Source organism: Oryctolagus cuniculus, chromosome 7 (assembly GCF_964237555.1).
Source record: "Oryctolagus cuniculus chromosome 7, mOryCun1.1, whole genome shotgun sequence".
In the NCBI taxonomy this organism is placed as follows: domain Eukaryota; kingdom Metazoa; phylum Chordata; class Mammalia; order Lagomorpha; family Leporidae; genus Oryctolagus; species Oryctolagus cuniculus.
Window position 1 is genome coordinate 156,876,110 of NC_091438.1, and position 68,901 is coordinate 156,945,010.

The window sequence follows — 68,901 nt, forward strand, 5'->3', positions numbered from 1 at the left end:
AGACCCGGCTGCTCTACTTCCGATCCAGCTCTCTGCTATGGCCTGGAAGAGCAGGAGAAGATGGTCCAAGTCCTTGGGCCCCTGCACCCACATGGGAGACCCAGAAGAAGCTCCTGGCTCCTGGCTTTGGATCAGCACAGCTCCGGCCGTTGCGGCCATTTGGGGAGTGAACCAGCAGATGAAAGACCTCTCTCTCTCTCTCTTCCTCTCCTTCTCTCTCTGTGTAACTTTGACTTTCAAATAAATAAATAAATCTTTAAAAGGAAAATCAGAATCCACGTTTACAGGCAGGTGTTTGGGCTGGTGGTTAAGAGGCCCACTTCCTGTATTGGAGGGCCTGGGTTCGAGTCCCTGCTCCCACTTCTGACTCCAGCTTCCTGCGAATGCGGCCCCCGGGAGGCAGCAGCAACAGCTCAGGTGACAGGGCCTGCCACCCACACCGGAGACCCGGATGGAGTTTCCAGCTCCTGGCTTTGGCTTGTCCCAGCCCCAACCGTTTCAGGTGTTTGGGGCACATACTGGTGGATAGGAGCTCTCTTTCCCTGGCTCTCAAATAAATCTTTTTAAAAAGGCAAGTTTATTTCGATGCAAAAATTGGAAATTAATGTTTTTTTCATAATAGGCCTTTTCCAGAAGCCCTTTGAAGATGCCTCATCTGCGTGAATTTCAAATTATCTTCCACCAAAATACTCATTTTTAAATGGAGTTTTTCACGAGCCGGTCAGCATCCCGTTTATTGTGTTTTGTAACTCCAGGCACACAGACGCCATCTCGAGTGGGAGCCACGTGTTTGGTAACAACGGTGACGGCAGTGAAGGCACAGCAGGCACTGCTGATTAACCCAGCCGCTGTGCACGATGGGTATCATCCGATGTAGTGGGTGAGTGGACAGGCTAAGGCTGAGCACGGGCCTTCTCCGATCCGTGGAGTTGACAGAGACAGAGGATGATTTCTGTGGCTGCCTGGCCAACTCCAGCCTCCCTCAGCTGCCATGCCCCGCCCTGACCACGCCAAGGCTCCAGCCCCACGGCCCAGAGCGGACGGGCGTGCATGCCATGCCGTGCCCTTTGGCTGATGCTTGATGCCGCCTGTGGTGGGGGCTGGGGGAGGGTCCCTTCTCTCCTTCTCACTGTTCTCCCTGCCTCCTTCCACCCTCAGCCCTGCAGCCAGTGAGCTTTCTAAGGAGCAAATGACAGCCTCCTCTTTCCTGCTTGCAGAAGTCACGTGGGTGACACATTCCTGCAGCCCAGCCCCCAGAGTGCAAAGGTCTTTAAGGCCAGTCTCCTGCGTCTCTGCCATCCACCTGGCACCCTGCCGGGGAACCACCGTTCCAGTTTCCCCCAGACTCCCTCTGCATACGCACACACAAATGAACACACTTCTCACTTGTCTGTGTTTTGCACCCATAAGCTTGCATATTTCTGTTTCCCACACTGTTTTGCAACCTGTTCTTCCCCGTCTCATGTGCATTGGAGATTTTTCCACATGGGCACATGCCACGTGGCTCCAGCTTCCTCGACAGCTGCAGGACAGCCTGCTGTGTGCAAAGACGGGGCCGGGCAACCCTCACCCATCCCTGTGCTGACGGATGTTGGCGGCGCCTGACCTCGTGCTGGGCTGGGCTCAGTGCTCAGAGGCACAGCTGCTGAATTGGAAGGCCAGGGTGACGGTAACGTAAGAGCTGCCTCTGGGTTCTCCTGCACGCTCCTGCAGGCTCCCACCGGCAGTGCGGAGCGCCTGCTTCCCCAGAGCCTCGGACGAGCGGCGGGCAGATGCACGGGTGTTTCCCAATCAGACAGGCATAAATGGTCTTGGGCTTTTTAAATCCTCTGGTTGTATCCCCATCCTCCAACCTCCCCACCCCGCTGCCCGGGGCAAAACCTGGCTTCTTTGGGCAGAAGGGGGTGGGCACAGCCCTGTCCTTTCTCAGGTTCACTGTCAGCTCGGGAGGGAGACACGCACAGAGCTCATGTCGCAGTGCTCCCGTTCCCCCAGGAGTGAAAAGGGTTCAAGTCCTTGCTGCTGAGAGAGTTGGGAAGGCGTGCAGAGCACGTGGGCCGCAGGCGCCCCGGGAAAGCTGGCTGTCCATGAGGGCTCCTGGCCTCCACGGGAAGGGGGAGGAGCTTGGGCTCTGGAAGGGGGCAGGTGACAGTCCTCTGCCTGTGCATCCTCACAGAACTCAGGCCGACTGCTGTGCCCGAGCCGACCAAGGGCATCCCACCAACGTGTGACGGCTCTAAGACCAGGAGCTGCGCATCAGTAGCACAGGTCGGTCAAGGTCCTATCCATGGCGGTCAGGGCTTCTGGGACCCTCTGGCCCCGACGGTCACAAGCACAATGAAGGGGGGTGCATTTGCAGGCAAGGAAGCAGCCAGCAGTGTGGCCCCCATTCCCGGAGTTCCTATGTTGTGACCCACACCCTCCCCCAGCCTTGTCCTGGCCCTCGCCCCTGGGAGGCGGACGGATCAGGCGTCCTGCAGGGCCCCAGGGGACAAGGACAGATGAATTCTGAGGCCAAACAGCTGTGCAGCTGAGAAGGCCGCCCCCAGGGTGAGCTGGCCTGAAGCCAACGTGCTGTGTGCTCTTCCTATTTCCTAGGATGCTCAACCCTGGACTGGGAACCCAACCCGCAGGAGCGTCACGCAGGTCCCAGCAGAGCCACATGGGTGCCCGAGCGCCCCAGCCACTGTGGGGGGAGGTGGCAGTGGCACAGCCTGGCCCCCTGGGCCCTGCCCGCCACCCTCCAGGCACCCTGAAGACAGAGGCAGGTGGAGATGGGGAGGCAGAGGAGCTTCGCCTTAAAAGCAAGAGAAGGGGCAAAGGGAATGGCTCCCTTGGTCTGCATGCAAATAGTATGCAGATGAGCCCGCCTCCACATCCAAACCAGGTCATTGGGAAGGTGTCAGGACAAGGACTTTTTCTAGGCACCTTCTGGGGTGTCCCCTCCCCCGCCCCGCCCACCTGGCCTCCTCCAGGGAGCACCACCCCTCTGTAGCTGTGGGCACCTGGCATAGGACACCCCCTGCCGAGGCGGCCTCTCCCATCTAAGGGCTGCCAGAGGGCTGTGTGCCCAGGGCTGGCCCTTCCCCTGGGCCACGACACTCAGGGCTGGGCTCAGGGGGCTCCCGTGTCACAGGACGACGCTCCATTGCGATGTCCCCTGCCGGGACCAGAGTGATGGAGCCACACGCCACATGGAACACGCCACACAGTTCATTCCCCAAATGCCTTCAACAGCCAGCACTGGCTGCACAGGAGCCTGCAACTCAGTCCAGGTCTCCCATGGGAGTGGCAGGGACCAGGCAACGGAGCCGTCACCTGCTGCCTCCCAGGGTGCATTAGCAGGAGGCTGAATCAGAAAGGAACCTGGGACTCACATTCAGGCTCTCCGTGTGGGACGCAGGCGTCCCAAAGTGTGTCTGAAGCGCTGCTCCGACCCCCAGCCGCACGCTTGGTAAAGCCAGATACAGACTGAGCCGGGACTGAGCCCTCATGGTGGGAAAGCAACTCCCAAGGCTGGGGTTGGGGCTGCGAGGCAGAGCTGCACAGCTGGGGCCCCTCCCCGGGTGCACGCCTGGCACAGAGCACTGTGCAGTCCTTGTGCAGGAACCTAATCTCCACGCCCACCCTCCCCAGTGCAGACGGGGCGCGGGCAGCGGGCAGCGGGCAGCAGTGGCTGACACGGGTCTCTGGGTTTGCTCAGTTTCTGTGGCTGTCATAACAAAGTACCACAGATGGGTGCTTTGGCCACAGACCAAAGACTTTAGACGAGTGCTTGTGCCAGGGTTATCGCTGGATGCCTGCACCCATGGGGCAGGGCCTGGATTCTGCTTCCCGACTGCAGCTTCCTGCTAATGCGCCCCCCGACAGGCAGCGGTGGCAGCTCAAGAACTTGGGGCCCTACCACCCACACGGGGGACCTGGATTGCCCCAACCCTGGCTGTTGCATTCGGGGTGTGAACCAGCAGACAGAAAAGCTCTCTGCCTCTCTAATAACAAATAAAATGTCCCCCTGCCCCCCCAGAAAAGGCCAGTGCCTGGTGCATCAGTCATCTGAAGGTGGCCCCAAGTGCCTCAGCTCCCGCTGGGTGCCCCGAGCGCTCCGGCCCTTGTTCCCGGAGGGCGGGCACCCTCCACCCACCCCACCTCCTTCCAGGTCCCGGGCCCTCCCTGTTGCGGGGCTCTGATGGGCTGCAGGCAGTCGTCGCGAGTGTGGTGGCACCGACGCTGGTCAAGTGCCCGTGTAAACGCGGCATCAGCAGTGTCACTGCACTTTATCAGGAACTATCTGCCGTGAGCAGGCGGCAGGCACGGGCCACCCCACACACCCGCAGAACTGGGTCATGGAGACGGGGGCTTGGGTCTGTGAAGCAGGTTGGGCAGGGCTGGGGCCCCACAGCTCCCAGGGGGGTTCTTCGAGGAGCCCCAGAGGCTGGGTCCTGGGTAGGACATGCAGAACCCAAAATTGGGTCCCTGTCGTCTGCGGCCAGGCACTGAAGGGCCTGGGTGAGGCCCGCCCACCGCGCCTTCCTGCGCAGGCGCGAAGGGAGACCCAGGCCAGCGGGCAGTCTCCGCGTCTTGTGTTTCAGTTTCCACGGGCTGGTGGGGACACCCAGGCCAGGTGTGGGCGTGAGCCCGCAGTGACGACGGGAAGAGAGCAGTGCCGAGGCCCAGCCCCACCTGGCGCCAGAGGAAGGCCGCAGCGTGGACAGCGCGCAGCGTGCACTGCTGGCGCCGCTCCCGGCGCACGGAGGCCCCGCGCGGGCTAGAGGGAGGCTCCGCTGGGCAGGGGGATCTTGTAGCCGCTGCGCAGGAGCACGAGGCAGGCGCCCAGGCCCAGGGCCCCCGCCAGCAGCACGGCACCCAGCGCTTTGAGGAAGGAGGTCCTGGTGCGTGTGAAGGAGCCGGGCGCCATGACGCCGAGCAGCGCCGTGCTGACCGTGAGCGTGTAGAGGATGGACACGGCCGTGTTGAGCGCCACGATCTTGCCGAACTTGGCGAAGGGCGCGATGATGCAGAAGAAGAGTGGCACGGTGGCGATGACCGTGGTCAGCGCGCTGGAGACGATGGCCACGCCCACGTGCCGCACGGCCTCCAGTGTCCGCCACTGGCGCTGCGCGCCCGCGTCCTGCGGCCAGAGCGAGATGGAGGGAGCGCTGGGGCTGGCGTCCTGGTCGGCCCTGCGCCAGCGGCCCCGGCTCCCGCGCTGTCAGCGGGTGACCGCAGGGGCGCGGCCGTGCGAGTTAAGGCAGCTCTGGTCACAGGGACCGGGGCGTTTGCACGTGGGTCCGCGAGGTGGGAGCCCTGAGGGCACTGATTTTGTTCTTTTGACCCAAAGCAAGCTACACGTGTTAACTGACACAATTTTTAAAGATTTGGGAGTTATCTTCACACCAGTGCCAACTACGAAAGAAAAAAGGCAAAGCAACCCTGGCGGCCGCAGCGCTGGCCCGGGCACCAGGACAGGAGCAGCAGGCAGAGGGGAGGGGCCGTGGCCTTGGGCACAGCTGCCTCAGCCGCCACAGCGCAGCCGCTGCTCCCAGGGCTGCAGAAGGGCACAGAGGCTGAGGGGGCCTGAGCGGGAAGCCTCCGCGTTCATCCTCTTGCCTGGCCCCACCCCCTCCCTCTTAGCTCACCTGGGGAGACTGAGGCTGGGGAGCGTGCACGGAGCTGCGAGGGCCTGGTTGCCCTTAGAGTCTGAGGCCCTGGGACCTTGGCCGGCTACTGGGGTGTCCCGTTGTTTTGGGGGTCCCCCAAGCTGCGCAGAGGCAGGAGGAGAATCAGGGGGCAGGCAGGGGCTCACCTCGTCCTGGTGGGGGGGCAGGTTCTCTCCAGCCAGCAGGTAGCCCTCGACCAGGTGGACGCAGTAGTCCACCGAGGAGCCGACCAGGATGGACAGGGAGATGGCTTCCACAGCGCCCATCTCCCAGCCGCTCCAGTACATGATGGTCACCACCAGGCACACGATGCCTGCGGGACGAGGGTCTGAGTCCCAGCCCCACCCGCACCGCCCTGGAGGAACCTGGGGAGCAGGAATTCTGGGTCCTGCCCCACTTCAGGTGACAGGAGGGACAGGCAAGACCAGGGCCACAGAGAGGGGACAGGTGCGGCAACAAGACACCAGGCTAACACTGCTGGGGGCGGGGCAGGGACACTGGCCTGTGGGTGCCGTCCCAGGAGCCACTGTCACCGCAGTGCTTTCCTGCCAGCCAGCGTGGCCGGGAAGCCTTCTCTGGGGAGACTTGTGGGCTGGAGGCTCCGGGCGCTGCTGCCTGTCCCTGTCCCTGCCGCCGCCACGCCCACCGCCCACGTACCCAGGATGCTCAGGAGCACGGGCAGCAGGAGCAGGATGTGGGTGGTGAACACGGCCACGGCCGCCACACAGATGAGCAGGGAGAGCACCAGGCCGGACAGCGCGCTCTGCACTCCTGCGGGGGGCGGGGAGGGGCTCAGGTGGCTGCAACCACCCTGCCCACCGTTCAGGGGCTCCTGCGGCTGCGTGGCCGGCCAGGCTGGGCCACCAGCTGTGCCACTCTGGGCAAGCCACCTGACCCCTCTGGCCTTCATTTCTGCATCTGTAAACCAGGGGTACCAGCCAGACCTACCCCAAGGGAGTTTAGGAGCCAGCGTGACCAGGCCCTCAGCACAGGGCCTGGCGCTAGAAGGGCTCACAATGCAGCTTACACACAACGGTCACACTTTAGAGAGGGCGGCCAGGTGCCCCAGACAGGGCAGGACCCACCCCTGGCCACTGAGGGGCGTCCGGCCGCTGCGTCACCCTGGCTTCCCAGGGCCCTTGGCCGTGCCCCAGCCCCGCCCCTGCTTGCCTATGATCTCCATGAAGATTTGCTTCCAGTGCTCGCAGGTCTGGAAGCCGCGGCGCAGGGCCGAGCCCTCGGGGAAGGCCTGCAGCTGCTGCTCCAGGAAGCTCTCCCAGCGCAGGTAGTCCGAGTAGGTCTGGAAGGAGGACTTGCCCTTGTACGTGGTCTGCGGGCGACATGAGCTGGTGAGGCAGGCGGGGGCTGTGGGCTGCTCGCCCCTCCCACCACAGCGAGCTCCCACCGGCCTCTGGGGGCAGCGTGTGGCTCCGCCAGGCTGTGGGCAGCCACCTCCCTGTCCTTTCCCAGGGCCACCACCTCCAGCTCCCGGAACCCCTGTGCCCCCGTGTCCCACCGTCTGCACAGGCCGGGCCCGGGCCTGCACAGCCAGCTCCCCAGCCTGCAAGCCTGCTCGGGCTCCTGTCATGCCCCCGGTGTTTCCCCATCACGGTTTATCACTGCCTGGCCACCCAGCCCCCAGAGGGCGCGCGCAGCCCACCAGGGTCAGCGCCCAGCCCCGCCCTGGAGGAGTCAGGCACTTGTCCCGCTCCGGAACTTTCTTCCGTGTTCCCTCACTGAGCCAGTGCTGCTCTCACTGAGCGTGAGCCAGCGTGCAGCCTGTCCGTGCCCATGCGCGCGTCTGAGAGGTCACGGGGTCAGCGTGAGCAGGGACACCCGGCGGGAGGCTGAGCCTGGCCAGGACCTGGGGCTTGGGCCTGGACTGAGGCCCGCTCCGCCAAGTGCAACAGGACCCTCCCAGCAGGACTGCGACACAGAAGAGCAGACGCTGTGGCCGGGCTGGGCGCAGGCGGGGGCACAGGTGCAGGGTGACGGGTGTGGCTGGGTCAGGCCTCGAGCTGCGGGTGTGAGTGGCGGAGATGCAGTCTTCCTGTGTGTGCTGCGCGGAGTTCATAAACAAAGCTGGCCGAGCGGCCTGAGCTCCGGCCGGCGTCTGTGGAGCCTGGGCCCTCGTGGCTGGGGCTGGCGGTCCTGGTGCTGGTGCAGCAGGGGACAGCGATGCTGGAGCCCAGGCCGGCAGCAGCGCCCCACGCGAGTCAGTCCATTTTTCTCACTTCCCAGTGCTGTCCCAAGCTTGCTCACATAGTCACGGGGTCTCCACTGCTGCTGGGGGCAGGGACCTCTGCCCCTGCTACAGATTTGCTCCAGGACCAGCGCACCCAGCAGAGGCAGCAGGAAGAAAGCTCTGCCAAGCCTGGGAGCCAGGGTCAGGGCCAGGGCCGCCTGGAGGCCCCGGTCAGGGAGGCGTGCGTGTGCATGTCCGTGTGTGCAGTGTAGAGCCCAGAAGCACAACAGGCGACAGTGCAGGGGGGATGGGCGGGATGGGCAGTCCCTGGCCTCCAGCCTGCCCTCCCCTGGCCACCTGGGGGAGCCCCACCAGGCTCCATGGCCCAGACCCCAGCCTTCCACAGTGGCAGAAGGGGGCATCCTAGACTCCCGCAGCCCCTCTATCCCCAGAGACTAAAAAAATGACACGAACCCTGGACCTGGGGATGGGGGCGGTGGCGGCAGCAGAAGTGGTGCTGGCTGGCGCCTGTGGGCTGCAAGGGCACAGCTCCCCTCAGCGGGCAGGCGGCTGTCCGGGTAGGACACTGACACTCACTAACCACGCGACCACGGGCAAGCCTCTCCACCTCTCTGGGCCTCAGTGTCCCCCTGCGGGGTGCGACCCTGGAGGCAAGCAGCATGCGGGGCCAGCGGGCGCCCGGGCTCACCGACTCGAAGGCCATGGAGATCCACTGCACACGGCCCTCCCTGACGCCCACGGCCCCGTGCGACAGCTGCCCCGGCAGCAGGTTGGGCTCGGGCAGCTCCTCGCACTCCGGGTGCAGCATCTGCAGGAAGGAGGGGATGCTGTAGCCTGTGGGGAGAGGCCAGAGCGGAGTGGGCAGGGGCCCGGCGCTAGCCCACCACACCCGTGCACGCGCGCTCACTGCTGGCGCTGGCACTGGGAAGCCCGCCGTGCCCATCTGCCAGTGGGGTGGACACCGACACCTTGGGCCTCCCGGGGACAACCCCGGCCAGGCCTCGGCCAGCCCCCACCCCAGCCTCACCCCCAACTTTACAAAAGCTCCTGCTGCACCCCCCACCCCCACCCCCAGTGACCACCGCACCAAGTCCCACTCACACACAGGCCTGTTCCCTACCCGTGCAGACACACTCAAGTGCAGACTTGTGTCCGCAAACGTGTCCCTCCCACCTGGCCCGGACCCCGCGCACCTGACGGCAGGCACTGGGCCCCGCCCGGCTTCACCAGCTCCGAGTTGCCGGCGATGGCTTTGCACAGGCGACACAGGTGTCCGATCTCTTTGAAGAGGTCAAAGCTGCCATCGTAGACGACACTGCCCTTTCGCAAGGAGACACAAGCAGGCCAGGGCCACTCAGTGAGACGAGGACTTCACCATGGACCACCCACCCTCAGTGGCCCTAGCCCCGGCCCCCTACCCATTGCACGGTCACCCCGGCCCTACCAGCACCTCTGCCTCTGGCAGCGCCCACCCCGCTTCACCTGCACTTGGCTTGCTCCCACACCCACAGCTGCCTCTGTGCCAGCCGCTGCCCCGTGCCCTCCCTGCTACGCTGCTCCCAACACTCAGACTCGCTCTGTCCCCCACCCACCTCCACCCTGCCCCCGACTCAGGCCCCGACTGCTGTGCCTGGCGCCCAGCCAGATGGTGGCTTCTGTGGTGCACCTGCCCACCAAGCCCTCCCACCACACACTCTCGGCACCTGTTCTGTGCCAGGCAGTCCCAGCCCAGCCGGCACCTTCCAAGCTGTGCCCCCGGGGCAGGGAGGGAGGCCTCACAAGCACCGTGGCTGTAGCTGGCAGCCAGGGCTGCGGGAGAGGCAGAGGTTCGCCTGCCTGTGTCTCCCCCATCTCCAACGCGCACCTGAGACTGCCAGCCTGGGCCCCCAAATGTTCCTGGGTTCAGGGCAACTCTAAAGGGTCAACCCCGTGGGGTCCCGCTTGGGCTGGCTGAGCCACCAAGAGCCAGGCGGGCACGTGTGCAGCTGGGCGGGCAAGCCCTCGGGCACCAGCCCTGAGCGGGCCCGGCAGCCTACCGGGTCCCCGATGACATGGTTGTCCACCTGCCGCGTGCGGTTGATGCCGATAATGCCAAAGACTACAAAGACCATGGCCCCTGTGTCCACGAGTGGCCGCACCGCTGGCTTCCCGCAGCCCGTGTTCACGCAGGGGTTGAAGCCGAAGGTGGCCGAGAGCCGGGCCTTGGGCGCTACAGGAGGGGTCAGAGCTGTCAGGGAAGGTGGGGCCCCGGCTCCCAAGGTCCCCCACCACGTGTCCCCCACAGTACCTTTCTCACTAGGGACATAGAAGAAGCCTTTGGTGGGCCCGTCGGGGCTGGAGCTGAGCAGGCAGCCAGGAGGGGCCAGACACACGCGGCCGTGGAATGGGGGCTTGTGGGACTGAGCGAAGTACAGCTTCCTGTGGAGGCAAGGGCGGCCAGGAGGCCAGGGGTCGGGGTCAGGGGGGCCAGTGCAGCCGTGTCGAGGCACAGGGGTCTGCAGGCTGCGCTAGGCCTGCCCCTGCCAGCACTGAGCTCCTGGTCTCAGTCTCTCTGCAGGTGGCAGGAGAGGGAGGGGCAGAGGAGCCCAGCGGCTTCCAAAGAGGCCTCTGGGGAAGGGCAGGGCCCCTCGGTCAGCGGTGGTAGTCCCTGCTCGAGCCTGGCCTGCACCGGGACAGCCAAGATGGTGTCTGAAGCAAGGGTTCCACGCTGAAGCCGTTGCTGCCCTCTGCGCCTGATGCGGCTCAGGGGAACCCCCAGACTCCCTGCCTCCAAACCGCACCCCTCCTCCCCACGCAGTGCTCGGTTTAATACCCTGAAGCACCTCTGCCAGGGGCCACCGTCCCCCCCGTGTCACAGGGCAGGACTCGGCAGGGCCCTGAGCGCCGGGCGGCCTCTTTTTGAGCACGTGTCCCCGTCTGCTGTGACATCGCCCTCCGCCTGGTCGATGCCTGTCTCCCGCTGGACAGCCCCGGGGGCGGGAGCCATGTCTGCCTCGCTCCCCACTGTCCCCAGCCCCAGCACAGCACAGCAGTCAGCGCTCAGTGCTTATCCAATCAGTGAGGGGATGGGGTTGCGGGGGCAGACTTGCCAGCATGGCCTCCTTGGACAGGAGCAGAGAGGAAAGCCCAGAACATGGGAATGAAAGTGGGAAGAGACGCTGCGGCCGGCCTGGGGGTCCCAGGAAGCACAGAGTGCAGCCTCCTGTCCACAAGTCCACTTCCGTCCTGGCTGGCACTAGGCAGGGGCTGAGTGTGCAACCGCCCGCACCCCTCACCTTGCATTATGTAAGTATTTTCTGAATGAGTTACATGTTCAGAGTGGATAAGGGCGTTGGCGGAGAAGAGTGTCCTCATTCATTCATTCATTCAGCGAGCATGACTGAGCCCTCACTGTGTGTCTGGGGCTTAGCATGGACACAGTTAAAGGGCCACTGCAGGAGGCAGATGTGTGAGAGGCAAGGAACAGTGCAGATCAGCAAGAACTCAGCAATGCTGGGGCCAGAGGGAGTGGTGGGTGAGTGTGCAGAGACTGGGCGGGGCAGTTCCTGACAGGGCGGGAGCTCAGGGATGGCCCAACCAATTAGAGACCTGAATCTTGAGAAGTCAACCACATGAGGAGCTGGGCAAGAGCCTGATGGGCAGAGGACAGCACGTGCAAAGGCCCTGAGGTGAGCATTCGCTTAAGGAGCAGCAAGAGGGCCCCTGTGACCCCTCCACAGCCATCAGGAGGGACATCAGTAATAGTGAGGGGGGCAAATTCCAGGCCTGGTCCCTTAGCCAACGTTCCCTGCTCCCCAGTCCTGGGCAGAGAAGCATCTGACCTGAACAGGGGTGTCTTGGAGGTGCCTGCTGGCATCTCCCATGAGACAGAGCCTGGGCACAGGACAGCGAGGGGAGGGCACTCCCATGCGGAGGGCACTGGCATCATTACCGCGTGTGCTGCTGCTCCTTGGCGGCCACGTAGAAGCTGAAGTCAAACTTCCAGCCCCGCTTGGCGTCACAGGCCAAGGTCGTCACCATCCACTTGCGGGAGGGGCTCGCCGCCTGGAGCAGCCCTACTGTAGACATACAAGCGGTCAGCTTCCTGGTGAAGTTACCGAAAGGCGCTCTATACACCTAAGCAGTGGGTTGACAGAGAAAGACACGTGACTCGGGGAGGCTGCCTCAGTGGGCCCGGCCTCGGGGGCCGTCCCCTCCCTCCTCGCCTGTCCCGCCTGTCCCAGCCCCGGAGTGGGGGACAGAGCCCTGGGCAGAGGCTCAGGGGGCCTGGTTTGAGTCTGCAAGCTGAACCAATCCTTCCCTGCCTCTCTGGGAGGCAAAGTTCACCGAGTGTCTACTCTGTGCAGGCACTGGGCCGGGTCCTGCGGGTGCGGCAAGCGCCATGGGCACAGTCCCTGGCAGCAAGGCACAGAGGCCGGGCAGGGCTGCGGTTCTCAGGCTGGTGCCACGCCAGGGGCCACATGCGGGGCACAGGGGGGTGAACGAGAAGGGCGGCCGCCAGCCAGCCAGGAGCTACCGCTGCCTCCTTCACCCCCGTCACAGCAGAGGGGTTAAGTCATCTCCCCAAAGACAGAGCTGTCTTCGGACTCAGACTGAGGCCTGCTGAGCCGGGAGCCCACGCCAGCTCACCCTGCAGGACCCCGCCACAGGCCTGGCTGCGGGAGGTGGGGGTGGGGACACTGATCTGCCCGCAGCAGTTTCGTCCTCAAAGCCCCTGCTTCCCGGAGGCCCCTCCGCACAGCAGCCCAGGCTCACCTGGAAGGAGGGCACCTCTCCGTCCCCGGAGGACACGGCCTGCCAGGGGGCGGGCAGGCTGGCGTTGAGGGACAGCCTGTAGACAGCAGGGTGGCCTTTGCTCTTCACTCTGGAGACGTACACGGTGCCTGGGGCGTCTAGGGACAAGCAAGGGGCGGTCACTGCAACCGGCCTCCCTGGACCCCCGATCCCGAGCAGCTGAGCCCCAACCTGGCCCTGGCCCTCTCTCTGCACAGCTCAGGGGAGACGGAGGTGGTCACAGCGGGGCGGGCAGCACAGGTGGCAGGGATGCTGGGAAGATGTGCTGGGGACGGGAGTCCGCGGCGTGAGTGGCGGGGCTGCTGCTGGCGGGGACGCTGGGGAGGACGGGGCTGGCGCCACGAGGCGGTAAGGACAGAGGGTCCTGCCTTGGGGGTTCCAGTCCCTCAGGGCCCTGCCACACGCAGTGCCAGCTTGCAGGGCTCAGGACGGCCCCGCCTCCGCCCCACCCCCGGCACACCACAGGCCAGGCTGTTCTGGCCCGGGGGAGCTGCTGGGCTGGTGGCCGAGGCCCCTGGGTGCCCCACAGGACACTCAAGGATGCGTTCCACCTGTTCCCTGCTCAGGCGTCCGCTCCCAGCCCCAGGGAGGAGCTCCTGACCCAGCACTGACCCTGTGGGGCGGCCTCGGGCCGACCGGCCCAGGGCACTCCCGGGCCTGGGCCTCGCTTCTTCTTCTCCAGGGAGGTCCGGATGTTGTTCTGCAGGCTGCGGGGCTTCTCCTGGAACAGACCTGCCCCCACCCCCGCTCCATCAGCCACAGCAGGGCCTCCCCGGCCGGCCCCGGGGCTCGGGAGTGGAGGGGGCGGGGAGGGTGCTCTCGCTCTTCCGACCCACCCCCCTCCCTGCCACGGGCTGAGGATTCAGCACGAGGTCATCGCGGCTCACACGTGGTGGCGGAGTGGGACTGACCACAGGCAGGCCTGGTGGCTCCCATTCTCGCCCTGCCTCAAGCAGCGTGGCTTAGCTTGTGTGTGTGTTTAACTGAGAGCTCACTGTAATCCCAGGTCATTATCATTCACCTTTTGACAGAAGACAAAGCAGAGGTGACCTGCACAGCACGTGACCGTGACCCGCAGGGCCCCCTGGGAGCCTGCATTTCTGCCCTTCCCAGAGTTCACCAAGAGGTCCCTCTAAGAGCAGTTCAGAGAGAAGAGGCGCAGGGGCTGGGCCTGGCTGGGGACCCTGGGACCACAGTGGGGCTGAGGTCCTGGGGCAGGCAGAGGCCTTGTGCAGCAGAGGTGCTGGGGCCAGAGCCTGTGCCCACGCGTGGGGGAGAGGAGCTGGGCACGTGGCCGGCGCTGGCTCCGATCCATGAGGGACTCTCGGGCACCTCTCTGTGCTACGGTCAATTACCACGCACTTGGCGAATGTCACAACCGAAGGGAGGGCCAGGTTCATCTGAACACCGCCCTAATTAAATGGAAGCAATTACTGCGGTCAGGTCAGCGGATCCTCTCCCGTGAGCTGGAGGCTCTCGCTCAAGTGCCTCCCATTTGCTCTCTCGCTGCCCCAGGCGCGCTGTGGGGCCCCACCCCTGACCGCAGACTCCCTGTGTGCAAACTCAGCGGCTGGACGACACCACACGGCAGGGCGACAGCTCCCGCTCCCTTCCTCGCTCACCCTGGCACCTGCTCCACCACCAAGTCCCGTGGAAATCGCCTAAAAGCCCCAGCTCCTCTGCCACTGTTGGCTCGCTGGCCCCGTTCCCCACGGCACCACTCCACACGGCACCCAGGGACTCAGCTGTGGCCTAGCCCCACCCCCACCCCAGTTTCCAGTGACAGGACAGAACCCAGAGTCCTCACTGCCTGGACTCCTGCCCTTCCCTCCCCTCCCCCAGCCCTCCGCCCCGTGGCCTAACTCCTTCCCACACTGCCAGCCTTCCTCAGACCTCACCTCCTCCAAGATGCCTTCCGAGGCACCATGCTCCTCCTCGGCCTACACTCATGTCTCCCGACAACGGCTCACTCCCAGCGCTGGGATGTGGCCTCCCTGAGCTGGACGAAGTCTGATGTTCTGCCCACAGACACCGCCAGAGCCAGTGCACGGCCGCACCCAGGAGGTGTTTGTTCCACGAGACGTGGGGACACGGAGGCTCAGAAGCAGGAGGGAGGTTCCTGAGGCCACACGGCGATGGGGAGCCCAGGTCTTACAAGTCCAAGGCCGAGAGCCTGAGACCTGGACACCGGGGAGGGCCGGGCCCCTCACCTGAGCAGGTGATGCACGAGATGCCCTCGGCACTCAGGTTGTACTTGAGGTCCAGCAGCACCTGGATGTTGGTGTCGGGCCGGAAGAGCAGCGGCGCCCGGCTGGCGGGGCGGAGCCGGCTGGCGAACACTAGGGAGAGGATGAGGATGGAGACGAAGAGCCCTGCGAGGAAAGGACACCGCGCTAGGCGGGGCCGGGCCCCACGCCTGGGCAAGAGCTCTCTCACTAGGGGTGACGCTGCGGGTGGCGTGAGCTAGGGGCAGCTCCTCCAGGTTGGGGCAGGCTGGGACGCGTGGTGTCGCTTGGATCTGACCGAGCCATCGCCCAGCCGGCACTCCGAGCACCGAGCAGTTTGTAAGGAGCGGCACACGCACTTGACGGCTGACGGCCCTTCAGGTCTGTGGGGCACGCTGCACGCCCTGCACGTGGCCACGACCTGCTGCCTTCCTCGGCTGCCTCATTCGGATGCTGTTCTTGGGGGGCAGGCTTGCCAGCAGCCCAGGCCACGCAGTGGCAACATGGCAGAACCAGGGGTCAAACGCGGCCAAGCTGGGGTGGGCGTTGAGCCCAGTGGTTACGAAGCTGGAGGGTTTGGGTTTGATTCCTGGTTTCCACTCCTGACTCCGCTTGCTGCCGATCCAGAGCCTGGGAGGCAGCAGCGAGGGCTCAAGTAGTGGGGTTCTTGCCGCCCACACGGGAGACCTGGACTGAGCTCCCAGCTCCTGCCTCTGGCCCAGCCCTGGCCGCTGCAGGCCAGGGCAGCGGACTAGCAGATAGGAGCTTCCTCTCTGCCTCTTAGATAGGTAAAAACCAGCACACAAAGCCTCAGCCAAGCTGGTCTAACTCCAGAGCCAAGCACGAAGACTCCGCTGTCTTGGCCAGCATCACGGCGGCCACATAGCAGGTGCCCAGTAAGTAAGTTATTGTGGCACCAGCTGCATCTGTGCAGGAAGAAGTGAGGCTGAGAGAGGGCAAGGGACTCTGTGGGAGGGGCGGGATCCCACCGCCTGCATGGCCATGGGGGGAGTCAGCCCCTACCCCGAGCACTGGAGAGGAGCCCACTTACCCACAATCACCCAGCGGCTCTTGACGGCTGACCACAGGACCCAGTGGTGCAGCAGCTCCTGCAGCTGTATGATGAGGTGGCCCCGGCTGCCCCTGTCGGGGGGAGGCTGCAGGCCCACAGGAGGCACAGACACCAGGGACACATCTCCGAGCTCCAGCGACACTGCCAGGCAGAGTGAAGCTCTGTCATGGCCCACGCTGGCCCTCACCCTCTCCAGGAGGCTCCATTGCTGTAATGGGCACCCACGGGTCTCCCCACCCAGCCCTGCGGGGGAACCCTATGGCAAAGGTCACTCGCCCGGCAGGGGCAGGCCCAGGGCCTGTGCCAGCTCTCACCTTGCTCCTCCTCCACATTCAGCAAGGGGATGTCGTCGTCCAGGTAGGGTATGGGACCCTGGGCAGGGCTGCCTCCGCCCCGCTCGGGAGTGGCAAACACGTCCCCAGGGAAGTGCAGGGAGCTCCGGTGGCCGCACTTCTGGTGGCAGCTATGGAGAGAGCGGGCCGGGGCGAGCCCCGGAGGCCAGAGACCAGCTGTGGTGTGACGCAGCTCTTACAGGATGGGCTTCAGAGACTTCCGTGAGCCGGACACCTGATTTCTTGCTAGTGCCACCCACCATGGGGCCCTCTAGGGAGACAAATGGGGACAGCAGGTGCTCCCCAGGGAGAGGGGACAGCCACACACGGTGGCCCAAGCTTCAAGGGGACCAAGCAGGGGACATCCTGCCGTGGCCTGTGGCCTAGGGAGAAAGCCAGCAGGGGAGCAAGCCCGTGGCTGAGGCTTCAGTGGGCGTGGATCGGATGTGGGGGAGACAAGGCCTGCTCGAGGACAACACTCCCCCCGCGGACGCGTGGAGGCTGGTGCCAGGCGCTGAGAGCCCTGGGCGCTACTCTGCTGAATGCACACAGGACTCCTGCACAGGGACCACACCCATCAGCAAAGGGAACCAAGACACGGAGAGGCCAAGTGCAGAGGCTGAGGTTGGAGCCCGCGTCTGAGCAGCTGGGAGGGCCACGGCGCCCAGGAGGGTCACGGGGAAGACGCAGCCGAGGCTGGGACCTCCCCAGACAGTGGACAAAGGTGCCCTTTCTGAAGACACCTGACTCCCGTGTCCTGAGGCTGCCGTAGACACGGTCCAACCTGTGCCCCCAGTGCAGACAGCCGTGCCTCAGCCAGGGCCTCCGTGCAGTACCCAACCTGCACCACTGCACAAGGCAGCCCCGAAGGGACAGGGGGGGAACGGGGGAGAACTGAGGAGTCCACCCCAGGCCCAGGTCCAATCTCCTTGTAAGGTCCTCCTGTTCTCAGTCAGGTAAACAGTCGTGGGCCCCAAGACCTCTGCATGCCCTGCCCCAAGCCTGGAGACCTTCGCTTGCTCAATACTCTCAGCCCCAGGCAGCCACCAGGCCTGTTCCACTCTGTCCCCTCCCTGCCCGCAATCTTCCCCAGCCACCAGGCCCATGAGCCCTCCACCCCTCCTCTGGACCGCCCGTTCCTCTCTGCACCTGCTCACTGCACCTGCACCACAATGAGAAGCAGAACAATGAGTGTGGGGTGTGAGTCAGCTTTCTTGGATCTCAGTCCTGGCTCTGCTGCCTACTAAGTGGGCAACCTTGAGAAAGCTGCCCGGCGTCCCCGAGCCCTGCTTTTCTCATCTATAAAATGGGCATAATAAGAGGAGCCAGCTCCTAGGGGGCTGAGGTGGTTGCAGTGAGCTAAGGTCTCCCACAAAAGTGCCGTGACTTGCTGGCACACAGCAGTGGGCACAATGGCTAGGCTGGGGACATGGGTCTCCTCCTTCCCGGGTCCCCCTGCCTAGCCCACGGCTGGGCATAAGCAAGGTGTTCACTAAAGAACCCCAAAGGCTTTGGGAAGAGAGGGTGGTGTGCTGAGTGGCCCCCGAAGGCCGTCGTGGCTGCGTGTGAAGAGGAGGACGACTCCCGGCTCACCTGGTCTGGCAGGAGCTCTCCAGCGGCGCCAGGTAAAGGCTCCAGAGGCCCAGGGCCGCGGGCATGGTAAAGAGCACGGCCAGCCAGCAGCAGGACACGATGAGCGACATGAACAGGCCGAAGTCGTGCACGGCTGGGATCTGGAGATGGGGAAGTGGCAGGAGTAGGGGCTGGTCAGGCTGGAGACATGGCCAGATGGAGGCAGGACACGGATGCCCAGGCCGCTGGGACGCTAGCCCCTGGCCTGGGGCGACTCTGGATGCCAGGGCTGGGCCAGGAGGCAGAGCAGTGGAGGAAGGGTCTCCCCTGAGAGCAGAGGCTCTGGTCTCTGCAGCCCATGCCCAGAGCTCCAGGAAGCTTTTTTTTTTTTTTTTTTTTTTTTTTTTGAAAGGCAAAGAGAGAAAGAGCAAACAAGTGCTGGTTCACCAGCCAAATGCCTGCAACAGTGCAACAAACAGGGCTGGGCCAGGCTGAAGACTTGAAGCCAAGAACCCGGGACTCCATCCAGGTCTCCCATGCAGGCGGTAGGGACCATGCACAGGAGGCACCACCCGCTGCCTCCCGTGGTCTGCACGAGCAGGGAGCTGAATCTGAAGTGCAGCAGCTGGGACTTGAACCGGCACTGAGATAAGATGCGGTGTCCCAAGCAGTGGCTTCACCTGCTGCGCCACAACACCCTCCCCTCAGGAAAGTTTCAAATGTCCTTTCGTTCGGAAGTGGGGTTACTACGAATGACCACCAGTGACAAATACTGTCTGGGGTGGGCATTTGGCCTAGCAGCTAAGACACAGGTTAAGACGGTGCTTCCCACATTGGAGTGCCGGGTTCCATACCTGGCTCTGGGAGGCAAGGGTGATGGCTCAAGTAATTGGGTCCCTGCCACCCTCACGGGAGGCCCGGATGGAGTTCCTGGCTCCTGGCTTAACTCAGGCCACTCATGGATACTGTGAGTATTTGGGGATTCTCTCTGTCTCTTCAACTGACACACACACACACACACACACAGTTTGTACTCGTCTTCCCACTTGTTAACTTTGGACAATGAGTGATTAGCAATGAAAACAGGATCTAGAGACTTAGCAAGTACCTCGAGCCAGGGCCGTGCAGCCACAAAGGGGGCGGGTGGGAAGCAGAGACAGGGCGGGGTGTGTATGGGAGGGAGAGAGGCCAGGGCCGGCGGGGCGGGCCTCCCACCTGGGAGAAGACGTTGGCTGCATAGGCGGCGGCCGTGGTCAGGGAGGTGAAGAAGGTGGCCTTGCCTGCCGTCTGGATGGTGTGGATCATGCGCAGCTGCGGGTCTTCCAGGTGCGTGGCCTGGCGGTAGGTGTTGATGAACACGAAGACATCGTCCACGCCTACAGGAGGGAGCCCCGGGCCCGGAGCGCAGTCGGGATCATTCTGCTGCCCTCAGGGTCAGCCCCAAGCTACGTCCAGGCCAACTCTGTGGCCCCTCCTGAGAGGCCAGGCACCAGGGAGTTCTGCGTCTCAGCCCGGAGCTTGGGCTACCCGCCCAGAGCCCAAGCCCCGCCCCGGGGTCCTTGCTGCCATCCCACCCCTCCTTCCAAATCCTAGCCTCCTCCTCACAGCTCCTCAGCGCCCCACCACCCTCGCCTTCGTTCAGGGCATTTCTGCTCTCTCCGCACTCCATGGACCAAGCACCCCCGACACACACACTCACATTCCACCCCCCACCCAAGGTGGGCAGAGCTGCCAAGTGGGAGGCCCTCAGCCCGGCCACGAAGCCCACTCACCAATGCCCACTATCACGAAGGCCGCCACCCCGTTGAGGATGCCCAAGTACTGGATGCCAAAGACCACGTGGTACAGGAAGAGCGCCACCAGGCAGCTGAGGCCGATGCTGGCGATCCCGAAGAAGGACAGGAACACTGGCGGGGCAGAGGGGGTCCCTCGCGATCACACAGCCCCTTCGCGTCTCTGAGCTCGGCTGGTCCCACCTCCGTCCTCCCCACCAGGTGCCTTCAGCGGCCTGTCTGTCTGTGGCATGGGAGGAGGTGTGCCAGTCTCGACTCTCCATGCAACAAGGCTGGGCTGGAGGCCCGAGCGGCGATCTTCCTCAGTGAGAGAACTCTGGACTCTACGCATTTAGGGTCAGACCCCACACTAGAGGTCCCCAGGGGGTCTGTGAGGTTCGCCCAGGGCCCTGCCACCTTACACAGCCTGGCACACAGCGGTCGCCTGGTGACAACCGGCGGCATGGATGAGTGGGCGCCTTCTGCACTTCTGGAGGGGTTAACATCTCCTGCTCACTTGGGCAACACAGGCTAGTGAGAAGCAGCTGGTGTGCCCGGGGAGGCACTGGGGGAGCGGGACCCGGCGGCAGACGGGCAGCCGACCTGGGGCCACGACCGGTCTTGGAATCATCTGAAAGGGAGAGCCCAGCGCCCCAGACTCCCCAGCCCGAGGTGACTGGGTGATCGTGGGGGAGACGGTCACAGGTCATCGTGGGGGAGATGCTCACAGGTCACTGAGTGGGGCCCGGGCACGGTCCAGCTTGCCCCGACCCTCTGTCTGGACCTCCTTCCTGTTCCTGGGTTGGAAGACGATTTCGGAGCAACCCCACGGCCCAGATCTGACACAGGCAGATTCAAGACTTCTCTGGTGTTTCCATGAAGTCAGATTTCGGCACACTAGGAGCACACTGGGGGCGGGGACGCGGGTGGCTCCCGGCGGGGCCTACCTGAGCAGGAGGTAAGGATGTAGACGAGGGCGGCGATGCAGCTGCTGCTGATGAAAGCCAGGAGCATGTCGTTGTTGAAGGTCCTGCGCACCTCGTAGTCAAACAGGTCCGTGCCCCCGTATAGCACCTGGACCTTGCTGGGGAGGGAGGCCGGGAAAGGGGAGACATGGGAGGACACCCAGTCCACCAGTGGCTCTCTACCTGGGCTGCAAGTCAGATTCCCCCAGGCGCGCCATACGTCCTGACGGCCAGGCCAAAGAAAATCAGACTCCAGGCGAGTGAAATCGGAATTTCTGGGCGAGGCTGAGTACACAGTGGCTTTAAGTCTCCCAGGCAGTTCAAACGCATGCCCAACGCTGGGAACCACGCTCCACACGGACAGCCATGCGTCATGGCTGGGTGCTACGTCATCCTCCGATTCTCAATTATCCATGGCAAAAATTCTAAACTCAAACTGGCTTCCTGATGGGCAGTTCTGCACTTCTACCTAGTGTGTGCTTAACACAAGTTATTTTCAGTACGGAAAACATAATCAGGCTGGTCAAACAGTGGGTTTAAAAATTTATTTATTCATTTGAGAGCAAGAGAGACAGTCAGAAAGACACAGAGTTACCGTCTGCTGGTTCATTCCCCAAATGCCCGCCAGGGCTGGGCAAGGGCTGGGGCTGAAGCCAGGAGCAGGAACACAACCCAGGCCTCCCATGGGGTTACCTGAGCCGTCACCACTGCCTCTCAGGGGCTGCATTAGCCAGAAGCTGACGTCCAAAGCCAGAGACGAGAACTGAACCCAGGCACTCTGAAGTGGATGCAGCCATCCTAGCCACTAGGCTAAACAGCCACCCGCTCACCTGTGTTTTAACACATCAGCGGGAGCGAAACCTGCTTTGGCCGAGGTGCAGTCTACGATTTACTCACCACCTAGCACCTGCAATCATATGAGAAAAAACGTGACAGACGACTGCACATCAGACAGCAGAAGACGGTCCCTGGGAGAAGAGGAGCAAGAAGGGCCAGGTGGCCCAGGATCGCGGCCCTGGGGGGCTCTGGGCTGCAGCGCAGCCCCATCTGTGGGTTGTGAGACTCCCCGGCGAGGCTGAAGAGCTTCCCCACTTGCTAAATCCTAAGCCCATTAATCAGACACTCAGCGACAAAGCCCAGGGAGAGAGACAGGAATAAAATCACAATGTACATCATAACTAAATTGCTCAAAACCACTGACAAGAAGAAAATCTTGAGGGTCAGCTGAACAAGACGACCCATCCTACACAGAAGAACGAAGGCCAGGAGGACAACGGGCCTCTTCTGGAAGCCGGGTGAGGTCCAAAGTGGAGCAACAGCCTTGAGACACGGAGGGGAGCAAAGCCCACTTCCATGCCCAGCAGATGAAACAACCTCTGGCACCACACTGGAGAAGATGTTAGTCTTCCGGGCCGGCGCTGTGGTGGAGCAGGATAAGCCACTGCCTGTGGCACCGGCACCCCATGTCGGCACTGGTTCATGTCTTGGCTGCTCCATTTCTGATCCAGCTCCTTGCTAATGTGCCTGGGAAATCAGCAGAAGATTGCCCAAGTCCTTGGGCTCTGTCACCACATGGGAGACCTGGACAAAGCTCCTGACTTCAGACTAGCCCAGCTCCGGCTGTTGTAGCTATCTGGGGAGTGAACCAGTGGATGGAAGACCGACGGACCGACCGACCTACCTTTCTTTCTTTCTTTCTTTCTTTCTTTCTTTCTTTCTTTCTTTCTTTCTTTCTTTCTTTCTTTCTTTCTCTTTCTTTCTTTTTCTTTTTCTTTTTCTTTTTCTTTTTCTTTTTCTTTTTCTTTTTCTTTTTCTTCTTTTTTTGACAAGCAGAGTTAGACAGTGAGAGAGAGACAGAGAGAAAGGTCTTCCTTCCATTGGTTCACCTCCCAAATGGCTGGCTGGCACGCTGTACCGATCTGAAGCCAGGAGCCAGGTGCTTCCTCCTGGTCTCCCATGCGGGTGCAGGGCCCAAGCACTTGGGCCATCCTCCACTGCACTCCCTGGCCACAGCAGAGAGCTGGACTGGAAGAGGAGCAACCGGGACAGAATCCGGCGCCTCGACCGGGACTAGAACCTGGGGTGCCGGCACCACAGGCAGAGGATTAGCCTAGTGAGCGTGGCACTGGCTAGAAGACCTCTCTGTCTCTCAGTAACTCTGCCTTTCAAGTAAAATACATAAATCTAAAAAAAAATAGTCTTCCAGGCAGAAGAAAAATGATAACATACAGAAAAAATGGATCTGTACAAATGAACAGAAAACACTGGAAATGAAAATGACAAGAATAAACACATACAATTTTCTTCCTGTTTATTTAAATCTTCAAAAGATAACTGACCATTTAAACAAAAACACTAAAAATGCAGTGTGCGGCTTACAATATACCTACAGATAAAACCGCTGATGGACACAGCGTAAGGGCAGAGAAAGGGAGGGGTGCGACTGCAAGGCCCTCCGGCAGGAGGCGGTGTGACAGTGTGATAAAGATGTGCTGCACATCCCAAAGCTGCCACCAAACACAGAGCTGCAGCCAAAAAGCCAACAAAGAGGAAAAATGGAGTCGCTGAAAACACTCCGCTCATCCGAAAGAAGGCAAAGGGAGGGAAGGCGACCAGAGAACACACGGGACAGAGCGAGACAGGCGGTGCGGCGAGTTGATAATCACATTAAGTGTGGATGGCTCACGCACACCAGATCAAAGGCAGAAACTCTCAGGTAGACTTAAAAAGCCCAGATCCGGCTGCCTACAAAACAAAACAAAAAACCATGTTAAAGACAGAAATAGGTTAAAAGTGAAGAAACGGAAAAAGATCCACCGTGCTAACAGGGATCAAAAGAAAGTGGTTACGTCAGGAGCAAATGAAGTAAACCCCAAGACAAAGAACACCACTGAAGAGAGAGAGATACTTTCAGAACAACGAAGGGGCTGGTTCATCCGAAGTCAGGAACCCTCCGTGTTCTTGGAGCCAGCAACAGCACAAAAACTGAAGGGCTGAAAAAAAGAACTACATCAACCCACAGACACAGCTGGGCATGTCAATAGCCCCTTTGCAGTCAATGCTAAAACAACTAGACAGAAAATCAGTAAGGACAGAGAAGACTTGAACAACACAAGGACCACCCTGGATCTAATTAGTAACACAGAACATTCCACCAGCGACAGAGAGGCCACGTCCTCCCAAGCACACGGGAGCCTCCAGCAGACCGTCCGTCCGTCCCCTGGACTGGAAAGCAAAACTCAACACATTGGAGAGGACTCAAGTCACAAACAGCACGTTCTTTTTCCTCAATGGGATTATATTAAAAGTCAGCAACCAAAAGCTATCTGGAAAATCCCCAAATATCTGGAAATGAAATAACACTGGTCAAAACAGATCAACAGAAGAAACAGAGAGTGGCTGGCACTGTGGTGCACTGAGCTAAGACCCCACTCGCAACGCGGGCATCTCATGTCAGAGCACCGGTTCGAATCCCGGCTGCTCCAATTCCAATCCAGCTTCATGCTAACGTGCCTGCAGATAAGAGCAGAAGGTGGCTCAGGTCCTGGGGCCCCTGCCACCCACATGGGAAACTCCGATGGAGTCCCAGCTCCTGGATTCAGCCTGGTCAGCCCTGGTCGTTGTGGCCATCTGGGGAGTGAACCAATGGGTGGAAGCTCCCTTTCCCTCGATCTCTTCCTCTGTCACTTTGTCTTGCAAATAAATGAAATAAAATCTTTAAAAAAGGAAAAATAAAAATATTTTAACTGAATGAAAATGAAAACATAACATAGCAAAATTTGTGAGATGTGCTAAAATAGTAGTGAAGGGAATTCCACAGTACGAAACACATACATTAGAAAAGAAGAAAGGGGCCGGCACTGTGGTGTAGTGGGTAAAGCCGCTGCCTGCAGCACCAGCATCCCATATGGTTCAAGTCCCGGCTGCTCCTCTTCCGATCCAGCTCTCTGCTGTGGCCTGGGAAAGCAGCAGAAGATGGCCCAAGTCCTTGGGCCCCTGCACCTGTATGGGAGACCTGGAAGAAGCTCCAGGCTCCTGACTTCGGATCAGCTCAGCTCTAGCCGTTGTGGCCATTTGGAGAGTGAACCACCAGATCCAAGACCTCTCTCTCTTTCTCACTCTCTCTCTCTCTCTCTTCCTCTTCTCTCTGTGTGTAACTCTGACCTTCAAATAAATAAATAAATCTTTAAAAAAAAAGAAAAGAAGAAAAATTTTAAATCAAAGACTTCAGCTTCTATTTTAAGGAAGTAGAACAAAAGAAACTTAAATGCAAAGAAAGCAGAAGAAAGGAAATAATAAAGATCAGAGCAGAAATCAAGGAAACAGAAAATCGATGAGAGCGAAAGTTCAAGGTCAGTTAAGCTGATAGCCAGACTGATCATGGACAAAAAGGAAGGAATACTCCTACGAGAGAGCTGACATCACTACAGTTTCTACAAATACCAAACAGAGATTAAGGGAATGTTATGAATCACTTTACAACAACAAATGTGACAACATACAGGACAAGTTCTGTGAAAGACTCAAACCACCAAAGCTCATGAAAGAGATAAATAACTGGGCTGGCACTGGGAGCCGTGGGCTGAGCACCTGTGGTGCCGGCATCCCACATGGATGCTGGTTCAAGTCCTAGCTGCTTGGGCCCTACCCTTGTGTGGGAGACCTGGTGGAAGCTCCTGGCTCCCGGCTTCAGATTGGCTCAGCTCAGGCCGTTGCAGCCTTTTTTTTTTTTTTTTTTTTTTTTTGACAGGCAGAGTGGACAGTGAGAGAGAGAGACAGAGAGAAAGGTCTTCCTTTTGCCGTTGGTTCACCCTCCAATGGCATGCGGCTGGTGCGCTGCGGCCGGCGCACCGCGCTGATCCGGTGGAAGGAGCCAGGAGCCAGGTGCTTTTCCTGGTCTCCCATGGGGTGCAGGGCCCAAGCACCTGGGCCATCCTCCACTGCACTCCCTGGCCACAGCAGAGAGCTGGCCTGGAAGAGGGGCAACCGGGACAGAATCTGGCGCCCCGACCGGGACTAGAACCCGGTGTGCCAGGGCCGCAAGGCAGAGGATTAGCCTAGTGAGCCACGGCGCCGGCCCGTTGCAGCCTTTTAAGGAGTGAACCAGTGGATGGAAGATCAGTCGCTCTGTCTCTCCCTTTCTCTGTAATGCTATCTCTCAAATAAATAACTAAAAAATCTTAAAAAAAAAAAAAACCTTAACATGATTGAATTTGTAGTTAGAAATCTTCCCATAAAGAAAACAACAGGCCCAGACAATTCCACAGGCAAATTCTACCAACCTTCTAGGGAAGAAATGATACCAGCTCTATACAAACTCTCCAGAAAACAAAGGAAGACAATTTCATAACTAATTCTACAACGCCAGGACCATCAATATCAAAGTCAGACAAGGCTCTTACAAAAAAAGTACAGGCAGATGTCTATCATGAGAGACAAAAAGAATCCAACACTACACGAGAAAGGCAACAAACCACGACCAGAGGTGGGCTCACCAGAGAAATGAACAGCTCAATCAGTGTCGTCCTCCATTTTAAAATAAATCTTTTTCCAGAAAATTTTTACTTAAGGTATACAAACTTCATGCATTTCCTAAATATAACTTTAGGAACACAGTGATTCTTCCCACCCTACCCACCCTCCCACCCAATAAATTCTTTTAGATGCAGAAAAACCATTTGAAAAATGCATTATTTATAAATAATTTTAAAAAACTACCAGCAAATTAGAAACAGAAGGAAATTCCTTATCCTGATAAGGACACCTACAAAACCCTACATACTCTGCTGGGAAAAGGACAGGGGCATACACCTCCATCACCTCCATCACCTCCATCACCTCCATCACCTCCTCACCCCCACCACCTCCATCACCTCGATCACCTCGATCACCTCCATCCCCTCCTCACCTCCATCACCTCCATCCCCTCCATCCCCTCCATCGCCTTCATCGCCTTCATCCCCTCCATTGCCTCCATCACCTCCATCGCCTCCATCGCCTCCATCGCCTCCATCGCCTCCATCACCTCTACCACCTTCATCACCTCCATCAGCTCCATCACCTTGATCACCTCCATCACCTTCATCACCTCGATCACCTCCATCGCCTCCATCACCTCTATCACCTTCATCATCTCCATCACCTCCATCACCTCGATCACCTCCGTCACCTCCATCGCCTTCATCGCCTCCATCACCTCCATCGCCTCCATCACTTCCATCGCCTCTATCACCTCTATCACCTTCATCACCTCTATCACCTTCATCACCTCCTCACCTCCATCACCTTCATCACCTCCATCGCCTCCATCACCTCCATCGCCTTCATCACCTCCATCATCTCCATTGTCTCCATCACCTCCTCACCTCCATCACCTTCATCACCTCTACCACCTACATCACCTCCATCGTCTCCATCACCTCCATCGCCTCCATCCCATCCATCACCTTCATCGCCTCCATTGTCTCCATTACCTCCATCGCCTCCTCATTTTCATTGCCTCCATCACCTCCATCACCTCCATTACCTCCATCGCCTCCTCACCTCCATCCCCTCCTCACCTTCATCACCTCTATCACCTCCATCATCTCCATCGCCTCCATCACCTCCATCGCCTTCATCACCTCCTCACCTCCATCAACTCCATTGCCTCCATCACCTCCATCGCCTCCATCACCTCCATCACCTCCATCGTCTCCATCACCTCCTCACCTCCATCGTCTCCATCACCTCCATCACCTTCATCACCTCCATCGCCTCCATCCCATCCATCACCTCCATCACCTTCATCACTTCCACTCTATTGTACTGGCATCAGCCAGCGCAATCAGGCAAGAAAAAGAAATTTAAAAATCTAAATTGGAAGGGAAGAACTGTCTTTATTTTAGAAGTCATGACTAGCTAAGCAGATCCAATGTAAAAAACAATGAAAAAATACAAATCTAAAAAACAAAAATCTACCAGAACTAATAAGTTAGTTTAGCAAGGTTATAGACACAAAATCAAGTATATTTGTATCTACAGGTAACTGACAATTGGAAAAGGGAATTTTAAAGCACCATTTAGCTCAGCATGCAAGTGTGAACTACCCAGGGCTAAGTCTGATGAGAGACGTCCAGACACAGCACGTCCATGGGCCTAAACCCGCAACGCAAGATGCTACTCCGCCTCAGATTCAACACAATCACAGCCCACTCCCGGCAGCCTTTCGTTGTTGGTGGAAATGGATGAACTGACCCTAAAACTCATATGGAAATGCCAAGGGCCCAAAATAATTAAAACAACTTTGAAAAGGGGGAGCAAGGGTGGAGTACTAACAGCACCTGATTTTTTTTTTTTTTTTTTTTTTTTTTTTTTTTTTTTTTTGCCAGGCAGAGTCAGACAGTGAGAGAGAGAGACAGAGAGAAAGATCTTCCTTCCACTGGTTCACTCCCCCTAATGGCTGCTACGGCCGGCGCTGTGCTGATCCGAAGCCAGGAGCCGGGTACTTCCTCCTGGTCTCCCATGCGGCTGCAGGGGCCCAAGCACCTGGGCCATCCTCTACTGCCCTCCCAGGCCACAGCAGAGAGCTGGACTGGAAGAGGAGCAACCAGGGCTAGTACCCAGTGCCCCAACCGGGACTAGAACCCGGGGTGCCGCCGCGGGTGGAGGATTAGCCAAATGAGCCGCAGCACCGGCCTGTGGCTAAAATTCTTAAAACTGACCATATCAAATACCTGGGAGGATGTGGAAGAATTAGAATTCTCATGCACTACTGATAGGGACAAAAGATGGCACAGCCAATTTGGAAAACAGTTTGGTAGCTTTTGATAAAGTTAATGCCATATGATACAGTCACTTTACCCCTTGGTATCGACCTAAGTGAAAAGTTTATGTCCACACACAGGCCTATGAACAGATGCTCCCAGCAGCCCTATCTGTAGAAGCCAAACCCGGACAGAATCCAAATCATCCACCCACAAGCGAGTGGAAGAACAAGACATGGCTCTCCAGACAACAGAACACCACCCACCTAGCATTTGCAAAGAAGGAACTATGGGTAGATGCGGTAACGTGGGCACCACTCAAAATCATTATGCAATGAAACAGGCCAACCAAGGAGGTGTATGCTAGAGGATGCCATGTGCCTGAAACTCCAGAAAATGAAAACTCATAGAACGGACAGAAAACAGTGAGTGCTTCCCCAGAGTGGGGTGGGGAGGCAGGCGGCACCGTTAGCAGGGGCAAGCTTGGTCACCTTCCTAAGCTCACCAGATTGTACGTGCAGTCGGCTTTACGTCACTCATACTTCAATAAAGCTGCTACTGAAACACAAACGGGACAGGTGAAAGCCAAGCAGGAAAGCTCCCTGCCTTACCTACCTAGAGTTAAATGGGCCAACCGTCCTGACATTAGAACAAAAAGCTGCCAAGTTAGACCGCTTGTTTAATTGCTCACATTTGTGGAGTGACTTCTGGGTTCCAGGGCCTGTCCTAATTGCTGGCTATAAAGAGACAACAGGGCTTGACTGTGACTCTCAAGGAGAAAGGAGACGCGTCCTTGCCTAGAGCTACCGTTGTCCCTCAGGACCCCAGGGATGGGTTCCAGGTGCCAGAGCCACAAAACAGTGGCTGAATCCATGGATGCAGTAGCTGCGGATTTACAGGCGACTGGACCAGAAAGTCCTGCAGAGTTCAGGACTCACCTGCCCGACGACGGCCGAGCAGCTGAAGCAATGACCCCAGAGGACGGACACCACAAAGGGCAAACCCGGCCCAGCCAGCCGCCTGTCTTCGGCTGTTTTGCCCCCGGCGGCAGGTGCCTGAAATGCGTGGCTGGGAACGGATCGATCAGCAGAGCGTGGGCAGGGACTTGCAGCCCTGGTCAGTGCTCCCCTCTGCTTCTGCTGAGGCTGGCGCTGCAGGGGCACGAGGCGACAAACCCTAGCAGAGAGCCTCAGAGAAAGCAGACTGGAAGGACTTTTCTTTTTCTTTTTTTAAAAAGCAGCTCTGAGAGACAAAGATTAGAGTCTGAGGGCTGGCGTTTGGTTTAATGGTTACAACCCTGGCATCCCATTTATTAAAAAAGATTTATTTATTTATTTGAAAGCAGAGTTAACAGAAAGAAGGGGAGAGTGAAATGGGAGAGAGAGACAGAGACAGAGACAGAGACAGAGAGAGACAGAGAAATATCTTCCATCTGCTGGTTCACTCTCCAGATGGCCACGAAGGCCAGGGTTGGGCCAGACCAGAATCAGGAGCTTCTTTGGGGTCTCCCACGTGGGTGCAGGGCCCAAGCATGTGGGCATCTTCTACTGCTTTCCTGGGCACATCAGCAAGGAGCTGGATTGGAAGTGGAGCAGCCGGGAAGCGAACTAGCACCCATGTGGGATGCCGACAGTGCAGGCAGCAGCTTTAGCCGCTACACCACAACGCCAGCCCCTTGCTTTGAGGCTCCCAACTCAGCTCCCTGCTGATGGCCTGGGAAAAGCCGAGGAGGATGGCCAAGTGTGTGGGCCCCTGGCAACCACATGGCAGACCTGGGTTGTGTTCTGAGATCCTGACTTGGGCCTGTCCCAGCCCCCACCATTGCGGCCATCTGGGGAGTGAACAAGCAAATGGAAGGTCGTGCTTGTGTGTGCACACTAGAGCTCTCTTGCTCGCTCGCTCTCTCTCGCTCTCTCTCTCTTTGTCACTCTGGATTTCAAATATATAAAATCTTTACCAAAGAAATATTAGAGCTTGGAAGCTGTCAGGGGAAGGGAAGGGACTCTGTGGATACACAGACTCTCTGTGGGGTCCCAGGGAACGGAGGGCGCATGTGAGACAGACGCCGCAGGGCGGCAGACTGTCCCTGACCTGGGGCAGTCACGGACGGCTGAAGGCGATCGCCCAGCAGAGGGAGGATAAACTTCCTCTAGAAGAAGGAGCATCCCCTGCACCTGTGGTTTCTGCACAGAACGATCATCGGGCTACTCACGGGCAGAAGCACGTGGCCAAACAGCAAGTGAAAGAACCGACCACAGACACAGACACAGGTGATCCAGAGGGGAATCAGCTGATGAGAGCTTTGCGAGAACTACAATTAGGCTCGAGGAGAGTGCTTCCCGAGTGCATGGAAAGGTGGAATTAAAGATAAAAGTCAACTTGGTGCAACATTTTTGAATCCATGTATGCAAGGGGTCTTCATCAAGTTCACGGAGAAACACGTATTACAAAAAAAGACGTATGGATTTCAAGCATTTTTTTGCACCAAAATAAACTTATCTTTTAATTCCACTTCTTGTGAAGTTTTTGAAGTACCCTTGCATGTTTCAGAAGAAAAAAGAGAAAAAAAAGACTGTGGAAAAAATAAATAAGAATTTCAGCAATTTTAATATACAACAAGGAATCAAAGGGAAATTATCAACTGAAAAACAGAACATTAACATGAAAAACTCTACAGATGTTAAGTGGCAGATCAGACACCACAGAAGACAGGACCAATGAACTGAAACATCCAAACCAAAGACCAGAAAAAAATCACGGAGCCAGGTGCAGTGTCCCTGACTTAAAGCGTTCGCAGTACTGCGGATTCACAAGTTTTTCTGATTTTAGAATATCTGTCTGGATGTCACCAGCCAAGCATCCCTAATCCAAAAGTCTGAAATCCAAAATGTTCCAAAACCCAAATCTTCGAGCAGCCTGGTGGTGATCTCAGAAACGAAGTCTCAGGTCTGGAACGTTCCAGACGGACTTTGGGCTTCTGGATTCGGGAGCTCAGCCGCGAAGCCCGGAGAACAGCGCAGACACGTGGCAGTCAGAGGGAAGAGCTTCACGGCCCAGAGGACGTGCTGGGAGGGGCGGGGCGAGGAGCGGGTGGCAGCCAGGAAGTCCCCAAACCAAAGACGACATCGACCCAAGGTTCCAGGAGCCGAGTGACGCCAAGCAGAACAAATACAAGAAAACTGCCCCAGCAAATCCCTCGGTGAGACCCTCACACCAGAGGGGAAACGGAGACATCAGAGAGTACAGGAAGGATGTACAGCTGATTTTCCTACAGAAATGGCACAAGCCAGAGGAAATGGAATGGCATCTTAGAATATTAAAAGAAAACAGTTGCCCTGGAGGGAAATCTGAAACTGCAGAAAACAATGAAGAACAGAAAAAATAAATCCGTGAAGAATGTAAGTAACACAGACGCTGGAAAGTAGCAACGCGGCGTCTTATGGGGCTTCCGAGGTTGGGAAGAAAATGCACGCAACGAACGCCAAAGACGGAGGGGAAGTAGCCGCAGCGAAGCGCTCTCCAATCCCAGTGTTGCCAGGAAAGCGGCACAGTGACGGGTTTAGTATTCTGCAGGAAGCCAAGGTGCACCCTGCCATCTCTCGGGTAACCAGTAACTGAATAACCAGAACTATTTTATGATCCCCAAGAAGGCGCTACAGCCAAGTCTACAGGGGTCCAGGCTGCCTCCACTTCCATGAAGCTGCAGGGTAGGAGAAGGGGAAGAGTGGCTTGTGTGTGTGTGTGTCTGTGTGTGTGTCTATGTGTGTCTATGTCTGTGTGTCTCTGTGTATCTGTATATGTGTATGTGTCTGTGTGTATGTGTGTCTGTGTGTGTATATGTGTATCTGTGTCTGTGTGTATCTGTGTATATGTGTGTCTGTGTGTGTATGTGTGTCTCTGTGTGTGTCTCTCTGTATCTGTGTATTTGTATGTGTCTGTGTGTCTGTGTGTCTGTGTGTATATGTGTATCTGTGTCTGTGTATATCTGTGTATATGTGTGTCTGTGTGTGTATATGTGTGTCTGTGTGTGTGTGTCTCTGTGTGTATATGTCTGTGTGTATCTGTGTGTGTGTCTCTGTATCTGTGTGTGTGTCTGTGTGTATCTGTGTATATGTGTGTGTGTCCGTGTGTGTGTGTGTCTGTGTGTGTGTGCACGTGTGCCCACCACGTAGAATGACTCCTCCTGTGCGGGGGGCTGGCCTGTCAGGGCGGCCACCTGGAGTTACTGCCCAGCAGGACAGCTGCCCTGCGTCCTGGACACAGCATCCCATGCACCTGCCACTCCAGAGCACGCTCACGTCTGCCAGCGCGCCCCTTCCTAAGGATGGCACAGGGTAGCAGGAGCCACGGCTCCCATTTCACCAGCACGGACAGTGATGTCCAGAGAGGCAGTGACTTGCCCACTGTCCCCCTGGGCGTTAGGGGCAGGGAGGAAGGCCTTATTCTCTGACCAGAACTCTTTCCAGAAAGTTCTAGGACGCCCTACCTCCCCACAGCTGTCACACTGACCAAGACAACGGCCTGTCACTCGTCAGAGTGACAGCAAGGATGCACCTTGCTCCGCCCCTCACTTGGGAAGAAGTATTTCCTGGGGAAGAACTGCCGGGAGGAGACCCGGGGTCCATGAGCCGGAGGCACCTGGACACCGATCCCCTGGCCTGACAGTGCCTTCCGGCAGGCGCAGGCGTGTGGCTCCCCTCCTACCTGGTGGACTGCTTGGCCAGCATGGCCACGTAGGTGACCACGAAGCTCTGGAACTTGGCCCGCTGCTCCTCCCAGCGGTCATCCACTGAGTAGTAGTTGGGCAGGGGCGCTCCGAAGAGGATCTCGCTGCGCAGGAGGGAGCTCTTGAGATTGTCCGCGGAGAGGCCCTCGTCCACGTACCAGTAGAACTCGGGGTGCGTCATGGCCAGCTCCAGGGAGCCTGCGGGGTCGCGGAGCGGGAGGGGCGGTGCCCACGGAGCTCAGCAGGCCCGCGCCCAGCAGGCCTCTGCACCCCTCACCCCGAGGAGCTAGGACACCCGCCCCGGGCCGCCTGGAAGGGGTGGAGCCAGGGCTCAGGCGGCGTCCGCCACGGCTACACGCCGTTCCCGGGGAACTGCCGGGCCTCTCCAGGCCCAGATGCACTGCACGGTCTCCGTGGTGGCGCCCCGCAGGGTTCTGCCCTCCCAAAGGGCGCCCCCAGGTCCGGCCCGACTTACCAGGCACGAACCCCTCCTGGGAGTCCCCTCAGCCCCGTCCTCCGGGACCGGCCTCCAGCCCCCCCCCCAGCACCGCGCCCTTCGCTCTGGCCCTCGCGGGGGGCGGGCGCCCTGCTCACCCCGGATGTCGGCCAGGTCCTGGCCCATGCCGTCGTAGTAGATCTTGCCGCCACGCTCGGTGGGGAAGAAGTACGTCATGAGCGAGCTGGGCGGCGAGCAGTAGGAGTAGGAGCCGAGCGGCAGGTCCTTGAGCACCTCGTGGGGCTTCCAGCAGAACTCCCGGAAGCCCGGGTGGTCCATGATCTTGCGCTCGATCTCGTGGATCGTGACCAGCCGCTCGCTGGTGAAAATGTTGCGCTCGGCGTCGCCACGCGCCAGGAAGATGAGCTCAATGCGCCAGTGCGCATGCGTCTGGGTGTTGGCGCTCACATAGGCACGCGAGTAGTCCCAGCGCGAAGCGCCCCGGCGCGGGCGGCTCTGATTGGCTGCGGTCCCTGCAGGGGGCGGGGCGCTGGGCTGGCGCCGCCCATTCTTTTCGGGTCCCGCGTTCTGCGAGGCTTCACTCTGGTTGGCTGCCAGACCTGCCGGGGGCGGGGCCTCGCGCCGAAGACGCCTGCTCCGATTGGCTGCAGCGGGGGTTTGGGCCTCGGAGGCGCCGCGGGTGGCGCGCGGGGTTCTGGCTGCTGGCCGCGAGCGGTTGCCCAGGTGCAGCTGCTGCAGCTGCTCAGAGATGAGGTGCTGTAGCGCCTCGGAGGTGAAGTCGGCCAGGTCCCGCCGGTTGCGCCCCCAGGAGCCGAACTGGGACTTTAGGGCCAAGGCGAGGGCGTCGAAACGCTGCGAGGCCTCGTGGTTGCGGATCTCGAAGGCATTGTAGGAGATGTCGATGTCCAGCGGCGGGTAGTAGAGGAACATGAACGCGGACAGCGCCATGGGGATGCTGCAGCCCAGGAAGAGCACCAGCCCCGCGCAGCACGGGTTGGTGAAGGCCCAGCCCAGGGTGCTCCAGAAGCCCGAGGCCGGGGGCCGGGAGGGCAAGGCCCAGCGGCGCCAGCAGCCCTGTCCCCCTGCCCCGGCTCGGGGCCCCGGCCCCCGGGACCCCCTGCAGCCCCCGCCAGGTGCTTCCTCCTCCTCCTGCTCCTCCTCCGGCCACACGTCCTGCAGCAGGGGGTCATCCTCCGAGTCCATAGCCTGCGGGAGAGTGAGAGCCACGGGCTAGACGGGAGCACGGCTGGTGCGCTGCGGCCGGCGTACCGCGCCTATCCGATGGCAGGAGCCAGGTACTTCTCCTGGTCTCCCATGGGGTGCAGGGCCCAAGCACTTGGGCCATCCTCCACTGCACTCCCTGGCTACAGCAGAGAGCTGGCCTGGAAGAGGGGCAACCGGGACAGAATCTGACGCCCCGACCGGGACTAGAACCCGGTGTGCCGGCGCTGCAAGGCGGAGGATTAGCCTACTGAGCTGCAGCGCCAGCCCCCTGTGAGCTCTTGGCTTTGAAAGCCGTCAGGAAGGGGGAACCGCGCAAGAGGTGCTCGGGGGATTCAAGGGGAACTTTAACTACTCGCGACTTCCCAGCTTTTGCTGTGCCTTCAGGGAGCATCGGGGTGCAAGGGCCGGGAGGCCTCCTTGCAATCAGGCCCTGAGCATCAGCCAGGCAGTCTGCAGCCTCTCGGAACTCCAGGTCCTCGCTGCACGGAGGAGGCGGCCGCCGGCATCGCAGTCACGCGGTCCGAGGGGCGCACCCCGCGGCGGGGCAGTGCCGTGGCCACCACCTGGGCACCGTGGCATGAGCAGGCTTCCTCGGGAGCTCAGCCATTGCCCCGGGGAGGGGGCTTCCCTGGCTTTCCCTGGGAGCTCTCTGGAGCGCTCCCTGCCCCCCCCCCCCAGATGCGGCAGCTGCAGTCGCTGTTCCTCAGCCTCAGACCATTAATATGCAGCTCTGGCAGCAGCTCTGGGCACGGGCAGGGCCACACATCTGCCTCCTGCGGCTTCAGCAGGGCGGCCCGGCAGCCGAGGGCTGGGCTGGGCAGCGGAGGGGTCCGGCAGCGTGGCCCAAAGGCAGGAGGCCTCCCGGCGTCCCCGGCATAGCCTGTCCTTGTCCCGCCTGCCCTCTGCGTGGACGGAGGGAGACTCATTATCTAGTTAGACGCCGGGCCGCGCAAGGAGGAAGCTAATTATGCCGGCGCTGGCTAATTAATGCTGCCTTTGCTTTCAGCATTCCCTGGAGTGCTCCATTTCAATTAGACGGTCTGTCCGGGCAGAGACGAGGCCGCCGTCAGTGCAAGAGAAAGGGAGAAAGAGAGGGTGAGGAGGAGGGAGGAGAGACTGGAGACAGGGGCGGGTGGCGACGGGAGAGTTACCGAGAAGACAGTGGGAAGCAGAGAGACGCAGATGCACATATGGAGACAAAAAGCCAGGGACTGTGGGGGGCCCTGGGGTGGGTGTGAGAGCAGGGGTGCACGGAGAGAGGCTTGGAAGGGGTGTCACAGGCACCTGTAACAGGAAGGCACCTGTGGCTGAGATAATCCAACTTCCTGCTGGGGACGCCCTCAAGCGAGCACACAGCCTGCAGGGGTACACTAAGTCCCCGGGGCTCAGCTCAGGCTCACCCCTCTCCAAAGGGACAGCCCAAGTCTGCAGGGGCAGGGTGAGAGGGGGTGGCTCGAGCCTCTGCCCCCTCCCAGCTGCAGGAGGAGGAAGTTGATGGGGGCGGGATGGACAGTGGCAGGGCCACTTCTCCTCTCCGGGGGACCAGGTCTGTCCCTCCTGCTCCCCACTCCTCACCCCAGCCCCTTTGTGGGGAGGGCGATGGCCAGGGCGATGGGGGCCCCTCTGCTCCATTGCTGCTGCACCAGGCACGCCACCTCCTTCCCCAGATGTCCAAACCCAACTCATCTCTCAAGGCGCTGCTCAAACGTCAGCTCTGCCGAGCCTTCCCAGGTCTAAACTCCCAGCTGCCTACGCTTCTCTCTTCCCTTAGCACACTTTGTCTGGGGATACAAATTACATAGAGAAAGAGGCCTGTAACAGTGTTACGAGCTATGGCTTGGAAGGCAGACAAGACTTGGGTACAAATCCCCTCCTATGATTTAGGGCAGGCAGCGTGACTTCCTGAGCCTCTGTCTTCCCATCTGCAGAGTGGGGATAGCAGTACCCCCCCCACACACAGGTTGTTGGATGGCTGAGGTAGACGCCGTGCTGCAGGGTAAGTGCTGTGCAAGCGACATCCACTGCTTTCCTGCCTTCTACTTCCTGCGCAGGCTGTGAGCGCCTGAAAGACCCAGGGCCAGGCTGTGTGTTCCAGCAGCTCCGACATGGGATTCCGCTGCTCCTCCCACGGAGAAGTCACCTCCGCGTTCCATCTGGGTGGGCTGGCAGGGACCTTGCACTGAGCCTAGCACCTTGCGTCTGGCTCTCTTGGGACACTCGTCCTGGGGGACCCCTGCTGCCATGCTGGGACCCCAGCTGCCATGCTGGGAGGAAGCCCAAGCAAACACTCACGGACAGCGTTCACACGCAGGGGTCCCGGCAGAGGCTGGCAGCCGGCCAGCGTTGATCACGTGATGACCACATGCGGGAAGCCGCCTCCAGGAAGTCCGGGTCCCTGGGCATCCAGTAACATCGGAAGTGTTCCCGGTTGGGGGCCAGATACCATGGATAATCTAAGCCCGCCTCCCCGTGCCCTGTCCTGTCCTCCAGCCCTGCGTTGGGGGAGGGGAGCCCTGTTCCACTGATGTGACCCCATGCCCTACAGATGACATTTGCTGAGTTGAGAGACTGAGAATCTGACACAGTCACTCCACCTTCCAGGGGGAGCCCCACAGCCAGGCAGACGTGAGCTCCAGGGAGCAGGGACTTGGCTGTCACGTGCCCTGCTGAGTTCCTGTGGCCTCAATACTCCGGGGGAGGTGTGGGGGTCAGGTGTTTGTGAAGGAAGGAAGGAAGCTCTGAGGGACTTGGGTTAGGGATTCGCTGGAACTTTCTCCTGGACAGAAAGGAAGTCAGACACCAAGAAACACACATAGAGTCCGGCGCAGGCAGGCGCTGGGAGACTCTGAGGTGGTCAAGGCAGCCAGTGGACTGCAGGAGTTCTCGGTCCACCATGCCCTGTGCGCACCCCCATGCCTGCCCCTAAGATAAGGAACTGTCACATCGGAGACCACACCACACCAGGCTGGCGTCTGGCTCTGCCACTGATTCCGTGTGGCCTGGGTCTGTCCCCGCCCTCTTGTGGCCTGGGTCTGTCCCCGCCCTCTTGTGGCCTGTGTTCCTCCAGTCGTGACATCTCTGACACCTAGGCATTTCCATTTCCCAGCATGAAGGCCAGGACGGGAGGCACAGTCTGGAGTCCCCACCGTCACGATGAGGACGGCTGGCGGCGGGGGGGGGGGGGGGGGTTGGCAGCACAGCCTCCGCAGGCACCTCCACAGCGGGCGGGAAGGTTGCTGTCTTTCTCAGGCCATGGGAATCGGCTGGCTTAGCGCGGAGCACGGCCACGCTGGGGAAGGGCACGCAGGAGGCTCTGGAGGTTCCTGGCATTTCGTGCACCTGGGTAGGAGCGTGATCACAGGGGACTGTGAGCTCACCTTCACAGTGCCCCGTTCAGACGGGCTCTGGCGTGGTCTCCTCGGTGACCACTGCCCCCGCCTCGCACACGCATGCACACACACCCAGACATGCACACACATGCACACACCCAGACATGCACACACATGCACACACAGACATGCACACTCAGACATGCACACACACACAGACATGCACACACACAGACATGCACACGCACAAACACAGTCAACATTTAAACTCTGGGCCGCCCGGGGCCCGGGAACCAAGGTGCACACAGATCCATGGAGCAGGGGCTTCCTCCTCTTGGGAAAGGCACCTGGGGCAGCTCCAGAAAGGCAACAGTAGAGCCTGGAGAGCCTCCCAAGGGAGACCCTCACCCCGTTCCAGGCTGGACTTGGGGCAGCCCAAAAGCATACCTACAGCAGAATCCCAACTTTCAAACAGGAAAGGAAAAAATCTTAAAAGCCCATTAACGCTGCGCTGCCTCTGCTCGGGAGGTGATGGGCGTTCCGATTTTCTCTTTCTGTTTCCTAGTTTTCTGCAGTGATCAGGTACAGCTTTACTTTTAGAATCAGAAATAAATGTTATTTAAAAATAGAACGCGTGTGCTAAGTGTGGAAGGGATTTGCTAACAGCCTTGCGGTCTTGGAGGAGTTACTATAATAGACATGGGAGAAGCTCTGACTCAGGGAGAGACACCAAGGAGAGTGGGCTCCAGCCCAGGAAGCAGCAGATGGACCTGGGACGGAGGGAGCTGGCCATGCCCAGGGGGCGAGTGAGTGTAGAGTTTCCTATTCCCCTGGGATGGGGAGAGGGGTGCTTTTATTTAAAAATATTTTATTTATTTGAAAGGCTGTTGAGAGAGAGAGAGAGAGAGAGAGACCTTTCATCTGCTGGCCCACTCCCCAAATGACTGCAATAGCGGGGCCAGGCCAGGCCAAAGCCAGGAGTCTGGCTCTATCCAGGCATCCTATTGCTTTCCCAGGTGCATTAGCAGGAAGCTGGACCAGAAGTGGAGTAGCCAGGACTCAAACCAGCGTTGAGAAGAGATGCCGGCTTTACAGGCCGTGTCTTAACCCACTGCCCCACCACGCTGGCCGAGAGGATTCTTTTTTTTTTTTTTTTGACAGGCAGAGTGGACAGTGAGAGAGTGAGAGACAGAGAGAAAGGTCTTCCTTTGCCGTTGGTTCACCCTCCAATGCCCGCCGCGGCCGGCTTGCTGCAGCCGCCGCACCGCGCTGATCCAATGGCAGGAGTCAGGTGCTTCTCCGGGTCTCCCATGTGGGTGCAGGGCCCAAGGACGTGGGCCATCCTCCACTGCACTCCCGGGCCACAGCAGAGAGCTGGCCTGGAAGAGGGGCAACCAGGACAGAATCCCGCGCCCCGACCGGGACTAGAACCCGGTGTGCCGGCGCTGCAAGGCGGAGGATTAGCCTAGTGAGCTGTGGCGCCGGCCCCGAGAGGGTTCGTTAAATGAGCAGGAAGTGGGTCCTGGCCCATTGGACCCGGAAGGAACCTCAGAGCATACCTGAGGCCCAGCACATTCGTTTTCCCCACAGGGGAGCTGAGACCCGGCAAGGCGTAGAGTCATGACACCCAAGTTGTATTCACAAGGGCAAGGCTGGGCTCGGGATGGAAGTTTCATTCTATGCCATCACCAGGTGGGGGCGGGGTGACAGCCCTAGGGCACAACCTGCCTGGAGGAGACAGCGTGTGGACCCAGAGAGCCAAAACACGACGGCTGTTGCTGAGGACAAGGGGAAGGGGGATTCTTCAGATGACAAACCACGCAGACCTCCCCTCTGGACAGAAGGGGACTCTGGTGGGAGGTGGTGCTGACACACCCCGCCCCTGCCAGGCCTTGCTCTTCTCCCAGGCATGCCCAGGGACAGGGCCCCAGGCCAGGCCTCCCTGTGGCCCTGCTGGGAGACGAGTACCATAACCCTTCCTTCTTCATTCCCCTATCCCAGCCAGGCTATTAAAACATAATCAGTGGCTGGCACCGCAGCTCAATAGGCTAGTCCTCCGCCTGCGGCGCCGGCACACCGGGTTCTAGTCCCAGTCGGGGCACTGGATGCTGTCCTGGTTGCCCCTCTTCCAGTCCAGCTCTCTGCTGTGGCCAGGGAGTGCAGTGGAGGATGGCCCAAGTGCTTGGGCCCTGCACCCTGTGGGAGACCAGGATAAGCACCTGGCTCCTGGCTTCAGATCAGTGCGGTGTGCCGGCCACAGCACGCCAGCCACAGCGGCCATTGGAGGGTGAACCAACGGAAAAAAAGGAAGACCTTTCTCTCTGTCTCTCTCTCTCACTGTCCACTCTGCCTGTCAAAAATAAATAAATAAATAAATAAACCCCACGTTCGACATGCAGATTAGACTCAAAATACGAGTGTGCATGTATAATTTAATGGCAATCAGGACCTGAGCAGGTTTTCCCTCCTGGCTCAGGACGTCCTGCTCCCTGGCTCGGCGCTGGGCCCTGCGAGTCTTGAGTTCTTTGGTTCTCTTACCCCGGGGTTGAGCAATCTGGGCAGGAGTTCGCCACGCACTGTTTTCAGCTGAAGGCTTCACTGACCCCTGGAATGCAGACGGGGCCACAGGGCTGCTCCTGCGGTGAACTCTGCTCCTCTAAGGCAGAGAAGGGGGGAAAGGGACGCGGGCCTGGGCCCCTCTGGGCTTCCTCGTCCTAAGCCCTGAGTCTCCATCTTCTCTGCATCTGCCACCCTCCTGCGCCCTGGCTGTGCCCCCTCACCCAGGTCCCAGAGCCAGCTGGAGAGCGAGCTACACCCACAGGTGAAGAACTGCAGAAGCATTGGGATGTGCTGGTAAAACTGATGCAAAATCCATACACAGGGGACCGGCGCTGTGGCACAGCAGGTAAGGCTGCCACCTGCAGTGCCGGCATCCCATATGGGCACCAGTTCGAGTCCCGGCTGCTCCACTTCCAATCCAGCTCTCTGCTGTGGCCTGGGAAAGCAGTGGAAGATGGCCCAAGCCATTGGGCCCCTGCACCCACGTGGGAGACCTGGAAGAAGTTTCTGGTTCCTGGTTTTGGATCAGCTCAGCTCTGGCCATTGTGGCCATCTAGCCAGCGGATGGAAGACCTCTCTCTCCCTCTCTCTCTCTCTCTCTCTCTCTGCCTCTCCTTCTCTCTGTGTGTAACTCTGACTTTCAAGTAAATAAATAAATCTTTAAAAAAAATCCATACACACAGGGCCAAAAGCCCAGCTGGCTCAATGCAGGAACTCTAACAACCGGTTATGAGAATCACAATAATCAGCTCAATGTTCTGTCCCCAGCCCCACAAGGAAGGCATGATGAGCATTCCCATTTCACAGAAGAAAATACAAATCAGAGGGGTTAGTAGCTTCTTGGAGGTCACACAGCTGATCAGAGACTCACCTAGAGTTCACCCTCAGGCCTACTGACCCCAAAGCCCAGACTTCCTTTGCCAAGCCAGACAGCTCTTGAGAACCGAGATGCCAACAAGCACTGAAGGAGGTCACTGCTTGCTCTTGAGCAAGTTGGCACCCCCGCACCCCTCCCCAGGACCTGGAATCACTCGGTCCTCGCAATCCTGCTTGCAGCGAATGACAACTCGGGGCAGGAGATGACGGATGTCTCTGCCACCCTCAGAAGCTTGGCCTTCCAAGTGTCAGCTTGTTGGGCCAGAGGTGACCCTGGGTGTGTCTGTGCGAGCTTCCAGAGGTTAACATCTGGCTCAGCAGACTGAGGAAAACAGACGGACAGTCCTAACAGGATGGGCCTCACGTTTTGGACAGAACAAAAAGGGTGAGTAAGAGAGAGCGCTTCCCACTGACTACATTGCCCGGGCGGGAGTCTTTTTCTGGCTCTCGGACTCAGCTGAAACGCTGGCTCTGCCCGGACCTGGAGCCTGTTGGCTGTCGGACTGCAGCTTCGGGGCTTTGGCTCCTGGGTTCTCAGGCCTTCAGACTTGAACTTGAACATTGGCTCCCCAGGGTCATCAGCTTGCAGAATGCATGTCTTGGAACTTCTCAGCTCCAGGATGGATGGATGGACAGGTAGACAGGTAGATGGAGATAGAGGACAGATCCTCTTGGTTCTGTATTTCTGGAAAACCCTGATGATTTGGGGGCATGCAGTATCCCAGAGAGAAGTTGAGGAGTGAAGCAGGGAGCCTCCCCCTAAAGCCTTTCCCAACCTTCTCTCAAGCAGTGTCAAGTCGGGCTGGCGCTGTGGAGCAGGCAAAGCTGCTGCCTGCCGCACTGGCATCCCATATAGGTGCCGGTTGCTCCACTTCCTGTCCAGCTCCTTGCTAATGTGCCGGGAAAGCAGCTGAAGATGGCCCAAGTGCTTGGGCCCCTGCACTCACGTGGGAGACTTGGATGAAGCTCCTGGCTCCTGGCTTTGGCCTGGCTCAGCCCTGGCCATTGCGGCCATTTGGGGAATAAACCAGCAGCTGGAAGACCTCTCTCTCTCTCTGCTTCTGCCTGTCCCTCTCTGTAACTCTGCCTTGAAAAAGAAAAAGTCTCAGGTCCTATCCAGAATCTCAAGTGAGAATGGCAACCGAGCAGAAATGCTCTCGAACCCGGAGAGGAGCGCGTATGGCACTTGTCTGAGTCCTTCCTCCACAAGAAGACCCTAAGGCCCCCTCCACACCCCAGCCTCGGGGGAACCTGGCTTGCCTGGCTGCAGCTGAAGTAGGCACCAGCAGCCCCTCCCCATGAGATCCGCCCCCCGCCCCCCGCCGTGAAACACCATCCTGCGCTCAATTTGAAAGCAGGGAACTTGGACAGATGCAAGTGACCATTTCTCTCTGCAAAGAAAAACCTGGGCTTCTGTGTAGCTGGGGGAGGGGGAGGGGGAAGGGGAGGGAAGGGGAGCTCTGTGCTGATCCTGTTCAAGCCCCTCATCTCTCAGGGGAGGGCGGGCTGCGGCGACGGAGCGGATGAAGAACGGCCGGCCTCCCCCGGCTGACAGCTGGTGAGGAAACGCAGGGCGCTGACTCGTAAACCCAACAGCTCGATATATATCAGGCAAACAAGCTGTGCTCCGGGCAGTAGATCACCCGGGGGCGGCCTGGCCAGCACCAGAGGCACTCCACATTAATGGGTGCAGCAGCCACTGTCACTTCCCTTTGGGGGCTCAGGGGGACAGATGTGGTCCTCCCAACACTAAGAGGGACATCAGGGACAAGCGGGGCCGGAGTCAGAGGCAGGGGTGAGCTAAGCATGGCCTGTGCAGCCAGGTAGTCTGCGTTCAGATCCTAGCCCTGCCTCCAGCCAGGGGCATTGGACAAGTCTTAGTTTCTGCATCTATAAGATGGGGATGGAGACACGCCCCGCCCTGGGCCTATATGATTCTTTTCTTTTCTTTTTTTTTTTTTTAAGATTTACTTATTTATTTGAAAGGCAGAGTCACAGAGAGGCAGAGGCAGAGGTGGGGGTGGGGGGAGAGGTCTTTCATCCACTGGTTGACTCCCCACGTGGCCACAATGGCAGGAGCTGCGCCTATCTGAAGCCAGGAGCCAGGAGCTCTCCGGGGCTCCCACATGGGTGCAGGGGCCCAAGGACTTGGGTCATCTTCCACTGCTTTCCCAGGCCACAGCAGAGAGCTGGATGGGAAGTGGAGCAGCTGGGACTCGAACCGGCACCCATATGGGATGGTGGCACCACAGGCGGCGGCCTCACCCACCACGCCACAGCGCTGGCTGCCTGTGTGATTCTTATGTACTTCTCAAGTGGCCAGGGCCCCCCGATGGTGCCCCTGCTTGGGGGCAGGCAGATACGTTGGCCACAGCAGACGCTTCTCCTCTCTACCAAACATCCCTGGGTTAGAACATGAACCGAGTCACTGGATACATTCATTTAAAATCCAGATGCCAGAGCAGATCCTCAGGGCGCGGGACCCAGGAAGCTCCCTAGGTGACCTACGCAGGGGGTCAAGGGCCACTCTCTGGAAGTCCCTGCTCAGCCTCCAGCAGGTGAGGGAGCCCCTCTCCAGCCCCTCCCTGCTGGCTCACACGTGGGGCTCAGCCCTTGGATCTCTGGCCAGGACTTTTTGTAGCATCTTTTCCTTCAGCCATTGGGAAGGAAGAAAGGATGGCATCTGGGACAGGAAGAGGACGTAGTGACCAGAGCAGGGGACACAAACAGGCCACCCAGAGCTGCCAACCAGCTCTGGAAGAAGACAGACGGCCAAGGGGTGATCTCTGTCAGGCCCCTCACCAGGGGCTGAAGCAGATGGCCCACTACCCATCAAGCACCACTGTGCTTCCAGCGCGTGCCAGGAGCCTCACTTACGTACGCCATCTCTGATCCAACCTCAGCTCTCCGGGGCAGCTCCGGGCTGGGGCTGGACCGGAGCCTCTGCAGGCCTCGGCCAGGGCTCGTCCTTGCAGCCACCCTGCTCTCCTGCCAAAGGGGGTGTCCCCAGCCCCCAGTCCCCCAAGCTGCCCTCCACCTTGCACAACTCAAGCCTCATAACCCTGACTCATCAGCCCTGGTTCCTGGAGCCCACAAAGCAGCCTCAGTAAAACAGCAACACCCAGAGAACCCGTGAGATGTGAGCAGGCTCCCAGGTGCTCATGACCTCGAGATCAGAAGGTTCCTGAAACCTTCCCAGCCTGCGTGGGCCAACCAGTCCCCGCCCCCTCCTACTGTCGCCTCCTTCCCCTTAATCCAAATCCTGGTCACCGCCCAGAGTTCCTTCTGCAGCTGCAGACTGCAGCTGCCGAGCCTGGGGCCCCCAGGGGGCCACTTCTGGGCCCCAGACTGCTGGGTTAATAAAAAAATAAAAAGATCCCCCAAATATATGCCCAATGACCATGGCCAGAAAAGCCAAATTAGATTCCTTCCTGGCTGATGAGCTCAGAGCCCTCGCTCCTCTCTGAGACCCGATTACCAAACACATAGAGCAATTCCCCTTCCTTCTCCATTCCAGACAGCTCTTCCTGGGGGGCTCAAGCTCAGGGGCAAGGGGGGTGGGGGAGCAAGGGATGGGTGTGCCTAGGGCAGCAGAAGTGGCCTGAGGGGCTGGGCGTAGGGACCTGTCCTGCCACTGGGCTGCTGTGTGACCCAGAACAAGTCAGCAGACATCTCTGGAGAGGCAGCTCTCACCTGCCAGCCGGCTGGTGGGAAGAGGCAGCCTCTGGATCCTCTGGTGCCCAGTTGCGACCCAAGTGCGGAGGCAGAGCCGGCACCCAGCAGGACCGCCAGCCTTGCTGGGGCACAGTGGGTGGCCCTGTGCCAGCTTCTAGCTCTGGGGAGGGCCTTGGAGACTGATACCCCTCCCTCACCGCCAGCCCACACACCCAGACCACCAACTGTGCACCCACAGCCCACCCAGAGGGGCTTGGGGGCAAATCGGAGCTGGAAGATGAAAAGGCACATCCGGCAAGTCCTCCGTCTGCTGCTGCTGCAGCCGGACGGCGCTCTGGGAGGCGGCTGTGCCCCCAGCGCCAGTGCCCGGAAAGTGAGACCCTTAGGGCAAATCTGTGTCCCTCCGAGGGGAGGGGCTCCCCCCGCCCTGCTGGCTGGATTTGTGGCAGGCTCAGGACGCAGCATCAGAGCAAGGCACACAGCAAGGAGGCGGTCAGAGCCGTGTCCCCCCGTCCTTGATCAGACGGCAGGAGACCGACCCCGGCAGCCACTTCCAGCCCGCGGATCATTTTCCTGGAGGTTTTCTCCTCCTATGAATTATTTCCAATTTGCAAACAAGAAAACTGAAGCTAAAGTAAAGGGATTTATTTGAACTTGGTTTCTGATAAGCTCAGTACTCTTCTCACTATGTGAGATTTTATTTGAGTCTCACATGTCTGAAAACCTTCAGAGCCCTAGTCAGCCCTCCCAACCCCCGCTAGTGTGCACACGCATGCACACTCGGCATCAGTCCCTGAGCCATGCCGGCCACGGTCTGGGCACAGCGGAGACTGGAGTGGGTCTGGGTTGGGAAGGGGGGTGCACATGTCAGGGGCTGACATTCCATCTCCCCCTCTCCCAGGTGCCCAGGTGGAAACCCCTGCAGCACCTGCACAGGTCTGGGGCGGGACTTCCTGGCTACCCTGCTGACTGACAGCTCAGCCACGGGCAGTGGGGAGGGGTATTAGTCCATCCCTCAGCCAGGAGGGGGAGTGTGACACTGGCCCCTGGGGTCAGCCTATAGAGCCAGGAGTCAGGGTCAGGCTGTCCAGCTCACAGGAGTGGTTCCTCAAGTCTCCCCTCTCCCCCTAGATGCACCTGAGCTGCCCTTCTCATAAAATACCCTGGAGGCACAGGGCCCTAGGGACCACAAACTGCTGCTCCCAGCCCCAGATGCTGGGGGAGTCCCAGGCACGCTCCCTGGGTTCCAGAATCCCAGACCCTCTGCTGTTCCCCAATCCTGCTCGATGGGGCACAGGTTCTCTCCCTCCACAGTGCAGGGTTCGGCCCCTGTTTGCTTGTGATCTTCAGCAGTTTTCTCTCCTTACTGGGCCTCAAGTTACCCTTCTGTCAAATGGGTGGCTGGACCCCACGAGCTTTCTGGCGCCTCCCGTTCTGTCCTCTGGAGGCCCCACAGGCCAGGACACAGCAGTGAGGCAGGAGAGAAGACGGGGGTGGCCCAGGGCTGGGGTGAGCCCACTGGGAAGGTGAAGGAGGCTACAGATTTCTCAGAACCCGGGACTGCATCGGGGAGAAACTCCGTGACCAGAGGTGTGCAGCGAGAGGGCAAGGTCAGGGCTCAGACCACCTCTCCCTCACCCTGAGCCAAGGGGGCTGCTGCCCCTCCCCACCCTGGGCCAGCGCTGTGGTCCGAGAGCAGGTGTGCAGGGCCACGAAGAATGGACTTGGGCTTTTAGGCAGGTGGGGGTAGGAATGCAGCCGACTGCTCCCTTTCAATGCTGCCCCCGGCAAAGCTGGCGATGGCAGAGAGGGCAGCTGCCCCCTCACCCCCAGCAACGACCAGTAAACACCCTCAGGGCACCAGAGCTGGGCACACCTGTGGTCGGCTGCAGCCTCCCCGCATCCCCCCAGGAAGGGAGATGCCCGGGGCTTTGCCTAAAGAGCAGGGCTGGCTCCAGGGCTCCTCCTGCATCGGGGGAGGGGGGAGGGGACGAGAACAGGACTCTCCCCTTCGCAGCAGTGGGGTCAGGCCCTTCCAGATCAAAGCTGTGACTGTCGCCATCCCTCAGCCTGCTCACTAATTCATTTATTCACTCATCGGTGGCCTTACCTCGTTCACTTGTTGGCGCTCGCTGTATAAAATGAGGACGCGGGGTTAAATCATCAGACATCACTTGGAGATGTCTGAACTCCCTTCCTCCCGGAGGCTGCCTGATCCTTCTCATCCCAGTTCATTCTCATGCCCACTAACGCCCAAGAATGCCTCTCGGCTGGCACGCAAGTTTCCGGCTCTGTGAGTCTGGGACATCTGCTCAGAGCCTCCGGGCCCCCAGGTGGGGAAGGCGCCTCGCAGGGCACCTGCAACAGCCGGCCCGGCCTTGCTCAGCTTTCCAAAGCCCACTTTCTCTCTGGCTTAGCCTAATGTCCCTGAGGCCAGGACCACAGGGAGGAACCAAAACCAACATCCCGCCGCGGTGAAGTCACAAGACGACGTGCTGGCAAGCCGGAGCCTCTTGCCCGCCGGGAATTTCCCGCCCACAGCCGCGTCCAGGGGGATGCAAGTCCCAGCTGCGCCCACGAGGACTCAAAGGGGAAACAGCTGGACGAAAGCCCGCAAAGTCTTGCCAGTCTGCCAGCTGCCACCCACATCTGCACAGTAGAAAAGCAGTCTGTCGGGTCAGCCCTGGTCACCCGGTCCCTGAGTCCAGGGGCACAGACCACACCCAGAATCCTGGAGGACCCAAAGGTTCCAGGATTCACTCACAGTCATCCTTAACGACCCAAATCCAATCCACAGAGAGGCCACAGCGTGGGCCCTAATCGCCGTGGGGTGGTTGGGCTCCGACACCTGTGGGCAGCTGGCCTGGGCTGAAACCCCGGCTCTGGGACCTCCTAGCAAGCAGCTCCGTCCGTCTGCGTCTCATGTTTCTCGTCCCCCTCGCTGGGCAGGTATGAGGAGGCAATGAGCTAATATTCATAGCTAAGTCCAGTGCCCACAGGTAGTAGACATGCGAGCTCGGCGACCATTATGATCATCACTGCCTTCAGGTGATGGCCCTGCACGCAGCCCGCTGCCAACACCACGAGCGATTCTCCAGCAGACGGCAAAGCACCGGACTGTGGGGGCAACACAGTCTCCTCCTCCAGCATCCTGGGAACACCCAGTGGCCGTGGCCTTCCCCACCCTCAGCCCCGCTTAATCTGCCAGCCGGGAGGGGAAAGGAGCGAGGTGTTCAACAGCTCCCAGCTGGCAGCCGTGTCTCCTCCATGACCAAGGGCTGGCCAAGGACGCAGTGGCCAGGTGCCAGGGTAGGTGTCGGATGCCTGGAGCAGATGGCTGGGTGGATGCTCTCCTCCTGCCTCCAAGACATCAAGCTGGGGACAGTGCCCAGCTGTGCGGGTGGCGGGGCAGGGGGAGCACGGAGCACGGAAAACATTTCTCCTGGCCCCAGAATGGCCGCTCACCCGGATCACGTCCTCCCGGCCCCAGAGGCCACAGGGGGCCTCCGCTCCTTCCAGTGGGAGACTAGGGTCAGCCATCGGGGTGGGGTGGGGGCGTGGTGAGCCCCACAACGACAGAGGAGACTCCTGCACTGCACAGCCAAGCTCCTGGCACCCAGGGCTGCTCAGGCTGATACTAGGAGCCAGAAGAGTAAGCATCTGGCCGCCGTCTCCCAGGACCGTCCTCTGGGAGGGACCTGGATAGCACCTGCCGGCAGCCACAGCCAACAGGGACATTTCCTGCTGTCCCTGCCTCTTCGCTCCCATTGCCCCGTTCACTGCATACACCACGACCCTAAGCTGCTACCCTGCAGCCATTTCCAAATTGCTCAGGCTCCTGGCCCATTCCACAGAGGGAAAAGAGGGAAGGGGCGGGGAGCTAGCAGAACTGGGCCATGCAGGGGCTCCCCGTGCACTGGAGCCTGCTCCAGGGGCTTCCCTCCCCTGGGTTCCCCAGGCCCTCCACGCTGAGAATGTCCTCTGGGCACTGGCCCCCGGACACCGCACTTGGCTTCCTTCCTTCAGGCTTCGGCAGAGCCACAGCTGCTGCCTGCCCGAGTGCCCGTCAGTGTGACAGGGCCTGGAGCTGTGACAGAAATCACCCTGGGGCTGCCCACAGCATCTCCCCACCCCCAGCTTTGTTCCAGACTGTCCCTTGCCTCACCCCCAGGGTGCACCTGCTAGCAGCGGCTCTGCTTGGCTCCATCTGCCTCTTTGCTGGCTGTGTGGCCTGGAGCAGGTGTCTCCACCTCTCTGGCCTCAGTGAAATGGAGTAGGGATGGTCACCTCCAGGGCAGCCACGTGGATCACATCAGTTAAGGTACAGAGAACCCAGCACGCGCCTGGCACGCGCTAGAGGCTCCACCTCTGTGATGGTGATCGCTCATGATGAACAGGTGGAGGTGGGACAGGCGTGATGTCACAGGGAACCGGGGAGGGACAGGTGGGGGTGGGGCAGGCGTGATGTCACAGGGAACCGGGGAGGGACAGGTGGGGGTGGGGCAGGCGTGATGTCAGAGGGAACTGGGGAGGGACAGGTGGGGGTGGGACAGGCGTGATGTCACAGGGAACTGGGGAGGAACAGGTGGGGGTGGGGCAGGCGTGATATCAGAGGGAACTGGGGAGGAACAGGTGGGGGTGGGGCAGGCGTGATGTCAGAGGGAACCCGGGAGGAACAGGTGGGGGCGGGGCAGGCGTGATGTCACAGGGAACCGCAGAGAGGACAGCACCGTGGCAGCAGCGGCCTTTTGTCTTGTGCTCTGACGGGAGTTGTTAGGTTTTCTGCCTGCATTGCCTCTGCTCCTCCCCCGGTGCCGTCTGGATGCCTCCCACACATTCATGGGACTCTGAGACTCCGGCTTTGCCACCGACTTGCTGTGTGGCACTGGGCAGCTCACAGCTCTGCAGCCCTGGCCTCTTACACAGTTAGGGGTTGTTCACGGCCCAGGCTTCACAGGGGAGCTCCTGCCCAAGCCCCTCTCCCAGGAGACACGGCCAGGCTCTGATGGTTGGGGACAGAGGTCGAGGTGGGGAGCAGCCCTGCCTCTCACCCTGGCCCAGCTGGCAGAAGGATCTAGACCCTTTTGAAAATCATCACATAATTTTTTTGGCAAAAATATCATTGACTGAATGAACAGGTAAACAAAATGTAGGTAGTAGGCAAAATGGGAGCTTTTGCTTCATTTAGATCAAGATCTGATCCCCACTTGAGCTCTTCCAACTGTGTGACCTTGGACAAGTGCCTTCCCATCTCTGGACCTTGGTTGGCCCATATATTAAGTGAGACCCACAACTGGCATGCTGTGAGGCTGAGACGGCTGTGAGGCTGCGGTGAGACCGTCCCAGCAGATCCTTGTCCTCCTGTACATGGTACGTATTCAACAAATGGCAGCTAAAATGATTGGCATTGTTCTCACCCGCCTCCCACTGTAGGGCTGAGAGCACCCGAGGCCACCAGCCTTGTCTGGCTGGCGCCCATTTCCAAAGAGCCTGGACAAACACAGACACAGATTCATGGCCCTCCTCCCAGCAGAGTACTTCCCAGCTGGTGCTGAGCGAGAGTCCGGCCGGCCGTCTGCTCTCCCTGTGGCCAGCCAGGGAGTGCACTCACAGCAGGAGGCTCTGTCCCCGTCCCTGCACCAGTCCCGGCTGTGTCCCTGCCTCTGGCTTTGTCAAGTCGCTGGAGCATGAGCTGCACTGCCTGCCCGTGAAATGCGACTTTTGGAAAACATGCATATTTGGAACTTGGTGCATGTTTCTATTTCGGGCTGACACTGCTCTCTTTATTTATTTTCCCTGGGCTTTGGCGCATAGGAATCCAGCTTGGAAGGGTTTTGTGCCAGACTTGCCACCCGCCCTTCCCGGGTCGGGGAAGGATGGGTGAGACAAGGAGCATATCCAGGGACAAGCCCTCTCGGCTAGGACGGACCACGACGGCCGGCCCGGCCTCGCTGTCCCAGCCCCTGGTAGAACTCCCCATATTCGGGTGGGGTGAGGGGTTCAACAGGGGTTCGAGTAGGGAAACAATTTCAAAGAGGGTGAATGGAACCCAAGGGGCTGATCTTAGCTTCCCAGTAAAAGAAGGCTAAGATCATTAACGGCACCAGCAGGATCGGTAGCAAACCTGCCACGGCCGCCGTTTCTGGGTGCCTGCTTTCCCGACCCACAGTGAGCTCGCTGCCTATGCCAGGGCAGCCACCTCATCTTCAGCACCTCACTTGGAGGACTGCTTTTGCTGGCCCCAGCTCCGGGGGCTGGAAGAAGAGGCTGTGCTGGTGATCGCTGTCTCCTTCTCCCCTCCCCCCTCCCCCCTCCCCTCCCCTCCCCCTCCGCAGCCACAGAAGCCGGCTAGCAACTGATTGCTCACAGGCAGTCTACCCAGTTCAGCCATAGGGGCTTGAGACGGATTGCCAAGCCCCTCTACTGTGGGCTGGTCATTTACAACCAGCCCGGGGTCTGTCTCTTGGGGGAAGGACCTTAACTCAGTCCCAGGTGCCTTTGGATGGCAGGTGCACCCAGGGCTAATGCGGATATGGGCAGCAGGTGTAAAACATCAGAGAAACCGTAATGCCAAGGATCTGCGGATCAGGAGATCCAGGTTTAAGCCTCTACTCTTCATTCACTCACGAAGCTTCTACCAGCAAGAACTGGCGCTTCACGCAGACAACTTCAGTTGATGACTGAGCCAGCGCCAACCCCCATGGAGACTGTACTTCAGTGGTCTGACCTTAAGCCAGCAAACGACTTGCATGTACAGTCCTATGAAGGAAATCACGTGCACATCTCTCACTCAGGGGACAGACAGGATGGCTTTCCCGTGACGGATGCTCTAAGGAGAGGCAAAGGTATCACAACCTCTGGGGTTAGAACTGCGGTTTTCTGCCCCCTCCCCCCAACCCAGGAGACTCAGTAGAGAGTCAATATTTCAACTAATTAGGGCAAGAAGGGGACCTGAAGGTGGCCCCAGCTACTCCTGTCCTTTTTAAAAATTTTTTTAAATTTTATTTGAAAGGCAGAGTTACAGAGAGATAGAGGAAAACAGAGACAGATAGATATTTACAGAGAGAGAGGGAGAGAGATATCTTCCAGTTGCTGGTTCACTCCCCAAATGGTTGTAACTCCTAGGGCTGGGCTAGGCTACAGCCAGGAACCTGGAACTCTGTCCGGGTCTCCCATATGGATGCAGGGGCCCAAGCACTTGGGCCATCCTCTGCCGCTTTCCCAGATGTATTAGCAGGGCGCTGGATGCGAAGTTGAGCAGCCGAGACGTGAATTGGCACCCATAGGGGACGCCATCACTGCTGCAGACGGTGGCTCTACTCCCTACACCACAGCCCTGGCCCCAGCTCTGTCCTTTTATAGATGGGAAGCCCGAGGCTCAGAGACGGAAGCGATTAGCCCAAGGGACTCTGGGAGCCTGTGGTCAAACTGAGACTAGAATCTAGCCTCCCCACTTCTGGTCTAGTGCTCTGTCCACAACATCTTGCTGAGGCCCTGTCTCTTTGCACCGAATTTATGAAGGCGCTGGGAATAGCAGGAGAGGTGTGAAAGGGCAGGCAGTGCATAGGCATCAGGTCCTCCAAAGCTCCAAGGGTCGGGGCTTGTGCAGACCCTGCACCCCCAGGTTCCTGGCCCCCTGGGGAAGATCGTGGAGGCTCTGGAGCAGGGAGGCAGTTGCTGAAGCAAGGGGTCAGGGGCCCGCAGCCGAGGAGGCAAGGCTGGGAGAACGAAGTCGGCTCCCCCGAGCAGAGACTGGGTCAGGTCCAGGCCGCAGGTGGACAGCTGGGCAGATCAAGACTGAATAGAGGGAGGTGCTGGAGGACAAGCCTGGGGAGGCAACACAGCAGGGACACTGACCCCGCCAGCTGGGAATGTGGCCCCTGGCCGGGAAAGAGGTGTCTGGAGCAAGGTCTGAGGAAGGGGAGTGGGCGACATGGACCCTGAGGTTAAAACCAGAAAGGCGTCCGCTGGGCTGGGCTTCTGCCCAGGGCGGCCACCGAGTCACCACCTCCTGCTCCCTTTGGCAGGTGACTGGGCCAGGGGGTGTTTCAGAGGCTTGCTCTGCCTCGGGCCGCTTCTCCACAGGAGCAGGAGAGGGCTGGGGGTGGGAGGAGAATGACGGGAGTGTGTGTGTCTGTGTGCGGTGGCAGCGGGGCTGCGTCTGTGCCCAGAAGCCTGGCGCCTCAGTGAGTCACTGGCACGGGTCTGAGGAGCCGGCAGTCTCTCTGTGAGTCCGCAGCTTAGTCAGTATGTGCAGAGGCAGCAGCCCAGGCTGCAGGTGGGAGACACTGCCCTGGGCCACACAGCAGTGCTTGTAGGGAGATCCTTCCCTTCAGTGTGTGTGAATCTTGGGTCTGCATGTGGACTGTGGGCGGCTGTGCACCTGCGGAGGGGACGGTGCGCCCTGCTGGCGCGCGAACGGGTGTGAGTGCCTGTGCGGGTCCCCAGGCGCCCGCAGGGAGTTAGGCATCCCAGGCCACCTCCGGGCGCTGTCCGCGGTGCTGAGCCGGGCGTGACCCGGCGGGGACCTGCGCCCAGCCCTAGGCGGGATCGTAGGGAGCTGGAGCCCGCCGTGGAGGGCAGGGGGCCGACGACAGCAGGCCCCCAAGGAGGCGCCTTCCCAGCCCAGCTGCGGGCCTCCCCGGGGAGTTGGGAAAAGTTCTCCCGACGGCGGGACTGGCTCACGGCACTCGGCGCTGCGCACCACCGTCTTCCCGACCCTTAGCGCCATGCCTGCCTCGATGCCCACCCCACTCCAACAGCGGTCGCGTCCTCCGCAGAGCCCGGGGACCCTCGCGCTTGGCTTGCATCATATGCCCGGCCGGCCCCAGGACCCCACGCGCCCTGCCGAACCTGCAGCCGGGTTCAATGGCCCCGGACGTCCCGCCAAGGGCCTGAGTGCGCTCAGCTGGGGGCGCGGGGTGGGTATCGGACAGAGAGGGGGTCGTGAATCTCCCCCGGCCCCCCCCCTCCGCCCTAGCCCGGCAGAGCCCGACCTGGGGGGCGACCTCAGACCCACGCGCAACTTTTACAGAACCAGAAGTCCACCCGTGGGGACAGGCAGGGTCCTGGGGCTCGGAGGCCTCGCCATTCCTGGACATCAAACTCACCCGGGCAGACCGAGGCTGCTCCAGCCCTGCGGGGAGCCGATGCGAAACTGGGGCCCGGAGCTGGGGACCAGCTCTGGGCTCTGCCCCCGCACCGGACGACTTTCCCGGAGGCTCGGAGGCCCGCACCCTGGGCCGTCTGGCAAGCGAACTTCACGCCCGACCCCGCGCAGGCCGAGTCCGGGTGGCGCTGAGAACTTGCCCATCTAGAGCAGTGCCTCCCCCAGACCGGTTCGCGACGCGCCCGGCGACCGTCGCACTCACCTCGGCCGGCCGCACCGGCTGCGCTAAGCCGCGGGCGCCCGAGGGGACGCACCGGAGGGGCGGGGGTCCGTAGCCACCCCGCCGCTCAGGGTCGTCGACTCGCGAGGGTCGCAGGGGAAGCTTCTCCGAGTCGCAGGAGACCGGCGGTCCGCGGTCCGCTCCGGGGCGCACCGAGCGCGGACTGCTCCGCGTCGATCCCCGTCCCCAGCGCTCCAGCCGAGCACTCAGCCGCCGCCGCCTTTTATTCGCCGCCCGCCTTTGTTTGGGTCCCGGCTCCTACCACGGGCCGCGGGGGTGTGCGGAGCAGGCTCTGGAGTCGCGCAGTCCCCCAGCCGCTGGCGCCTGCTGCCTCTGCGCCACCGCGCCTTGCGTCAGCGGCCGGCGAGTACCCGCGCCGCGCCGCGCCTCGCACTGCCGTGTCCGGAGCCCGCCGCCAGGCGCCGCCGTGGCCGTCGCTCCCCCTGCGGGCGGCGCGCGGTGGTACAGCCGAGGTCCGGGAGCCGGAGGGCGGGGGCGGCGCGCTGCACAGCGACCCCTGGGGGTCAGTTCCCGCCGCTGCAAATGGCCCTGGGCAGGCCCCTGCCCCGCCCCCAAGTTTCCTGGGTTCCCCACGCCTCTAGCCAGCGGTGCCAGGGCTCCACCTTGGAGGGTCACCAAGCTGCGGACACTCCGGGGCATCCCCGGGTGCCCTCCGGAGGGAGCTGCCAAACCCAGGTTCCTGGCGCCGTCCCTTCCTTCCTCCCTCCCTCTCCATTCACCTCTTTGGCACCAGAGTCCGGAACCACGCCAGCCCCTGGGACTGGGCATGCCTCCAGCTCTAGCAAAAGGGCTGCCTGACACCTCTGGCCAGAGGGCGCAAAGGGGGAGGGGGCTGGGAGCCAAGGGCAGTGCCCTGGCCCATGTCTCTCCACCGGGGATCGGGGACCTAGGGAGACAGAAGGGGACCAGCTGCCAGCCCCCGGCTGCAGGACCAAAGGATGCTATGGATGGAATGTGGAAAGAAGCGAGGCCACAGCCATTACTGTCCTGGAGTTTATCTCACATGACCAGAGTCTGGGCTGATGTGGGACCAGGAAGACGGGGAGGGAGTAGGGAAGATGCAGCCCCTGTCTTCAGGAAGCTTCCCGCCTAGGGGAGAGAGAAGAATGCCAGGCCCCACACCAGACCCACAGGTGCCCAACCCATGGCAGCCTATATCCTATCCTTATTTTTAAAAGAGAAAATGGAGCTGGGGGCACAGCTAACTTCAGGGTGCTGAATCCCCTGCTTTGTCTCTGCAGTCCCTGGGAGCTGGACCTGCTGGCTGGCTGCCAGCTGGACACATTGGTATTTATGACCCTGGCTGCCTGAGAACTCATCTGTGCAGAAGCAAATGGCCCGAGCCCGTGTCCCTGCCCCGGCACTCACTCCCCACATGCTCAGGATGTCCAGGGAGCCATTGCCAGGCTGGCTGAGTTGCCTAGAGGACACCCGGTGGCTGCATCTGGCCTTGGAGACATTAGGGTTGGGGCAGCTCCTGGCATGAATGGGTGGGGAGAGAGAGAGGCAGGAGACACCCCTTGTCTGCCTTGGGGAATGGAGGTTGTGCCTGTGGCCGCCCTAAGATCAGAGCCATTGCTGACATGAGTGCAGAGGAGCCAGCCCGGCACCGTGTTGCAAACCTCCAGGGGTCTTTGCCATGCCCAAGAGGGAAGGCAGAGAATGGGGGGCGTGGAGAGGGTGGGAGGGGGGAGAACAAGGGAAGACTCATTTCCTGGGAGCCTCCTCCGAAGTTCTGCCCTGCTGCCCTCAGCCGGGAAACTCCCTGGAGCACCCCTGGGTGTGTCCCCTGCTGCTGTGCCACCCTCAGTCCATGCGTGGGGAGACAGCCTGCTCCCCTGGGAAATGTTGCTAGTGGATGTGACAAGGGTCCCAACAAAACTCTCATCACCTTCAAAAATACTGAAGCTTCATGCTGCCCAACTGGCCACCCCGTGACCACCTCGGCCACACCCTCCTCAGAGCCTCGCTGGTCTCCCTGGACTCCACGTGACTGCCAGAGGGGCTGAGCTTGCTCTGTCCTTGCTGGGGTGGGGGTCTTCTGCCAAGGGAGGGTGCAGAGGCTTGTGGCTTGTTGCTTGGGGTGGGGGGGAGGTGTGGAGTGTGGTACCCAGGAACACTAGAAGGATGCAATTTTCCCCAACCATCAGCGGGGTTTTAAAAATGCAAATGGAACCGGGCCTTTGAAATATGCCTGCCATAAAGGGGAGCCGGTGGTGGCGGCAGGAGCTGGCGCGGGTGTGGAAAGTCATGAGGCTCCTCCTCTGGGGGCTCAGCCCAGAGCTCCCCTCCCCTCCCTGCCCAATCTGCCGGCAGGAAGCTGTCTCCAGAACCTGGGAATGCTGGGCTCAGAGACCACCACCCACCATCCCCACCTCAGGGCGCCTCCCTGCCTCCAGGGCTGTGTCAGAGATGGCTCCAATGGCCAACTGGTGCTCTGCGGGAAGGTGGTGGAGACAGAGGCTGTGCATCCCCTCGGGCTCCTGCATCCGGTGGTATCCAGTGGCAGTCCGTCCTGGGTCTGATTTAAATGCCTCTTGGTGCCGATAAGCTGCTTTCTTATACTCGGTCTTCAAAACTAATTGAAAAGCCTTCTTTTGTAAGGGGTTTGCGCTATAAAGGGCTGCTCTGTCCTTAGTTCCCAGTCCTTTATTTCTACTCTTATTTCTCTCCAACTAGGTCTGAGGAGGGCCTCTGGGCTCGGGCTCGGATCCCATGCTCCCCAGGAAAGCCATATGTCAGTTCCACCCGCTACCAGCTGTGTGACCTTGGGAAAGTCACTCCACCTTGCTGAGTCCCAGTCATCTTGTCTGTAAAATGGGGCAGCAGAAGTAATTATCTCAAAGTAGCAGCTATAAAGAGCGTTAAATTAAATGAGGCGATCTCTGCAGAAACTGCCTTGAGCGTGACTATGCCCTGAATAACTATTAGCACTGTCTTCTTCATATTCTCACCCCGTGCTGGGCCAGAGCTGACCCTAACACCTCTCCCTTCTCAGCCCCACTCCTGGTGGTGATGGTGGGGGGCAAGGGGAGTTGTGTGCATATCAAATCCAGCAGATGGCTGAGCAGCTGAGGACTGAGCATATGGGAAGGGTTGGCAGTGTTTATCTTTAAAAAGACACCAGATTAAGACATTGTCCCAGCACCAAGGAATAGAACAAATACATTTACACGTGATTCCTTCTTCAGTCACTAACCCTCCACATCAAACTCCTGATGCCCCACGCCCAATCCCACCTTATCCAGGAAGCCACTGGGCAGTCAGGTGAGCTGGGAGTGAGGGGTGACATTTACAGATGTCTTTTATTAGCTGGATGACCTTGGGCAAGTCACTTCATCTTTCTAGGACTTGAATCTCTCACCTGCACAATGGGAGCGGTTGTGACCTCTGCCTGTAAGATGTTTGCCACTATCTTTCCAGAATTAGAGTTAGCTGATGATTCAGTCTACGTATAGTTATATATAGTCAGAGAGCCATGTGATAGGATGATCAACACAGTTTCTGTGATCTGGGGGGGAGTTTGATTGTATTCATGTGACGTCATGGATGCAAAAGAGTTTAGGAAACTTGCCCAAGTTCACAGTGCATGTGTTCACAGCTCGAGCTCACATGGCAAGTCCATGGAAGAGCTGGCATTGGGCTTCTCCTGAAATGCCGTATCCAGGTCAGAGGTGAGTATGAGCTTGCGGGAGAAGAGGACGGAAGGACCAATAATTCAAGAGGATGAAGGTCTGGGGGGCAGTGATGGGGCCAGGCTGGGGTAGGGGTGCAGCAGAGAGGACCTGGGGGAGGCTGAACAGATGGCTGCCCTCCCCACCTGCCTCCCCCAGAATTCTGCTAGCAGCTGGCCTAGCACTCCTTTCCCAGCCTTGCCTGCCTCCTCCAAGGAAGCAGGCAGCCTGCGCCAGAGTGAAGACAATCCAAGTTATTAATTGCCTGCAACAATTAGCCCCAGCGCCTGGGCCTGCAGACACCCTGGCTCTGAAAGAGGGAGCCAATTACAGCTTCATCAATATTCACGCTGCTGCAGAAGCCTCTCCCAACAGGACAGGCCCCGATCCTTCCACCAGTGCTTCCAGGGGCCTCTGCTCTGACCCCAGAATCCGGGGAAGACCAAATATTGCTGAGAGTGAAAGTCAGTGCAGGGTTAGACCCAGAGGGGGCACCGCACACAACAGGGCCAAGGCCCTGCCGGGGAAGTGCAGGACCCTGCCAAGGATGTGGACAGTGTGGCATTAACCACAGGCTGTCCCCTTGTGGGGGAGGAACCATAACCTCCAGAGATAGAGTTTTTGGGAGATGCTTGAGAATTCTTCTCATTAGGACTGGCTTGAGAGGGGGAGGTTGGAAATGTCCCAAATTCCAGTTTTAATCCCAGTTCAGTCACGTACTAGCTTTGTGGCACTGGGAAAATCACTTCAAATCTCTGGGCTCATGTCCTTAGCTGTGAGCTGGGAATGGTGGGGCTGCCTTCCCATGGAGGACTCTGAGATGTGCTATGCAGAAGCACATTGTTGTACAGTGAGGGCTCCAGAGAGCACTGGACAGCAACGATGGTGCTTGTGTTCCAGGAAAATCTCTGGGAGGAGATTTCATGACCCCCAGAGGGGTGTGGTGTGATGAAAATGATACAGATGAGCAGTTAGGAGGCCTGGGTGCGGGCAGTTGAGATAACTTATTCTGTGGGCTCAGTGCGCCTCCGTCTCTGGTTTCTCAATCCCACATACAAATGAGGCCATGAGTCAAAATTTGCCCCAGAGTCCTCTGGCTGGGCTCTTGCAGGACAGCCTGGGAGAACAGAATGAGTCCAGAATGGGCAGCAGGCTGGGGAGGGGCTACAAACTCCCCAGTTCTTCAGGGGTAAATGGCTGCCCAAGAAAACATGATGGACTGGCAAAACCAAACCAAACCTGAATCCAGGAACCTAAAGAGTTAAGTCAGTCACAGATCTGTTGGTTCTGCAGCAGTAAAAGCAGCCACATACCTTTTATCCAGACAGGAAATAAAAATCACCCCCCTGGTTCAGAACTCCTGGGAGAGGCCGGGGCATTCCCCCAGCACAGATGCTGACATGGTGGAGCTTCAGGACCACGGACAGCAGCCAGTGCCTGCCAGGTTGTGGTGAGGGCAGAGGGATGTGGGGAGTGGACTCTGCCACTGAGTGGACTCCTCGGAGGTGGCGCTGGGGGTGAGTGGTGTTGAGCAAGACCAAGGTTGAGAAATAGCCCAGTTACACTGATGTTTGAGTTCCTGGTGGGGCTTCCTAAGCCTAGAGAGTAGTGGTCTTGTTTCCCCCAACATTCCCCCAGGTATACCTAAGGCTCCTGGTGCACCTGCTGGCAGATGAACTCTTCATGACTCAGCACAGAGTCCTTGCTCCTTCTCCCCCACCCTGTCCTGTCCCTTTGTCCCCTGGCTTCGGCTTCCTGGCACAAGTGGGCCAGCTCCTTCCCCCACCCCAGTCAGCCTGGCTGGCCCACTGGCGCCAGGAGCTGGGTCAACTTTAACCCTGACCACCAGGCCCCAGCTGAGGCTTTGTAGTAACAGCAAGAAAGAGCTTTCCTGGCATTTTCCCAGTCAGGAATTGGTGCGTCTCTGAGGGACTGCCCTGGTGCCAGCTCCTCGGCTGGCACTTACAATGTGGCCAGGCACAGAATGCTCTGTGCTAACAACTCCAAGGCCACGGCCCCTGGGCTGAAAGGAAGGGATGGTAGGCAGATCGTCAGTGTCCTTGCAGTTAAAATGCCTCTTAGGCAGCAAGCAGTGTTACTAACAACATCAGCAGCAATAATTACTGGCTGCCCTTACTGATGGCCAGCCAGTATATGCATTACTTCATCCAAACCCACAGCCACCCACAAGGTGAGTCCTCTTATTGTCCCCATTTCCAGATAAGGAAATCGGGGCTCAGAGAGCGGTGTCACCCAGCAGGTAAATGCTGAGGACCCAGACCCGGATGGTTTGATTCTGTTACCCAAGATCTTGATCACATCATTCCTCCCATTTTGCAGATGGAAGGACAGGAGGTCAGAGAGGTGAAGGGACTTGGTTAGGGCTGCAGAACAAGCCAGAGATGGAGAGGGTTGGAGCCCAGGTTGACCCAGTGCTGTAGGTGCCTTGTTACTGCCCCTTGTCAGGTGCCCACACTCAGAGCTCCCTCCATGGCACATGGGTCTCATCCTAGGTCCACAGCACAATGAACCAGATCTCTCCATTCATCCTCAGAGAGCCTGCTGTCTCTGTGAGCCCCCAGTTTTCCGAGGGAAGCATTTCAAGCCAGAGCTCACATTTCCATTTGAGACTTGCTATGTTCAATGAGATCCTCCCCCAGAAACCAGAGGGGCCAGCCTGCAAAATGACTGCATAGTCCCCGGGACCCAGGAGGGTAGCGCCATACCCACACCTGCCAGGACCAGAGGCACGTGTCAGGGTCCCCAAGCTGCTGACACACCACAGTGTCGGCATCCCCTGGGTAATCATCCAGTCTCATTCCACAGGGGGGCAGACCGAGGCCCAGGGCAGGTGACATGGCGGTGTGTTGCCTCCCGACACCACTGTCCCTTTGGGCTGCCCCTCCAAGCCTCTGTGTCCTTCCCAATATCTCTGGGTCCTCATTTTGCAGCTGGACACGTCAGGGGACAGCTGTTCTTGCTGGCATCCAGGGCCACATCTGGCAGGCATGGCAGTGGGATGCAGAAAGAATGCATGTGGAGGCTTAATGACCATGTAGGGGGGCCATCCCAGACCAGGTCAGCTTGATTGACTGTGCCCGGGAGCTGGGCTGGTGGCAGGTCCCCCTCCTCCTGTTCCTCCTCCTCTCCCTCTCCTCCTCTTCCTCCTGTTCTGTCTCCTCTTTCCTATCTCTCCCCCATACACCTCCAAATGCCTCAGCTTAGTCCTTCCCTTGGTAACGACCACAGTAAACATTTACGGAGCACTTACAGTATGACAAGCCTGCACCAAACGTTTTACATGCACCGTCGTCTTTAATCTTCACAACAACCCTCGGAGAATAATCATCTCTCTTTTACACACAGGGAACATATGACTCAGGGAAGGCAGGGATGTAAGAACCAGCTGCCTTCGAGCCCGTGCTCCCTGTCACCTTGCTCCCCTGGGGACAGTGCTGCCTCATCACCGGGGGCAGAAAGGCCAGCAGTGGCGCCATCTGTTCTCTTTGACCAGAGGCCTGTTTTCCCCTTTAAAACTCTCAGCTGATTTTCTCTTTCCGCTCAGATTACTGCATTCGCTGTACCCCTAGCTCCACCCTTCCCAATGCTTGTCAGTTTGCTAAGTCAGGAAAATGGAACCGCACCATTCATTACACACAGGACCCAAACACAAAAGACTTCTGCTGACCCCTGGAGATTTTGCTCATTTTCGATCCACGAATAACTTAGGATCATACAGAGCAGGTGGTTAGAGCACGGAGTTTGGAGTCAGCCAGACTCCAGCTGATGGATAAACAGGTCACTTCCTGGGGGAATGGCATGGGGCAAGTTGCCTTGATGGTCTCAGTCTCCGTCTTCTCACCTGTGAACCAGAGATGACACCTGCCTACAGGAGTCATTGTGAGGATCAGACGAGGTGGCGCCTGGCTAGCCACGGTCCCCGGGGAACGCTGCGGCCATGCCCCACTGCACTTGAGCCCAGAGAATTCAGGGAAGCACATGCCCTCCAGCCCACAGACGTCTCCCTGGGACTCATTTCCCAGCTGTTGTTCTCCTGATTATTTCTTGAAAGGATTTAAACAGCAGGTAACAGCTGACTTTTTTTTTTTTTTTTAAGATTCATTTATTTTGCTTGAAAGTCAGAGTTACAAAGAGGCAGAGGCACAGAGTGAGAGATCTTCCATCCGCTGGTTCACTCCTCAATTCGTTGCAACAGCTGGGAGCTGGGCCAATTTGAAGCCAGGAGCCAGGAGCTTCTTCTGGGTCTCCCACGTGGGTGCAGGGGCCCAAGGACTTGGGCCATCTTCCACTGCTTTCCCAGGCCATAACAGGGAGCTGGATCAGAAGAGAAGCAGCAGGGACTCGAACAGGTACCCATATGGGATGCTGGTACTGCAGACGGCAGCTTCAGCTGCTATGCCACAGTGCTGGCCCCAACAGCCAACATTTCTGTGTGCTGTGGTGTGCATGTTACTCACAGCATCTTTGTAGCGCACAAGCCCTGGAACCAGACGACCTGGGTTCAAATCCCAGCATCGTCATGCACTGCTGTGACCTTGGGCGACTCCTCTGTCCTTTCTTCATCTGCAAAGGGGGCACCTGGTATTGCTGCCCCTGGGGCGGAGGCCAGGCGGCGGGAGAGTGGCAAGATCCCTGCTCAGGAAGGATCCGGAGCTGTTATTTAATCTCCACTGCAGGCAGTCTCATGAAGTGGACAGTGTGCTTCCTGCTTTACCACAGAGGCCACAGGCAGAGGTTAAGTCATTAGTCCAAGGTCACACAGCGAGTCAGTGGCAGACAACTGAACCCAGGGCTGACTGATCCCTGGAATAAGGGTTTCCCACTGCAGTCTACAAAGCGAGAGGAGGATGGGCGAGATCCGTGGGCCCCTTTGTGGCTCAGCCCACTCCCTCTGACGTTGTGACCCAGACGAGCTCACAACTGCCCACCCCCCAACACCTGCCTTAGCCAGAAGTTCGCCCTTTCCCACTGAATCTTCGATTCAGACACGCTCCTGCCTAACTCCGGCAGGGTCCTGGGGTCCTCTCACCTGCTCACTCTGCAAGGCTCGCGGGGCGAGGCCGCTAACAGAGGCCCTGAGCCCAGGCCTTGCCCTCCCCCACATCTGCAGGTAGGGGCTGGGGGAAGCCAGGAGAGCTTCTGGGGTGCCCAGGAGGCCCCGGGGGAGACTGCTGTGCCGAGCACCCCAGGACGCCTCCCCATGGCCCACAGGACACAGAAGTGGCCCCAAAGGCCTTTTCCTCCTCCATGACCCTTATGTGACCCCATCACCCCACAGCCCACTCCCCACAGTTCCTGCAGGGCTCCTGGCAAAGGAGTGGGGTCTGCATCGCCCAAACCCACAGCCCTGCCTTTACCCATGTCACTCCCTCGGCCCCCAGCCTCTTCTTCCTCTTCTCTGTCTTCCTCCCTTGGGCCAGCTCATCCCCTCCCTGAAGAAGCCACCCCACACCCACCCCCACTCTGTCCCCACCAGAGCCTTCCACGCTCTCTCCTGCTTGCTCCTGAGACAACTTCACACCTCTATTTCTGCAACTCTCCCAGCCTCACTTGCGTTCTATATAAAGTCCATTGCCTAAGTGTGAGGGTGCACGAAGACTCCGGGGAGGCGGGGCTGCGGGGAGGGAGCAGAAGCGGTGGAGCCCGCGGTCTCCGCATCACCTGCTCACAGCCCTGGCAACCGGGTCAGCCTGAGTGTTCTCATTGTCCAGACCTGGCGCGCGAAGCTGCCTGAAGGAACAGCTTCCCCGCCATCACATGGCCCTCCGCGGGGGCCGGCAGAACCTGGGCTCGCCAAAGCCCAGCTACAGGGCTGCGCTAATGCCCACCACAGACTCCCATCCTTAGCAGACGGCCGTGGCCCCATACGCATGCGCGGAACCGCTGCAAGGCCTCGCTGCCCTGCGCTCACAGCGACTCTGCTTCAGGCTGTGGGTCGGCTCCTGGCTGCTCCATGTGTCACGTCAAGGGCCAAGGCCGCCCTAGTTATTAACTTCCTTTTCTGATTGTGGCAAGAAAGCCAGAGGGCAAGCATGACCAGGCAGACCCACCGGGCATCTCTCCCACCTCCTGGGCCAAAGCAGGTGGCCTGGCCAAGCTAAATGGGAGCAGACTCTGCCCACCGAGTGGCCTTGGCAAGGGGGTGTGCCCAGGAGAGTGAAGACTTTTTTAAACATTTATTTTTTATTTATTTGAAAGGCAGAGTAGCAGAAAGAAGAGGAGGAAAACACACACACACACAGATTTTCCATGCACTGGTTTACTCTCTGGGTGGCTGCAACAGCTGGGACTGGGCAGGCCAAAACCAGGAGCCAGAAACTCCATCCAGGTCTCCCACATGGGTGCAGGGGCCCAGGCGCCTAAGCCCTCCTCCACTGCTTCTCCAGGCGCATCAACAGGGAGCTGGATTGGAAGTAGAGCAGCTGGGTCTCGAACTGGTGCCCACATCGGATGCCGATGTTGCAGGCAGAGGCTTAACCTGCCACAACACTGGCTCTGAGGGTGAAGAACTGAGTGAGAGCGATCATTTGAACGTTGCTGCATAAGGCCTCCACCTTCGCACGTGCAAGTGCAGACTGAGAGCTGCTGGACACGGCCTCCCTTGTTCCCCGGAGCTGCGACTTGCACAGCTTTGACCTGTGCTCTGCCTTGCCCGTCTGAAACTTAGCCTTGCTGATGGCACAACAGAGAAAGGGCAAAGAGAGCACTCGGGCTCCAAGCCTTGGGTGAAGGAAGAGCCGGGGCATCTGGTTCATTTAGAGCGGGGGAGCTTCCCTTCACCCCCACCTCTGGCACCACCCATCTTCCCCGCCCCGGCTTGGAGAGGTGAGCCCCAGGGATCCCTCAAGGCCATGAGTCGCGTTCTCAGGCCAGGAGCAGGGAGCTGGATCAGAAGTAGAGCAGCTGGGACTGGAACAGAGTCCCCTCCCACTCCCCCGGCCACAGTGACTGGTTCACTGTACTCACAGCAAATCGGGGTCGATGTGAATTCAGCGCTGAACTTTCTGTCCAGCTGCTGGGGAAGGGACGACTTCCCCTGCAGGGCTCGAGCCTGAGAAGATGTGGGCTTTGTGTTATAGGTTGCCATCGTGCCGTAACATCAACTCTGAGAATAAAGGCACCAGGACCTGAGAGACTGCAGAGAGAGAGAGGGAGAGAGGGAGAGAGGGAGAGATGGAGAGAGGGAGAGAGGGAGAGAGGGAGAGATGACCTGAGCTCCCGGATCAAGCCATGCCAGATGTCTTTGTTCTGCTTTTAAACTTTTCTACGACTGTGAAGCCAGGTAGACCAGGTGTTCTGTTGCTTGCAACAGAAAGAATCCTGATTAAATAAGCTCAGAATCCTATAATCAGAGAATTTTGAACAGCTACAGCCAAGGGTTGTATCATAAATTTTGTCGATTCGCAGAGAGTTGCAGTCCTTGGAGAGTAAGCCTAACTCGGGAACAAGGAGAGAGGCCAGAAGCTGTTAGTGAGGAGAGGCAACAGACCCACCATGCCTCCACGTGCACCTGTGGGTGCTGGCACATTTGTCCTGCAGCAGGAGCTCCCGTGGGGCCAGGCCCTGGGGAGTGAGCAGGCGCAAAGAGCCTTCTAATCAGCTCCTTGGGCTCAGCCCTGGCACCTCCTTGGCCTGCTTCCCGCTTGTGTTTCTTGAGGTGCCTCTCACAGGGGACGCTGCAGGTGGGACAGGGCGGCCAGGAGGGACTGCTGCAAATGAGGGGCTGGGAAGGGCGAAGCGTGGGTGCTCAGAGGAGAGGGAGACACTGAGGACACCCCTCCAAAGGGCTGCCCGGGGCCGGCCTCGCTGAACCCAGCGCCTGGCACCGGCATGGCACCGCCGCCTGCTCCTCCTGGCTGACCTTTGTGAGCAGATATTTTAGGCTGGGGAATGCAGGCGCACGCCTCCCCCGGCTCCCCACCTGTGCAGATGATCGACAGTTGTGCCAGCCACTGGCTTGGCTCCCCGGCTCCTTCTCTCCGCCAGGGCTGGGGTCGCAGCTGCCGCATTCCCTGCAGCACGCGGGGATCCCGCGTAGCTTTCGCCTTTGCCGCTCACTTCCTCGGAAGGCGTGAGAACGCTCCTGGGAGCCATAGACGAGGCGTTTAGGTCCACTTTCCCAGTGGCTTCCTAGTTGTATATTTTGGCCTCAGTTTATGGACTGTAAACTGGAGGCATCCCCATTAATAATCAACCTCACCCCACTCTTGTGAAATAGGCCTATGAGGTACATTCTACAGGCAGAGAAATCCAGGCTTGGAGAGGTCATGACTCCATGCACTCAGCAGTATTCATTCAACAAGCACTGGCTGAGCACTCACGACATCCCGGCATTGTGCTGGGCTCTGAGAACACTAAAGCAAATAAAATAGGTCCCCAAAACACCACCGCTCAGTGGAGCTGAGTAGCAGGCTTGCTGAGGGTTGGGGAGCAAAGTGTCCTCTCCCTGGCATACAGTAGGTGCTCAATCGATGCATGAATTGGCTGACATACCCTGCGGGCAACTGACAAGGAGGAAGCCTGGGCACAATGGCAGTGGAAAGCAGAGGACGCAGGGGAGAAAGGGAGATGTCCATTTCCAGCCCTGAGGTTGGGTTTGGCAACATAAAAGATCTATCACATCCGGGGCTTCGCGGTGAAGATCGGAATGGAGACAGGGAACGAGCAGGGGTGGCTGGCGGGCGTGGCTGCTCGGGGCCTGCAGGGGCTGAGCTTGGGGGATGAGCTCTGGAGTGGGCCCCACGTCCTCCAGTGACGGCTCCGAGAGTGGGGAAGCCCTGTGGACAGGCTGGCACGTGAGTGACGCTGGGAACGGGCAGGCGGGACCTGCACATACCAGGATGAACCCTTAGCTGCCTACTTAAGGCATCTTAAAATGTGCATGGCCCCAGAGATGACACCAGCAACTGTTTTCCTGCTTCCGGTCCATGGTCCAGCAGGTGGGCAACACCTGAGCAGTCATTGAAAATGCAGACTCCCGGGTCGGCACTGTGGCACAGCGGGTTAACACCTTGGCTTGAAGTGCCAGCATCCCATATGGGCACTGGTTCGAGTCCCAGCAGCTCCACTTCCGATCCAGCTCTCTGCTATGGCCTGGGATAGCAGTAGAGGATGGCCCAGGTCCCTGGGCCCTTGCACCCATGTGGGAGACCTGGAAGAAGCTCCTGGTTCTTGGCTCAATTCCGGCTGTTGCGGCCAATTGGGGAGTGAACCAGCAGATGGAAGACCTCTCTCTCTCTCTCTCTCTCTCTCTCTCTCTCTCTCTTTGCCTCTCCTCTCTATGTGTAACTCTGACTCTCAAGTAAAAAATAAAGAAATCTTTTAAAAAAAATAGAAAGAAAGAAGAAAATGCAGACTCCTGACCCCAACCCAGACCTGCTGATTGGAAATCCACATTAAAAAAAAAAAAAGGTTGGTTTTCGAGGTGGACAGAGAGTGCCCATCAGGAGTTGGAACAGAGAACTGAACCAGGCACTCTGATGACACACAGGCGTCTTAACTGCTACGTCCAATGCCCACCCGTGAACCCGCATTTTAAATGAGATCTGCCTCGGTGTTTAAGCCTGGCTGCACCCTAGAATCAGCCGGGGAGGCACAGGAAACACTAACGGCTGGGCACCTGCAGAGCTTCCGGTTTAGCTGGCCCGCACCATCGCCTGGACGTCACACAGGTGATGTTCATGGGCCAAGGTTGAAGACCTCGGCTTTTAACACTGCACACCACGTCCCCCACCTGCGTTGCCGGCCCTTACTGCCCAGCGGTGGCTCGACAGCCTATCGCTACCCCCACTCTTTAGAGAAGGAAATCGAGGTGCTGCCCAACTGGCAGGTTGGTGTGAAGTAGATGTCCCAGGCCCAGCAGCAGTGTTAGAAATGCACTTCCTTGGGGCTGGCGCTGTGGCGTAGGGGGTTAAAACCCCGGTCTGCAGTCCCGGCTGCTTCACTTCCGATCCAGCTCTCAGCTTATGGCCTGGGAAAGCAATGGAGGATGGCCCCAGTCCTTGGGCCCCTGCACCCACGTGGGAGACCCGGAAGAAGTTCCTGGCTCCTGGCTTCAGATCAGCGCAGCTCCGGCCGTTGCGGCCATCTAGCGAGTGAACCCGAGGTTGGAAGACCTCTCTTTTTCTCTCTGTATCTCCTTCTCTCTCTGTGTAACTCTAGCTTTCTAATAAATAAATTAATCTTTAAGAGGGAGGGGGGCTTCCAGGATGCCTTGCGCAGCCTGTCCTGCCTGACTGTGTCCCATGAATGCAGGAGGGACAGGTGGGGGAGGGGAGGCAGTGGCACTCCCCATCAGCAGCCGGAGCCAAGAGCAGGTTGGTGAGCTGGGAACTGCAGTCGGATGCTTGACCCCAGAGGGCAGGGCAAGTAGGTACCAGGCCTGTAATTGTGCCCACACTTCAGGGCAACTCCATGGACAGGGAGAGGCTGCCCTCTCTCTCTGATCCCCTGTGCTCTGCCCAGCAGAGAGGGAGGGAGGCCGAGTGCATCCAGTCCACACTTCCTGAACACCTACTGTGCGTTCAGCATGAGAGTGACAGCAGGGAATCAAGGAGAAGATGTGTGAAACTGGAGTGGACGTTCAGTCTTGCGGTAAAGACGCCCGTGTC

General features: G+C 59.2%; 1 protein-coding gene and 1 long non-coding RNA gene across 6 annotated transcripts in view; both read right to left on the reverse strand.

Annotated features, from left to right (window-relative positions):
* Nucleotides 1-3,197: 3,197 nt before the first annotated feature.
* Nucleotides 3,198-54,941, reverse strand: DISP3 (dispatched RND transporter family member 3). 3 transcript variants are annotated; one of them, XM_070077053.1, is made up of 21 exons: nt 54,558-54,941; nt 33,661-34,729; nt 33,045-33,264; nt 20,578-20,714; nt 19,631-19,765; nt 19,074-19,234; nt 17,880-18,019; nt 16,269-16,417; nt 15,934-16,095; nt 14,868-14,996; nt 13,270-13,389; nt 12,619-12,755; nt 11,795-11,979; nt 10,151-10,281; nt 9,900-10,072; nt 9,057-9,183; nt 8,552-8,671; nt 6,828-6,987; nt 6,315-6,428; nt 5,804-5,970; nt 3,198-5,128 (listed from the first exon to the last, which is right to left on the reverse strand). In XM_070077053.1, the coding sequence occupies exons 2-21, from the start codon at nt 34,724-34,726 to the stop codon at nt 4,278-4,280; spliced, it is 4,584 nt and encodes a 1,527-aa protein (XP_069933154.1). In that variant the 5' UTR covers nt 34,727-34,729; nt 54,558-54,941; the 3' UTR covers nt 3,198-4,277. The 3 variants fall into 3 exon arrangements, with proteins under 3 accessions (XP_069933154.1, XP_069933153.1, XP_069933155.1); XM_070077052.1 differs by having other exon boundaries at nt 14,868-15,029; XM_070077054.1 differs by having other exon boundaries at nt 4,617-5,128; nt 8,552-8,697; nt 14,868-15,029; nt 54,558-54,940.
* A 9,582-nt stretch (nt 54,942-64,523) lies between these two features.
* LOC138850440 (uncharacterized) overlaps nt 64,524-68,901 on the reverse strand; it is a 20,852-nt gene continuing 16,474 nt past the window's right edge. For 2 of the 3 annotated variants that reach the window (XR_011390194.1, XR_011390196.1), the window contains exons 4-5: nt 65,258-65,426; nt 64,524-64,800 (exon numbers count right to left, since the gene is read on the reverse strand). This is a non-coding gene — a long non-coding RNA (uncharacterized lncRNA). The remainder of the gene's footprint in view (nt 64,801-65,257; nt 65,427-68,901) is intronic. The other variant, XR_011390195.1, reaches the window with a different exon arrangement.

What these genes read in the sequence shown, in the direction of transcription:
- DISP3 (XM_070077052.1), bottom strand. Translation starts at nt 34,726, where the DNA reads ATGGACTCGGAGGATGACCCCCTGCTGCAGGACGTGTGGCCGGAGGAG. An exon ending in CTTCGTGATAGTGGGCATTG is followed by an intron (nt 19,235 to 19,630) that starts GTGAGTGGGCTT and finishes TCCCTCCTGTAG; the next exon opens with GCGTGGACGATGTCTTCGTG. An exon ending in TGCCCCCCCACCAGGACGAG is followed by an intron (nt 5,129 to 5,803) that starts GTGAGCCCCTGC and finishes CTCTGGCCGCAG; the next exon opens with GACGCGGGCGCGCAGCGCCA.